Here is a 72,089-nt window from a genome sequence, read left to right as displayed (position 1 = left end):
TGAATTCTATAACTTTTTGTCGGCATTATCTGAATATGATCTGGTTCAATTTTCATGGAAATCGGAGCAACCGTCTGGGACGAGTTCGAAAAAGTACTTTTATAAAAAAAAAAAAATTGCTGAAATTTTTTCATGCCGTTTTTGTTTCTAGTCTTTACGGTTCAAAAGTTATTAGGCCTAGCTTAAACATGAGTGAAATTTTGGACAGTTGGTGGCGCTAAAGGGATTGAGTTAGAGACTCCAAATTTGCTATGGTGACTGTTTAGACTGTCCTCTTATCAGTGTGGCAAATTTCATAACTTTCCCGCAAGCTGTTCTATGGGCTGCCATAGACTTCCTTATGGAAGAAGAAATGGAATAATAAGAAGAAGAAGAACGCCAACGATTTCAAGAGGTGCCTACCTACTCACTTTCAGTGCTTTGCCCCTAATAAGAACAGGAACGAATACAATAGGTGCCTATGCACCTTCGGTGCTTGGTTTGAATGAATTACTCACTCATAAAGACAGTAACTTGCCACCACCTACTGGCCGTTTTACTTTCATATTTAATCTATAACATGGAAGGGCAATGTCGGTCCTGGGTGCAGAGTTTAGCTTGTCCAACCCCTATCAAACACACCTGAACCAGCTAATCATCATCTTTAGGATTATTAGGACTACAGGTTTTTATCGGAGTTGATGCTAAACTCTGCAGGACAGCGGCACTCTAGTCAAGTCAAGTCAAGTCACCTTTATTTATATAGCGCTTTTTACAATACAGATTGTATCTAGTGATGGCCAAATGAAGCGTTTCGAAGCATTATTGCTTTCTGATACAATTGTGTCGAAAATGGTTCATTACTCGAAGCTTCATTCAGATAGAAATTGCAGCACCATCTCCCGGTGAAGTAAATGTAATGCAACAAAGCTGACAACCATAAAATGCAAGTAGGCTTATATGTTAACGCCCCGTTTATTACGTGTTTACCGAGGCGATCAAAGCTGAAACAGTGTTAGTGCTGTGAAACTCATTAATGTAGGTGAATTTTACAGATACTGATGAATTTCATGTGTTCACCTTGATAATAAAACATTAAGCATGATGTGTGTGTGTAATTAGTTCTTTAGACAAGGACAGAAGATCAGACCAGCTTAAAAAAAGTTGGAAACCATCACAGAAATTCTAATGGTTTCTATTAAAATACCAATAGGAACCATTGGCTTTTACCATTTAAACCACTACAGAATTCTTTTTTGTAGTGTGTTTGGGACATATTCCATTAGGATTTAATGCCCCCACCAATAGAACCCAACACATATCAGTAGAGACCCCACAGAGACCACTATAATTCCCATTACAACCAATAAAATTCCCATGAAAACCATTAAATCCAATAGAATTTCTGTAATGGTTTCTATAGTTTTTTTTAGCAGGGCAGTATCATGTGTGAAAGCTTTATCTTGTTTAGCTGTGGGAAGCAGAACTCTATAACTTGTTAACTGGTGGGACTGATATTTTTGTATGTTGCTTGTGTAACTGGTTGTACTTGTATTATGTAGCAGAGGGTTCTCTTTCATCATCTCGTTTCGAGATCCACCTATGGGAAGGGCATCCTGTACCTGACCTCTGCAGAAGCATCCAATTGCACCAAGTCTGGCTAACAGACAGAAGCGCGCAGTCAATGCCAGGTAAGGCCACAGCCCCTTACCTAAGGCATATAGCTGTCAGGCGCGCTCCTCCCCCTCAGTTGACATTCGCTTCTCGCGATCTCTGCACTGACACAGTTCGGTTGGATTAACGTTACGCTGCTCACTTTCGAGTCTTCAGGAGGACATATCGCCAGATCAGCCTCCGCCAGACGTGAGTGACAGTCGTTTCTTCAGCCTATCCGCAGTGTTTTTTCCATCCGGAGCCGCCCGCGCTCTCGCTTTCCTTCACCTGCTCCTCCTTACATGGCTGCCCGCCACGGATTTTTCCGAGTTCTTCACCGCTGGCCCACCCATGGCTATGTGACCGTCTAAACCGCCGCTTCTCCGGGGAACAGCCTATCATGACGAGCCTCCCCGGCCGCGTGTGGTGCTCTCATCGCCGCTAAGGACCCTCTCGTTCTGCGCGGTCTGCTTGGGCTTAACACGCTCAAGAGCTTTGGAGAACCCGGAGATTTGCGGTCATTGTAATTGCTGCCCATGTAGCTTTTACTAAGCCGGCTTTTAGTTGCACAACCCAGCGCGCCGTGCTCTGCCTTTCTGACTCGGATGGGGGCACATGGTGATGATGACGCGCTACCGGGGGACTCCCGGAGCGCCACCTCTCTAAAATATTTGAGCTGACATCAGCCCAATTTGCATTCCCTGAAGAGTACATCTTCGCGGGAAAACCTCACTTTCGTTGACGAACCGGCCGGTTCCGGCGACGGGAATGACGCGGTCCTTTTAGCGTTCCCTAGGCTAGTGCTCACGCGGCTTTGCCTCAGTCCATCCTCCTGGAAGTTTGTGAGCGAGCGGCCGTTCGTCTCAACATTGTGTGGCCAGCTCCACAGAGCGCCACCGACCAGGAAATAGTAATATTTACGACGGGTAAGCGCTGGGACCACCGCCCAGTCTGAGGAAACAACTCTTAAAACCGTTTTTTCCAGCGTTCGCGAAGCTCATAAGCACGGCTGGAGCGTCCCGCTAGACTGTTAACACGGTCTCACGGGCCTTGATGTGTTACGATTACGGGTTGAGGCTTTCAATTTATGCCTTCCTAGGAAGGCGGCCCCGAACGCAAGCAGCCTGCCTGTTGTTCGACCGTTGGGAGTATCGAGCCCGCGTTCACGGGCCACGAGCCCTCCGGATTCTTTCCCGGTCCCGGAATCCCTGTCCAAAAGACACAGGGTCTCCCGCGGACGGTCGGTTAATCCCGTCTCGTGGCTGCCCAGCCCGTCTGTTTAGTGGACGTTGTGTGTGGAAGGCTTCGGCCCCTGTGTTCCCCAACACAAAACACACACATAACTATAACACTTTTAAACAAACAAATTAAATAAATCCGTTACAGAGAGAGTATCTCTCTCCGCGGATATAATTTTTCTGCCTGCACTTGAGACTGCCCAGTTCATGTGTTCAGGAGATGTGTGTTTTCCCCCCACTTTCAGGGGGCAACTTGTGAGGGAAAGTTTAGCACAGTGGACATCACACTATGTTCCCCTCACTCTGTCAATAAAGGCTTCGGCCCCAGTGTTTGCTCAACACAAAACACACAAAGTTACGAATCGAATGAATTTGTTTTGGAGAGAAGACCTCTCTCCGCAGAGAAAACTTCTCATTGCAGAGAGAGGAAATCCCTCCGAACCCCTGCATGTCGCCTCTAGTGTGCCCACTAGATGGCGCCTTTGCATCACAAATGAACCAGCTGGGCCCATACAGCCCCGCTCCGGCCCGAGCGGGGGCGCTCGCGAGTCACGAAGCAGCTTGGCAAGCCGTTTCAGCGCCCGAGTGGGTTTTGCGTACCGTAACCCAGGGTTACAGGCTGCAGTTTGAGATAAAACCTCCGCTTTTCAATGGCGTTCTCTCTTCTCACACAGAAGAAAACGCCTCACACATTCTGAAAGAGGAAATTTCCTCCCTCCTAAACAAGGGAGCAATTCAGATGGTGCCACCCAATCTGATAAACCATGGTTTTTATTCCTGGTATTTTCATGTTCCAAAAGGCGTGGCGCCCCCCGCCCTATATTGGACCTTCGAGTGTTGAACAAACACTTGAGGAAATACAATTTCAGAATGTGACACAAGGCTCTCTCGCCCGTGCCATAAAGCAGAACGACTGGTTCACATCAGTCGATCTGAAAGATGCTTTCTTTCACATAAGCATCTACCCTCCACACAGGAAATATCTTCATTTCGCCTACCAAGGCATTTGTTTTACGAATTCACAGTTCTTCCGTTCGGGCGCAATTTGAGTCCCCGAACTTTCTGTCTGTGTGCGGAGGCGGGCGTGGCGCCCCTGAGACTATCAGGGCTGAGAATTCTGACTTACATAGACGATTGGCTCATCATAGCCAAATCGAAGGAGAAGGTGTCGCTGGACACCGGCCGGGTGCTCCCAGTCAGAATGTCATTTTCCTGGGCTTGGAATTGAACTCAGTCTCCATGCGAGCGCGTCTCTCTCAAGAGCGCGTTCGCTCGCTGATGGACTGTCTGTCTCAGTTCAGAGAAGGGGCGAGAGTACAATATCGCACATGCCTCAGGCTGCAGGGTCTCATGGCTTCATCTATCCAAGTTGTGCCGTTGGGTCTCCTGAGAATGAGAGCGTTCACGAAATGGGTTTTGTCACTACATTTCAGCCCGATTCACGATCTCTGCCTGCTCGGCGGCCCTGCGCCATTGGGAGAGCGAGGAACTTTTACGCACGGGGAACCCCCCTCTGGACGGTTACAATGCAGAAAGTTTTGACGACAGATGCGTCCTTAACAGGCTGGGGAACCACCCAGGAAGGCAGAACGGTGAACGGTCTGTGGCTGAGCACACTACGTTCAGCGCACATTAACTATTTAGAGGTTTTACCATTTGGAAAGCTCTGAATAATTTTCTGCCTCGCCTGCAGGGACATCCCGTTCTAGTACGGTGCGATAATACCACGGCAGTGGCTTATATCAACCGTCAGGGCGGCATGCGCTCGTCGAAACTCCACGCTCTAGCTTACAGGCTTTTGGTGTGGAGCAGACGGGTTTTTCTGTCATTACACGTGACTCATGTTCCGGGCATTCTGAACAGAGGCGCGGATCTGCTATCGAGGGGAAACCCAATCTACGGGGATTGGCATCTTCACCCGCAGATAGTGGAGATGTTATGGATGAGATTCGGACAGGCAGCCGTAGATCTTTTCGCCTCGCGCAAAAACCACCATTGTCCCATGTTCTTCTCGCTGAAGGACGTGGACGCGCCCCTCGGGGCAGACGCACTGGCCCACCCATGGCCCAAAGTGCTGCTGTATGCTTTTCCTCCCCTGTGCCTGATAATTTCACACTGGCCAGGGTGAGAGAGCACGGCCTGTCTCTCATTCTGATAGCACCCAGGTGGCCCAAAGCCCCGTGGCTGGCAGAGATAATCCCTCTGTTATACGCCGAGCCATGGCGCCTCCCCCCTCGCACGGACATACTGTCCCAAGCCAACGGGGAGATTTACCACCCCCACCCGGACAGGGTGGCTCTCTGGGCCTGGCCCGTGAGAGGACGAACCTAAATGCACTGGGGCTCCCGCCGCGTGTAATTGCCACTAATCAGAATGCCAGGGCCGTTTCCATGCGATCCCTATATGGCTGTAAGTGGCAAGTGTTCGAAGGGTGGTGTGATGGGCGTGGTCTCACATCTTATCAGTGCTCGGTGCCTGATATTTTGTGTTTCCTGCAAGACCTCATGGAAAGAGGCAGGTCCTTTTCCACCATTAAGGTCTACCTGACTGCGATTTCAGCCTGTCATGTGGGTTTTGAGGGCTCCACCGTCAGGCAGCACCCTCTAACCCGCAGTTTTATGAAGGGTGCACGCCGCTCTTTGCCGGTCATCAGGAGATCTGTTCCAGAGTGGGACCTCTCCATGGTGCTGGAAGCGCGGTCTCTGTATCCTTTTGAGCCTCTGGGGAGTATTTCCCTTAAGCTGCTGTCCCTCAAGACAGCTTTGCTCTCGGCCTTGGCATCTGTGAGCTACATGCACTCTCGGTTCACCCCTCGTGGGCCAAATTCTCCCTAAGTGGAGATAAGGTTTCCCTTAAGCCTAACCCGGCCTTCATGCCGAAATGCTTCCCTGCGTTCACTTCGGAGGTTTTGGAGCTATCCGCTTTTCACCCTCCACCCTTTGCCTCCCCGGAGGATCAGTGGCTGAAGTTCTGTGTCCCGTCCGTGCTCTGCAAGCATATATGACCAGTAGCAGTGCTTTCCGCAAGAGCGACCAGCTCTTTGTTTCAAGGGCTCCCCCGCACAAGGGGAGTCCCATTTCAAAGCAAAGGCCTCTCACATTGGCTTGTGGACGCTATACTATGGCTTATGAAGCAAAGGGAGTGCAGCCCCCAGGGGGCATCAGAGCTCATTCCACAAGGGGCTTAGCCGCCTCTTGGGCTTTGTTCAGGGGAGTGCCACTGCAGGACATCTGCTCCGCGGCCAGCTGGGCCTCTCCTCATACCTTTGAGCGTTACTACCGGTTGGATGTCACCAGAACCTCGGTGGCACACTCGGTCCTAGGGGTAGGGTCCTCTTAGCCCTTTCCCACAGCCCCGTTGGGTTTAACCAACGAGGAGTGAATGGGCCGGCTGGCCGTGTTCATTCCTGTCACCAAGCATTCGCATTCCTTCTTGGGTTTAGCTATGTGCATTGGTGGTGCGGGGGCCATTATCATGTATGTGTCTCATGCATGTTTCATGCCCTGCTTGCCCACAGCAGTTTAGCGTGGCGTCACCGTCAGGGTCATGTTTGTGGGACGTGTCAGGCACCGCCTCTCTGAGGTGACCGTCCTTCTCTGGCCTTCAGAACCTCACTGTGAGTGTATTGGGCAATCGGGGAGCTGTCCATGTCTCTCCCATAGGTGGATCTCGAAACGAGATGATGAAAGAGAACAATAAGTTACTGTCGTAACCCCGGTTCTCTGAAACATCGAGTGGAGAGATCCACCAGCTTTTCCCCGCTTGCAGCACGAGAAGCGAATATACTTACTGAGGGGGAGAGCGCGCCTGACAGCTATATGCCTTAGGTAAGGGGGTGTGGCCTTACCTGGCATTGGCTACGCGCTTCTGTCTGTTAGCCAGACTTGGTGCAATTGGATGCTTCTGCAGAGGTAAGGTACAGGATGCCCTTCCCATAGGTGGATCTCTCCACTCGATGTTTCAGAGAACCGGGGTTACGACAGTAACCTATTGTTTTTGAAGTTTCTGTCTTTGATGCATGTTTTTATGTAACAATGTTCATATGTTCTCTAATTAAAAAAAAAAGAAAAGAAAAGAAATACAGCCACCAGGTTTCAAACCTGTCAACACTGGATTGGGCTGTCAAAGCAGTCAGGTGGTTCACTACAGGAGTGAACCAGTGTGTTTGCTTCAGAAGTCATTTTCACGTGACGGACACACAAGCTCCGAAGCAGTGGTTCATTGCAAGGACCGTTTGAGTTTGAAGCAAGCTTCGGAGCGTCGGTGTCAGACGTAACATCACTAATTGTATCAAAGCAGCTCCACATTGATAACATGAAAATAATACAACATGAGCAGTGCGTACAGTGAGCGGAAGCAGAACACGCGCGTTTTGCTTCCACACTGGCAGCGTTTGACATGCGAAACTGAACCGCGGCGTATGTAGCTACAGACAGAGTAACCTACTCTATAATGGGTAAGTTGGCATTGCTTTATTTCGTTTTCAAATATATTTAAGAGAAAAGACTTGTCAAGAAGCTTATTTTATTAATTAATTATATATTATAGCGTAACTTTTGGTTCATCTTTGTTTTTGTTGACTTTGTTTACCGTGTAGTGCGAGTTGTTGATAGAAGGAAGGCCATTGCGCTGTATTTGCTATTAAGAAGACTACGGAAAAGACGCAGACTTTGGGTTCACTCCATGAACCGACGAAGGAGAGTATGGTGCATATTACCATCTTGTCGCTGAACTCCGCCTTGACCGTGACCGCCACCTAAACTACTTCAGGATGAATGCAGAGCAAATGGATCACATTCTTTCCCTGATTGGAGGCCAACTAACAAGGCAAACAACAAACTACAGGCAGTCTATTGAACCCAAGCAGCGACTTGAAGTTACACTGAGGTAAATATTAGGCCATTGTATGTATTTTTAAATATTAATGAATAAATGTATTTTGCTTCAATTAAGTTAAAATATGTATTGCACTAGTTTCATGCCTCAAATAAATGACTTGGGTAAATCAACTAAAAAAGGTTTATTAAGTATATTGAACCAATATCTCAACAAAGTCATGCATAAAATTATTATGAACATAGGCTACATGCTTAACAACATGAACAATACAAAAAATAATAATTGAAACTGCTAAACTATTTACAACAAATGGTTGGATTAAGTAAAAAAAATAAAATTTTGGAATGCTAAACTGTAGTACTACAGTCGATGGTAAGTGCTGGAATGTTGTTCAGGCATGGTGGACATTGGCGGAGGAGTGACTTGGTGGGGGTGATGGTGGGTTTGTTCCTCATGGTAGGTGGGTGTGGGGTGAATAGGCTGAAATCCAGATTGTGGGTGCTGCCTTCCTCTGCTAGGGAACATTGTGTGTGATGCTGTCGCTTGTTGCCTCTGAACCTCATCTTCTAACTCCAGATCAGCCAGGTAGGTCATTATGTGTATTTGTGCCCTGGAACGGTTTCTGGGAAGCAACCGATTCAGTTTCGGAATTAAACTGAGGGCAAAATAATACATTTCATCCTCCTGTGTGGGGACATTTGGTGGTACAGGTGTAGTGGGTTGTGTTATTATGTCCAATAACTGTTGCTCTGTTGTATTTGGGGAAACCGTTCTTCTCCGCTTCTGTCTGTATTGTTGAAGGGTGGGGGTAGGGGTGTCAGCTCTGTGAGTTGTTATTTGTGGTGTGGAGGTGCTAGGCAGTGGTGTGGGGGTAACCGATCTTTCATCTGCCAGTAAGGGTGCTGCAGGCCTCTGTATGGCAGGAAGGGGACTGAAAGGTGTAGTGAGTTCTGAAAATTCTGGCTCCACTTACTCCTCTGCAACGGTCATGTCCAGAGGTTCCAGCTCACTCTGCAAAGTGTGTCTGGAACTGCAATTAAATTAATTAATATATTATATAAATATATGGCCCAACACACAAGTATTGTAATGCCATACATCATTGTGGGTGATTCTGCATTCCCACTAAAAACATATTTGATGAGACCTTTTCCAGGGAACAGAATCCCACGATGGAGACAAATGTTCAATTACAGACTGTCACGGGCAAGGATGGTGGTGGAATGTGCTTTTGGCATTCTGTCATCCAGGTGGAGGTACCCCATACAAGGATTAATGTGAAGCCAGAGAATGCAGACTCTATAGTCACGGCAGCCTGCATCCTTCACAACTACCTGACAAACCCATCAGAAAATCAGAGGTGGGTGGAAGAGGCAGAAGAAAGGGGGGAAGTCCTACCACCTGTTAGAAACATGGGTGGAAATAGGGAATGCAGAGAAGCTTACGATGTGCGTGAAAAGCTTTGCACATTTTTCTGCTCAATTGAGGGTAGAGTGTCCTGGCAATACAACATGGTCTAGGGTTTAAGACAAAAAATTCATCACTGTAAAAATTCTAGATATTGAAAAAGTTAATAGCCTAACTTACTGCTCAACTTGAAAACTGCAGTTACTTGCATTAACATCTGCTTCTCTTGTTTATGTGTGCTTACTGTGTGCAAATTGTAAATAAATGCTTCATTTAATAAATTTGTTGTTTCTTGGAGAAAGTTTTTTTCATTTAAACTTGTCAAAAAAACTTAAAAACTTACCATCTGCACCAAGAGCCACTGCAACTTCCTCCCATGCCTTTTCCTTTGCCTGTGAGTCTTTATAAAGTATGTTTCTTGGATCATAAATAATTGAACGTTTCTCAACCTCCACAATGAGACGAGTGTCGTCCATTGTTATATTTTCAGGTGCACTCGACCACACCTGTGACACCATGTGCTTTTATTTGATTGTCAGCATGACATCAGCATTGCATCCTTATGGCAATGTGTATATATGTATACGTGTATATATGTGTGTGTATATATATATATACACACACATATATATATATATATGTATATGTGTGTGTGTATATATGTATGTATGTGTGTGTGTGTGTGTGTATATACATAAATATATTAAATTAATCTGTAAACTGGCAGTATACATCGATTAAACTTGTTTTTGTAGTTTGGCCAACAATTTTGTTTTGGACATTTATTTTTAAATTGATGAAGGTAATGGATGACTGTTTAAAACACAAGAGATCTCATCAATGTGCTTTTTGGGTGAAACTGCTGCGTGTTTTGGCCATGAAAAATGCATGGTCACTTTAATTCAGCGTAAGCGGCGCGTTAAAAATAGACTGGGCGCTGAAACTATCGCGGCACTGCTGTTCCTGCTCTGCTCCTGCTACGCGCTGCCGCGCCGCTTCTGCGTGCGGTGTGAATGCACTCAATAACATGGACTCCGAAAGAAATACGCGCTGCTCACGCGCCGCTGACGCTTGCGGTGTGAAACCGGCGTTAGAGAGTAGCTTTTTTAGTACCCAAAATGTAATTTCTTCTCTTCTCACTTAACGGGATGTTCGCTGTCTAGGTAACGTAGGGGTACTCCCACTGCCAACACGCCAAGTTCAGTCAGGCAAATTAAGAAAGATCACGGCTTTAGTCAACATGTAGGCCTATTTTAAAATAAACTAAGTTAGTTAAAAATAAAACAAAATAATTTGTAATACCATACTGTAGCCACTAGATGTCTGTATAGCCCTGCACATAAATATATATTCAGGGCTGTGTGTTCCCAAGTTGTGGAAATGAGACATGGGGCCTATACCATGAAGCCGGTTTAGGTGGCTAGCCAGCTATGTTTCAGTTTAGTTTCCGCCAACCCTGGGTTTTAGGTACTATGAAAGTAGCTTGGCTTTAATCGGTGTTAGTCGCCATGGTATCTTACACTGCACGGCTAACCTGCTCCGGGGCAGGTTATGTTCTGGATTCAAGATCTCAGACTGAAGTTTGACCAATCAGCTGAGAGCAAAGAAACATGTAGGTGACGTAACTTATTCCCAATGTCTGGAGCACTTCGTAAAGAAAGAGTTTTTAGCATGACAAAATCCCCTTGCCTTTCCTGATAGTATTTGTATGAAAGATACAGATTTTCCGCGGAAGCAATGTCTTATCTTTGCGAACTTCTTGAGCCACACATAAATAATTTAACACGTCGAATTCATGCACTTACTGTACCACAAATATTGCGTTGCGTTTTTTTGCAAGTGGTACATACTTGCACGGTGACGCACAGAAGCTAGGGGAAAACACGGTTTGTCGAGCCATTCGCAAGGTGGTCCTCGCTCTGCATGAGTACATGAATAGTTTCATTAATAGTGTTCCCCGGACATTTATTGACCATGTCCATAAAAGAGGGCTTTTATAAAATTGCCGGTAAGATATATTGATAGGGTGACATCACATGAACACATTGTTTTTTTGTTTTTTTAAAGCAAATTTCACAAATGTACTATACTATACAATACATTTTAAGAATTATTTTAAATCTTTTTTATTATTCTGTTAATCTTATGATACGATTCCCTAGAGTCAATGCAACATGTATGCAGTCTATTGCTCCAATCTCCACTGCTCTAGGGGAACATGAGGCAGATTATGTCAATAGGAAGTCCTATCACAGCCTTAAAGGTACAATATGTAAGAATTTTGCATTAAAATATCCCAAAATCTCAAGGCCAGTGTTATATATTTTGTTAAGTTGATTACTTACAATATCCCAAATGTTTCCAACTATTTTTAAATCGTGAGAAAATTGCGATTTTAACCAAGGAAACGGGGCGTTAGAGCAGGGGTGAGCTGGGAGTCGCCAGTCAATTGCGTCATATCCGCGTTACCCTCGGTTTCCGCTCGTACTGCGTGGAGTCCTGGACAAATGCGGAAGTTGTAGTTGTAGCGTCTATCAAGCTACAAACTTTAGCTTGTTTCTTGCAGTCGTTATGGTACACAATTATTCTTTACCGATTGCAGCAGGTTCTGTCGACAAAGCATGCTTAATTTTATATTTTCCAAATGTAGCATTCGGTAATAGTTATGTTTATGTAAGGAAAGTATTATTGCTTTAGATTTGTGTTTAGTTTATTGACATTGTTTATCACGTCTGGTGTTTATGGCCATGTAAATAAACATAGCATGTGTTATACATAAAGATTAATCAGTATTTTGGCAAATGATGTGGGCATGTTCGAATGTACTTTTACAACAATTGTTTAGAACATGTAAAACTGCACAGCGTTATCACAACAATTAATTCAACAAATACAGTAACATCTATGAAGTATTAAACCTTACTTTTCTTGCGGTTAATTCATTTTAATGAAATAAAAGTGTGATGAGGTTTAAGAGTCAGGAAGGAAGAAGACGGGTCGGTGTGACTGGGACTCGTACTTTATTAAAATAAAGCAAAACAAACAAAAGCCGCGCACAACGCGCATTCACTGTGGCAACCGCGACGGCACAAAACAGTTCAAAAATGAGAGCTTGGATCCACCGGTTTTCTTCCTCTGCGTCCAATTTTCTCTCCAGTCTCTCTCTCGTTCCAGCGCGGCTTATAAGCGGTCTCTCCACGCCAATAATACTGCAATAAGACACAGGTGCATTTGCACTTGACCTACTTGCTCGTCTCTTTTCTCTCCCATCACAGACCGTGCTGAACCACGCCCCCCTCGCCACAAAAAGCATGTCATTAAACGCAACATTTATAAAAATAGAACTTAGCCTCATCCATGAACATGATTTTTCGATTCCCGTCTGACTGATTTACATCCACGGTGGAGTTTAAAACGACAGTTCCCATCATTCCACGCTCCTTCACATCGTCATCAAGCTACGCCGTTGTTGTTGTTTGGAATGTAGCGCCCTCTAGCGGCAAAAATTCTTGCATATTGTACCTTTAATGTTCAGGTAGAGATGATGTGAATATGTGAGATGATTATTTTCTGTGAGATGAATCTTTAAATTAATAGTAACATTAACAGATATAACAATGATCTACTAAACATTTCATCTGCAGACGACTTGTGGTCATGAACGTATGATCACAAGTTTGGATGCCAAATGGCCTGGCTCCAGTGCTTGACACGAATTTTCCGTGAGTCTTTGTTGTGTCAGCGCTTTGAGGAAAGCAAGTTAAATTTGATACAGTACAAAACACTGTTAATTTGAACTGAGATAGAAAAACCTACACAATAATCCCCTATCATGACCCTCAGACAGGGCCACAGCACCGCTTCAATGTGGCCCTCAGTAAAACCAGAGTGAAGATAGAGATGACCTTTCCCAGAGCGGACCACCCAGCTGGTGCAGATGTAGATGCAATCACCATACAATATTACACTTAAAAAAGCACATTGAAACTGCAGATAGGTCTCAAACTGTTTTATTGATTTTGTGGGATGGGAGGGAGAAAGAGAGCAAGACAAAGTTGCATTAATAAATATTCATACTAAAGTGTTACTTGGTTAAATAAGTTCACATACTGAGATCAGTTTTATCCAGCTGTTTGATCTCCATTTTTTTTTTTTTTTTTGCCTCCTCAGCTCAGTCCAGCTCCTTTAGTGAACAGTCTAGTTCAAGACTCCTTTAGTGTGCAGTCTAGTTCAAGACTCCTTTAGTGTGCAGTCTAATTCAAGACTCCTTTTGTACAGGGCCCTGACTGAGTCTGTCTCCACCTGAAACATAATTCCACCACAAACATGATCATTACAAGTTCCCTTTCAAGGGAACTCGCGTTGCGTCGAATTGACGCTATGGGGAACGCTTTGCGTGATGACGTCTTGAAGCACATGTAAAATCAGTCCAATGGTGTGGCGGAACGTCAGAGGCGGGTGACGTCACGTACCAGGAAGCTATAAAAGCCGGCCCGAAACAGAAAACGAAAGCTTTCTGAGTCTTCAGTTGCGCTCTGTGTGAAATCTGTCTGTATATTTGGTGTTGTCTGTCTATATCATATATATATATATTCAGTATGGCGAGCAAGCAGCAGTTTAGAGTGTGTGTCCATCCCTGCCCGCGTTATTTAACGGGAGGTGATACTCACGCTCTTTGTGTTGTTTGTTTGGGTGAGGAGCATGCCCAGTCAGCACTCGAGGGTGGTGACTGTGTGCATTGCGACGCGCTTCCATTGCGTTCGCTCCGATCCCGCTTGGCTCGGTTCAATCCCGATCGCGTTCCCCAGGGCTCTGGTCCCGCCGCTGCCGAGGCACGGCGGCAATCACAGACCTGGGGTTCGCAAATGGATCTATCAGTGGATGTTGAGACGGGCTCTGCCTTATCTCAGCCTCCTTCTGATAGATCCAGTGCCTCTCATCAGGGTGTGGAAGCACGCGTTGCGGTTTCTTCCCCCCCGATGGAGGCACCAATACTGCAATTGTCCAGCTCTGAGGAGTTGGACGTTGTTAGTATTGACGCTGAGTCTGAGGATTCGCCACCTCAGTCTCATGCGTTTGAAGAATTGCTTGATGTTATCACTAGAGCTGTCGAGCGATTATCTATTGAGTGGCCAGAAGATAGGCAGGGCGCTCGTTCGAAAAGCAAGCTCGACGAACGTTTCCTGCCATCTCGTGCACAGCCTCAGTGCAGAAGCCTTCCGTTTTTCCCCGATCTCCACACCGAGGTGTCGAGATCGTGGGGGAAACCAGTGTCATATCGAGTGTATACTGCACAAACATCACACTATTCATCCATTCACAATTATAAAGAGCATGGTTATGGGGAGATGCCGAGGGTGGAAGAGACGCTCGCGAGCTATCTCTCTCCAGCAACGGCATCTTCTCTGAAGGCTCCTGCACTTCCATCCAAGCCAGTAAAAGTTACATCTTCCCTGGTTCATAAAGCTTATGCCGCCGCCGGTCAAGCTGCAGCGTGTTTACATACAATGTCCATAATGCAGGCTTACCAGGCTGAGTTATTGGGTGATTCTGAGGATGGCGGGGGTATTAGTGCTGATACGGTGTCTGAACTGCGTAGAGCCACAGATTTGTCTCTCAGGGCCACCAAGGAGACGGCTAAATCCATCGGCCGCTCTATGGCAGCCCTGGTGGCCACTGAGAGGCATCTGTGGCTCAACTTAAGTGACATAAAGGACAAAGAAAAACATGTTCTTTTAGATGCACCAGTATCCACGCAAGGGTTATTTGGAGACGCAGTTAATAGTGCTGTAGCGAAGTCACAAGAAGCTTCAAAACAGACAGCTGCACTTCAGAAACTTCTCCCCCGCCGTTCTTTCATTGAGGTTGCTGAGCGGGAGCAGCCTCACTCATCTAAAAAGAGCGCTGAGCACCGTGCCACTCAGAAACAGAGCGTTTCCTCCCGTGCTCCCCCACAAAAATTTCGGGGACACGGAGGGCGCTCTCAAACCCAGCAGTCTTCGAGGGGTAAAACGGATCTGCGGACCATTATTACCGCCAAGAAGGCTTCTGGGAAAAAGTCCTGATGTCTGAGGGCTCAGGACAAATGAGGGTAGTCCCCCCGAAGCAGAGCGGTTAACACCTCTTTTCACGGTGCCCGTCTCTCTTCGGTGCCCTCAGGGGATCGTTCTGCCAACCCTGCCGCCTCCGGTGTTACAGGGCGCAGCGGTCTCCGGCGAGCACATATCTCAAGGTCCACCCGGAAACGTAGTGGCCTCGGGATGCCCGCCCCCTCTGAGGAGGGTGCTAGAGCAGTCTGTTCGGTCGTTCCCTGCCGGTGCGCCGTTACAGGGCGACGAACCGACTACTCAACAGCAGGAGAAAAATACGGTGCCGTCTCTTTTCGGTGCCCTCAGGGGACCGTTCTGCCAACCCTGCCGCCTCCGGTGTTACAGGGCGCAGCGGTCTCCGGCGAGCACATATCTCAAGGTCCACCCGGAAACGTAGTGGCCTCGGGATGCCCGCCCCCTCTGAGGAGGGTGCTAGAGCAGTCTGTTCGGTCGTTCCCTGCCGGTGCGCCGTTACAGGGCGACGAACCGACTACTCAACAGCAACACAATCCAGAAACCAGTCTCGAGAGGCTGGTACCTCTAGTAGAATCTTTGACAGCGTGGAAGCTACTGTCAAATGTTTATCGTTGGGTCCTGCAGACCGTGGCAAAAGGGTATCAGATGCAATTCTAGAAACGCCCAACTCGGTTTATGGGGGTCCTGCCCACAGTGGTGGGCCCCGAGCAGGTTCTGGTTATGGAACAGGAAGTAAACACTCTGTTAGAGAAAGGGGCCATAGAATATGTACCTCCCTCCGACAGGGAAACCGGGTTTTACAGCCGGTACTTCATAGTTCCAAAGAAGGACGGGGGATTGCGTCCCACTTTAGATCTTCGAGTTCTGAACGAGTCATTCATTCAGCTCAAGTTCAAAATGTTAACATTGAGACAAATCGTGTCACAGATCAGGTCCGAGGACTGGTTTGTCACGATAGACCTCAAGGACGCATATTTCCATATTTCCATCCGTCCTTGTCATTGGAAGTTCCTGAGGTTTGCTTTCGGGGGCAAAGCATACCAATATCGAGTTCTTCCATTCGGCCTGGCTTTATCACCCCGCACTTTCACCAAATGCGTGGATGCAGCTCTGGCGCCTCGGCGCCTCCAGGGTATTCGCATCATGAACTACATCGACGATTGGTTGATTTTAGCTCAGTCGCATCAGTTGGCGGTTCAACATCGAGATGTTGTTCTCGCCCACATGAAAGAGCTGGGGTTACGGCTGAACGCCAAGAAGAGTGTGCTTTCTCCACTTCAGAGGACCACTTTTTTAGGCGTGGTTTGGGATTCAGTGTCGATGCAGGCGCGCCTGTCACCGCCACGTGTAGATTCCATCCTTGCAGCTGTGAAAAGTGTAAAGCTAGGCCAGCTACTCACTGTCAAACAGTTCCAGAGACTGTTGGGTCTCATGGCAGCAGCTTCCAACGTGATACCTTTTGGACTACTGCACATGAGGCCCCTGCAGTGGTGGCTCAGGACCAGAGGGTTTTCCCCGAGGGGCAACCCATTTCGCACAATCAAGGTCACGCGGCGATGCCTACGAATGTGATCGAACACAGACTGTATCAGCCAGTAGCTAACACTGATGCTAACTGGCGCTCAAGGTCGAGCAGACAGCGGCACTCAGCTCAGAGCTCAGCCGAGCCCAGGACTCTGATAGTGGGAGACTCCATAATCAGAAACATTAGCTGCAGGGATACAACTACATGCTGCCTTCCACAAGCAACAATTTCTGATAACTTCAGAACATTCTAATGAAACATAAGACTGCAAATCGACTAATCATTCATGTGGGGTAGAATGACATTCATAAAGAGCAGTCAGAACTCCTTAAGAAGGATTTCAATGAACTTTTTGAAACACTTAAAAAACTGAAAGTTCAGACATTCATCAGTGGACCACTCCCAGCAAGAGGAACAAACAGGTTTTCACGGTTGCTTGGGATTAATACATGGCTGCAAAAAACCTGCAATATAAAAGGAGTAAACTTCATTGACAACTTCAATCTCTTCTGGAGTCAGAGACAACTATTTCATCGGGATGGCCATCACCCAAACAAACTTGGTTCAAGAGTGTTAAAGGACAACATCTACTTCTCCCTCAATCATCCTTCTGCAGTGTGTGCCAATCCACTCAATCAGAACGGCACACACACACCTGGACACAGTATGAATGACCACAGGACTTCACTTCATGATGTTGACATATCACACAAGGACAATGATAACACCACTGAGCCACAACAACCTCTGCTCACGGACACAATCTCAGCTGAGCCATGCCCACAGAGCTCACCACAGACAGACACATCAGAACTGCTCCAAGATTCAGCACCCAAGGACGACTTCCTGGAAAACAGCCAGGGAAGCCAGGACAGCATATCACAGCCTCCTATAACACCTGAGCAACAGCCCCTTTCACCAGACACGCTCTCCCTCTCGCCACCAACTCCACTCCTGTGCTTCTCACAGAAAATGGAAGAACTTGTGCATGCTGGAACCAGACTATCACACTCTTTTGCTGCAAGCCCCCAGATATCAACCAAAAAACGTCGGGCACCGCTACCACCAAAGCCTGCAGGCCCAGCTCGCCCTCCCCCTGCCTCTGTGAGAGCTCTTCGGCCTCTGCCACAACGCCAGGGCCCACACCCTCCTCCATCTGCTCGAGGTGAACCAAAAACAACTGATACCAGCTCTCAGTGATGTATGTCGGGTCCCCGTTTTGATAACAGTAACTTTCTCAAATGTTTACAGAACAAGCGGGAACCCAGTGTGCCTGTATCTTTCTCTATTGCTGTTCTATTACAAGATAGAAAGTCTAAGGCCTTCAATAGCCGTACAGCAAACTCAACTAATCTGGTGCCTATTGCACGTCTAACTAAGATTGGTGTAGGGAAAAAAAGTAAGACTGTTAAGTTAGCAATTTTAAACATCCGCTCACTTAAAAATAAATCACTTCTAGTCAATGACTTAATAACCACAAACAACCTGGATTTTATGCTTCTAAATGAAACCTGGCTAGAAGACAGCTGCAGTGCAACAATCCTCAATGAAACAGCCCCTCCCAACTTTACTTTTATGAGTGTCTGCAGAGCTGTTAAGAGAGGTGGGGGTCTAGCTGCTCTTTTTAAAGATATCTATCAATGTAAGCAAATATCATTTGGGAACTACACGTCTTTCGAATATCTGGGTATTGTATTAAAAGGTGCTCCACGCATTTTACTCATCATTATTTACAGGCCTCCAAAATACTCTCCAGCCTTTGCTGAGGAATTTACAGAACTGTTATCAACAATTACCTCAGAGTTTGACTGTTTTGCCATTGCTGGAGATTTGAACATTCACATAGATAATGCAGAAAACAATATGGCAAAAGAAATCAAAACTGTTTTAAAAACTTTTGATCTGACTCAGCATGTACATGGACCCACACACAATCATGGACACACTCTAGATTTACTTATCAGTAAGGGTCTAAACATCTCATCGACTGTTATTAAGGATGTAGCACTGTCTGATCATTTCTGTATTTTCTTTGATATATTGATCTCTCCTGCCACTGAAGCTAGATCTGAGTCTGTCAAGAAGAGATGCTTAAATGAGAACACTAGTGTACTATTTATGAAGGCTATATCCTTAACACCAAGCATATCTGCTGACTCTGTTGATTTTCTCCTTGATTCTTTTAACTCAAAAGTTAAAAGTGCAATTGATGATATTGCTCCTGTGAAAGTCAGGAAGAAGAGTGGCAGACAAAAAGCACCTTGGAGAAACTCAACAGCAGTGCAAAATATGAAAAGACAATGCAGAAAAGCAGAGCGCATGTGGTGGAAGACAAAACTTGTAGTCCATTATAATATCTACAAAGACAGCCTTCATGCTTTTAATATGGAACTAGGCAAAGCTAGACAGACTTTCTTCTCAAACATTATAAACTGCAATTTAAACAACACATGCACTCTTTTTGCTACTGTAGAGAGACTGACATGGGCCATGGCGGCGCCGGGTGTGGCAGGTATAGCTGCGGCACTCTTTGCTTATGCACTCCTCGCAAATAACTTTCTATACATAGATACTGGTCAAATTCTGAATGACTCTTACAGTTCTAATAGCATTAAGCTTACATCAGGGGACACTGCAAAAATCAAAGCCACCAAACATTTTGGACTTGGAAGGTACGTTCTGGCTGTTACGTTTATTTATCCACACTTGCACAGCAAAGTAAGAAAGCACTCCAAATCGGTCCTAAAATCGCAGCAGAGCCTCGCTCTAATAATTACCATCTGCCTTTTACTGTCCGGGGACATTCACCAATGCCCCGGGCCGACAACTGGGCCAACATCAGATAGCCCCCATATCATCGCATCAAATCACAGCAAGAGTACAGCAGGAAACTTACAGGTACGCACTTTTACTTTACGCCACACGTTTGAGTTAAACACTCACCTCGACTCCTCTATTTCCCCGGAGAGCGCGGCGGCACCGATGAACAGTTGGACGGATCTATCAAGGAGTAGCGGCGAGTCTACCGGCTGCGCCGCACTGCCCTCTCCACAGCTCGGGATGCCCTCGTCAACTGGTTACTTGGACGAGGATGCAGCATTCCAGGATTGCCGTGGATCGCTATCTCACCGGAGTTCATCGTATACATCAGAGGACGATATAGCGAGTGAACGGGCTTCGCCTGTCGCTGTAACGGGATCCAGTCGGGTGAAACCTACTAAGTCCATCTGTGGGTTTGCTGAAACAGCCGGGGCTTCTGCCTCCGTGGTGAGGCGGCAGCTAGTTGTCCAAACCTCGAGCGAAGAGACGTGTGTCGGCCCATACCGCCTGATGTCTCCTGGTGCAACGGAGCCGCGGGACACATCGGACATCGTTTGTCTCACTACGCCGGTGAGTTTTGATCCATCCAACGATCATATTGTCGGGGGTCAGGCACCCTGCTGTGCTTCTGTGGCAGGTGCGGAAAGTACACAAAGACGGTGTCCCGCAGGTGTCAAAACTTCAAATTGCGCAACAGTGAAGCAGAGGCAGCTCAAGTTTTTCCAGACTGTAAATCATGCGCAAGTCATATGGAATCCGCAAACAAAACCCAAAGGAATACTAGGTGGACACCTCAACGTTAGAAGTATTCTACCAAAAATAGACCAAATACATAACTTATTAACTGATTCGAATTTGGATTTTTTATGCATATCTGAAAGCTGGCTAAATCAATGTACTTCAACAAATTTAATTAATATACTAGGTTACAAGTGCTTTAGAAGAGATCGGGAACAAGGAAGGGGCGGGGGGGTGTTAATATACATCAGAGATCAGTTTCAATGTGAAGAGGTTACTACTAATGTGAAATTGGAGGGCCTTGCATTAAGAATTATTTTGTCTACAACTATGTCATTTAATTTATGTGTTATTTACAATCCACCCTCACACAGTGTGCATTTTTACAATGAACTCAAGAGCTTTCTTTCAAATATGGATTGCTCTGAAAGCATAATATTGGGCGACTTCAACATAAACTGGCTGGAAAAAAGTAGTAAAATTAAATTAAAGGCTCTAGTAGATAAATTTAAATATAAACAGCTTATAGATAAACCTACCAGAATCACTAGAAGTAGTAAGACGCTGATTGATCTGATTCTTACAAATAGGCCTGAAAGAATAACAAAAACATATAACCTCATTACTGGGCTTTCGGATCATAACATGACCTTAATTGTTAGGAAATTGGGCAAAAAACGATTGACTTATTATAACCAAGAAACAAAAATACAGAAAACAGGAATTCCAAAAGCAAAACAAAATAATTTTGAAGAAGAACTGAACCAAATGAGCTGGGATAATGTTATGAAAGAGTGTAATGTGAACAAAAGTGCTGATATCTTTGTCACTACACTGAGTAATACGATAAAAAAGTTCACTAAAACATGGACAAGTAAACCAAAAAAACACTCCCTTCCTTGGTTTAATGCAGATATTTGGCACATTATGAAACAACGTGACACTGCACGCAAAAAGTCTCTGAAATCAAGAAACAGAACAGATCATCTAATCTATACCGCACTTAGAAATCAAGTCATAAGCAATTTGCGTAAAGCCAAAACCAACTTTTTTACTAAAAAAATAGAAGAGGCCAATGGCAGTAGTTTTAAATTATGGCAACATATTAACAATTTAACCAACCCTGCAAAGAAAAAGCACAACATAATAGAGTCCATCAAAGTGGACGGCACTCTTGTCAATAACAATGAATCAATGGCAAATGTTTTTAATAATTATTTTATTGACTCTGTGCAGGAATTAGCAAATAAATTTAAAAATAGGGTGACATGTGTTGAAGATTTTAGCTTAGTTAACGTAGGCATGTTTAAAATCCAAGAGGTCTCTCCTGATAAAGTTAAAAAGATAATCACAAATATGAACAACTCCGCGGCAAAAGACATCCATAATTTAAGCATGACCTTGATTAAAAAACATCAGGACAGTCTGCTACAACCAATTACATATTTAGTTAATCTCTCTATTCGATCAAATACATTCCCAAAGTGCTGGAAGCCCGCTGTAATAACACCCATCCACAAGTCAGAAGGAAAGGATACACCCAACAATTACAGGCCTATTGCAATTCTACCTGTCGTGTCCAAAATCTTAGAGAAGGTAATTGCTGAACAACTCATTGAACATCTTGAGTCAAACCAGCTGCTGCATCCACAACAGTTTGGTTTTAGGCGCAAATACAGCACCGAAACAGCTAACTGTTATTTGATAGAGAAAATTAAGGGGCCTCTAGACAAAGGGCAGGTAGTTGGTGCTGTATTTCTAGACCTAAAAAAGGCCTTTGATACGGTGGATCACAAGGTGCTAATTAATAAACTCCAGCAATTTAAAATGTCACCTAGTTCTCTGGCCTGGTTGCAATCATATCTGGAAGGAAGGCAACAGTGCGTTAAGGTTAATGGGGTGATGTCAGCTCTTTGCCCTAATAACATGGGGGTTCCTCAGGGATCTGTACTGGGGCCACTGTTGTTCACAATGTACATCAATGACCTCCCTGATAGCTGCAAGGGTGCCAACTGCCAGTTGTACGCAGATGATACAGTTATCCATCTATCTGCAAAAACATCAGCTCTGGCAGCACAGCAGTTGACACTTGCCCTAGTAGACATCTCTAAATGGTTAGAGTCATCCCATTTAACTTTAAACGTGAAGAAAACTGTTGCTGTCTGCTTCACAGTTAAAACAAGACCCTCTGACAGAATATTTGAAGTAAGCATAAATAATGAAACTATTCAAGAAGTAAAAGAGACCAAATATCTGGGAATTATTCTTGACAACAACCTTAAATTTCAAAGTCAAGTCAAATATGTTTGTAAAAAGGTCAAGTCCAATTTGAATTGTTTTCGTTTTATCAGGAGGGATCTGTCTAATCAGGCCGCCATGTTATACATGCATTCAATGATTTTATCACATCTGTCTTATTGCATCACATCCTGGTCACAAACATCTGCGTCCACACTCAAGCCGGCTGTTTCATTGTACAAGCAGGCAGTCAAGATATATGCCAGAAAACCTATGAGATCACATAACTGTGACATTATTAGTAGACATAATCTTTTTACTTTCGAAAATTTTATACATTTCAGTACTCTGAAATTGGTTTTTAAATGTTTGAACAATCATGTGTCGCCGCTGTTTTCAGCTCTCATTATTAGACGTCAGGGCTCACTCAGACCGTCCACCAGAGCCTCAGTCAGTGGTGACTGTGTAGTGCCAAGATTTACTAAATCCTTTGGTCAGTCCAGTTTCTCCTTTAATGGATCGAGACTATGGAATTCTCTGCCCAGTGACTTAAAACTGCAGACAGACATGATTACCTTTGATAGAGGTTTGAAACGGTGGCTGAAATCAAGTCAAATCTGCACACATGGTAATGCTGTATGAAATGAATATTGATGATGTGTATTGTTACTGTTTTGCACTATGTTTTGTATATCGCATTGTTGTGTTTTATGAAATATGTAGTCTCCTATGGACAAGTGTTGCAAATTAGCAGTATTGCTATAACACTTAAAACACTGTATCTGGTGCGTCCAATGCTATTGTTATGTCCATATCAAAATAAATAATAATGAACAAACCCCCCAAGCCAGATTCCCAGTGAAATGCTCTCAGACAACAAGTGCAGTGAGTTTGCTTCTTTCTTCTCTGACAAAATCAATAATATCAGAAAGGTGATCAGCACATCCTTGAGTTGTGCTGGGGTCAGACAGATCAGACTACCTGAAAAAGTAGTAACTTTGTCTGATTTAAAAAAAATTGATGGCAAAATTTTGGTAGAAACCGTACAGCACCTTAAAACATCAACATGCGCTCTTGACACACTTCCCACATCTTTTTTCAAAAGTGTGTTAAACAGTTTAGAAGCAGATCTTCTAGAAGTGGTAAATGCCTCACTTCTCTCTGGGAGTTTTCCAAACTCCCTGAAAACTGCAGTTGTCAAGCCCCTCCTGAAAAAGAACAATCTGGATAAGACCATATTAAGCAACTATAGACCGATCTCAAATCTTCCTTTCATAGGCAAGATCATTGAAAAAGTTATCTTCAATCAGCTGAACAAATTCTTAAGCTCGAATGGATACTTTGATAATTTTCAATCTGGTTTCCGACCGCATCACAGCACAGAGACAGCGCTCATAAAGATAATAAACGATATTCGCTTAAATACTGATTCAGGCAAATTATCAGTGCTGGTACTACTCGACCTCAGTGCTGCATTTGACACTGTCGATCATAACATACTTCTTGACAGGCTGGAAAACTGGGTGGGGCTTTCTGGGATAGTCCTAAAATGGTTCAGGTCATACTTAGATGGGAGAGGTTATTATGTAAGTATAGGAGACCATAAGTCTGAGTGGACATCCATGACATGCGGAGTCCCTCAAGGCTCAATTCTTGCGCCACTCCTGTTCAACCTGTATATGCTCCCAATGAGCCAAATAATGAGAAACAACCAAATTGCTTACCACAGCTATGCAGACGACACACAGCTGTACTTAGCCCTATCGCCTAATGATTACAGCCCCATTGACTCCCTGTGCCAATGCATTGATGAGGTCAACAGTTGGATGTGTCAAAACTTTCTTCAATTAAACAAAGACAAAACTGAAGTTATTGCGTTTGGAAACAAAGATGAAGTTCTCAAGGTGAACGCATACCTTCAAACAACTAAAAATTGTTGGGGTCAAACTAAAAGGGGTCAAACAACTAAAAATCAAGTCAGGAATCTTGGCGTGACACTAGAGTCAGACCTTAGTTTCAGTAGTCATGTCAAAGAAATAACTAAATCAGCATACTATCATCTGAAAAATATTGCAAGAATTAGATGCTTTGTTTCCAGACAAGACTTAGAGAAACTTGTGCATGCTTTCATCACCAGCAGGGTGGATTATTGTAATGGACTCCTCACTGGCCTTCCCAAAAAGACCATAAGACAGTTGCAGCTCATACAGAACGCTGCCGCCAGGATTCTGAGCAGAACCAGAAAATATGAACATATCACACCAGTCCTCAGGTCTTTACACTGGCTCCCAGTTAGATTTAGGATTGATTTCAAAGTATTATTACTGGTATATAAATCATTCAATGGCCTAGGACCTCAATACATTGCAGATATGCTCACTGAATATAAACCCAACAGATCACTCAGATCATTAGGATCATATCAGCTAGAAATACCAAGGGTTCACTAAGCATGGTGAGTCTGCTTTTAGCTATTATGCCAGCCGCAGCTGGAACCAGCTTCCAGAAGAGATCAGATGTGCTCCTACAGTGGTCACATTCAAATCCAGACTCAAAACACTTCTGTTTAGCTATGCATTTACTGAATGAGCACTGTGCCGCTGTTCGTCCGACTGTACTGTATTGTATTTCATTAGATTTTTCTAAACTGTTTTAATTATTCTTGTTTCTTTTTATTTTTTTAATTTCTTCTATGTAAAGCACTTTGAATTGCCATTGTGTATGAAATGTGCTATATAAATAAACTTGCCTTGCCTTGCCTTGCCTACGTGCCTTGGTTATGTGGAAGAAACCCTGGTTCCTGTCCCAGGGCCCAGTGTTGGGAGCTCCTTGTCGTCGCAAACTGCTAACGACGGATGCTTCCCTCACGGGCTGGGGAGCGATCCTAGAGGGTCGCTCATCTCAAGGTCTGTGGGAAGACCATCATCGTTCCTGGCATATCAATCGCCTAGAGATGTTAGCTGTCTTCCGGGCTCTGAGGAGCTTTATCACAGATCTCAGGGGACACCATGTGTTAGTACATACGGACAACACGTCGGTAGTCGCCTATATCAACCACCAAGGGGGTTTGCGCTCGCGCCCATTGTCCAATTTGGCACGCCATATCCTCTTGTGGTCCCAGGGGAAGTTGCTGTCTCTCAGGGCAGCCTACATCCCCGGGGTACAGAATATAGGAGCAGACACTCTGTCGAGACAGGGGCCGAGGCCTGGGGAATGGAGGCTCCACCCCGAGGTGGTGGAGCTGATATGGAGGGAGTTTGGCCAAGCACAAGTGGATCTGTTTGCGTCTCGAGAGACGTCTCACTGTCCACTTTGGTTCTCCCTCACGCATCCAGCTCCTCTGGGACTGGATGCTATGGTACAGACGTGGCCGAGGCTACGTCTGTACGCCTTTCCCCCAGTGGCTCTGCTCCCGGGAGTTCTGGAAAGAGTTCGCAGGGACCGGGTCCATCTACTTCTTATAGCCCCGCGCTGGCCGGGCAGAGTATGGTTTCCCGATCTTGTGTCCCTCCTCGACGGGCATCCTCTGGAGTTACCCGTCAGGAGGGACCTTCTGTCCCAGGCAGAGGGCTCGATATTTCACCCTCGGCCAGAACTGTGGAACCTGTGGGCTTGGCCTCTGAGGGGGCCCAGCTCATAGAGTCAGGTCTCTCAACTGAGGTTGTTGAGACCATTCTACAGTCCAGAGCTCCCTCCACGAGGAAACTTTATGCCCTGAAGTGGAGAGTATTCACTTCTTGGTGTAGTGACCGTCGGTTGGATCCAGTCAACTGCCCAATTGGTGCAGTTCTGGAGTTCCTGCAGGACCGGTTCACTGCAGGTCTGACCCCGTCCACTTTAAAGGTTTATGTGGCGGCCATAGGTGCTTACCACATTCCTTTGGGTGGAATGTCTGTGGGGAAAGACCCTTTGGTATCTCGTTTCCCTCGTGGCACTTGGAGGTCCTCCTCCCTTTCGAAAAGCGGACCAGGAGGCGAATAATTTGCTTTGCCCTGTTCGGGCGTTAGACGCATATGTCCACAGAGCTGCCCTGTGGCGTAAGAGTGATCAATTGTTTGTTCGCTTTGGGTCCCCTAACAAAGGAGGTCCAGTGTCTAAGCAAAGGATGAGCAAGTGGGTGGTTGAGGCTATCTCACTTGCTTATGAGGCGGCTGGACAGCCTTCTCCTTTGGCTGTCCGGTCGCACTCTACTAGGAGTATGGCGGCCTCTAAGGCCCTTATATCAGGAGTATCTTTACAGGACGTTTGTGATGCGGCAGGCTGGTCCTCACCGCACACCTTCATCAGGTTCTACTCGTTATTGTCTTCCTAGTGCTGCGCAATTGATTTCACACAGGACAGACATTTGTAGCTATGGTGGCGTTGGTATAGACGTTCCCCATAGCGTCAATTCGACGCAACGCGAGTTCCCTTGAAAGGGAACGCCTCGGTTACGACTGTAACCTCGGTTCCCTGAAGAGGGAACGAGCGTTGCGTCACCTTGCCATATCTCCTTCATGCCTGTCAGCACGACTTCAGACTCTACGAAGCTTTCGTTTTCTGTTTCGGGCCGGCTTTTATAGCTTCCTGGTACGTGACGTCACCCGCCTCTGACGTTCCGCCACACCATTGGACTGATTTTACATGTGCTTCAAGACGTCATCACGCAAACGTTCCCCATAGCGTCAATTCGACGCAACGCTCGTTCCCTCTTCAGGGAACCGAGGTTACAGTCGTAACCGAGGCGTTTTCTGGAGGCTCATTAAATCACAAAAAGTTCCTTGACTTCCTACAAACACAGGACTGACTGTAATATGTCAAGGGTTTTAAATCCTTACCTTGTTCACATTTCTTCTGAAGCCCATTGAGGCAGAGGCCTCAGTTTCTGGGGCAGGTTGTGAAAAATCCTACAATAAAAGAGATGTGTAAGGGCCAGTCCCTTTTTTATGCCACACATTCAAATGTTTGCCATAATAAAAAGCCCAGTGCATTCACCTCAGCAACTGTCTCAGAACACAGACAGAGTGTCTTCATCATTTCCTCCACCCTAATAAATAAAAATAGGCCAATGTAAAGCATAACTGTTGTAAAGCAGGTTATGTTTGGTGTTCTATCTGCTGCATACTGACCTCTGTGTGGGAGACTGTGTGTACAGTAGGGCTGTCAACGAATATTCCAAATTCGAATATATATTCGAATAGTTTTAAAAAACAGAAATTCGAACGTTAAAATTAATATTCGAATGTGAATTTCGAATATGGAAAAACACGCCCGCGGAAGCAGAGGCGCGGCTGTCTGCTTTGCGAGTGGGCGCGCGCGCTGCCTGAGGGACAGGTCACACGAGTCGCACTGTCTAGCACAGCGTCACAGCTGAAAGTTGACAGTGCACTAAAAGACAATGGAATAAATTACAGTCAGTTTTTCCTTTTTTTAATACAAGCACCAATAATGTAAGTAGCCTTTTTCTTTTTTAATAGCGCTTTATTTTTTATGAACCTCAGGGTAAAAGTTCTTTGTTGTCACATTTCTCGGAATTGTGTGCCTCATTTTATTTAACGTTAAACAGAAATGTTCCATGTTTACCACAGCACAGCTCGCTCGGATCGTTCAATGTCGGTTCTATACTGTAAAACTTAAATTAATGTTAATAAATTTGTTTCAATCACTGAATGAAGCCTGCTATATTTGGGACAAGAGTCGCGACCTTAAATTGCTTGCAAAAAACTCTTGATCAGCACTCAACATGTGCTTATTGTTGTTCATTTAAACCGTTATGCGCAGAGAGAGCGTGAGCGCGAGGGCGCGCGAGAGAGAGAGAAAGAGTGCCTGCGAGTGAGCGAGACTGAGGTCTGCGGTCTTGGCCATTAGTTTACTTGGTTTTGTGTTGGTAATACATTGTCAAACATGTTTAAACTTAAATTAACTACCTATACAAATGTATGTATGTCTCTTTGTATTAATTTGTCCTGTTATTGACGTAATGCGCGTCATTGACAAAATGCGCAACCAGATGTTCGAATAGTTCGAATATTCGTATGTTTTTTAGAGGGAATATTCGAACGTCATTTTTGAGCAATTTTGACAGCCCTAGTGTACAGTATGTGTGCTGGCTTCAACAGGGACACTGTATTTCCCTCTACTGCAGAACATACAGTCAGCCATATTTAAAACTTAAAAAAGTAGTAATGTATTGCACACGTACCCAGTGAGGAGCCAGCACCAGGGTCAGATTGTACAGCACCTGTAATCCCATCCATAATCGGCCGTCCCTTATTGCCTACTCAGAGCTAACTCCTCCGCCACAGTGTATTCTGGTTTTCTGAATTTAACTCTTTATTTCTGTTTGCTGCAAACAAGTGTTTGTGATAACATTTTCACAAAAGTAATAAAAGGTTGTGGTAAATACTCGTCACCACTTTGAATTATATTTTTATATTTTGCCTTTATCTGCTGCCAAGAACATTTGGAGTTGGGGTTGCATCTAAAAATCAATGAATCTTTCTTAGTACATGCACATTTTTATATATTATAAAAATAGGCTATAGGCTATATTACACATAAAGGCTACACATGCATATATACATAATTTTACATAAATATAGAACGTATAATTGTTTAACTTACACATTAACAATCAGCAATCTTTCTCCAACAGTCTTCTCTTGCTTTGGCAGCAGAGACCGTATTGTTTCGAGCTTGAAATACATATTTAAATTCATCGTAATTATTAATGATTATCTCTTGCTCCTCCGCGGACAGATATATCGCTCTCGCTCTACCCGCGATTGGTTGTTCAGTGTCGACGTCACTCTTTTATGTGCACGCGCGCGTGGAGTAAGATAGCTTGAGGATCAAAGCCTGAGTTGACAGAGAAAGTTGATGAGCTGCATCATGGTACCAATAAAGCCTGATTGCATCGGTTTGGTTTTGTCAACTCAAAACTAATCCTGTAACCCTGAGTTTGTTCAGCTACCTTCATGGTACAGGCCCATGATTGCTTAATTTTTTTTTTATTTTTTCACTTATATTTTATTGAACTTTTTAACCAGAACAATAACAATATTAACATGACTGGGTTTTACATCATTGTTAATTACTTTGCTTGTACAGTGACCATTTTTCCCATTTCCTTTCCAATTGTGGTTCTTGTAGTCTCAGTCTGTATGTCAATTTCTCCATTAGGAATATGTCCTCAATTGTAGTTATCCATTGCTCCTTTGATGCTTTCTTTGTAGCTTTCCCCCATTTCCTTGTGATAGATTTTTTTGCTGCTATCAACATTATTTTTACCAAATATTCATCACATTTATGAATAGTACCATCACAAAAATTACACAAATATAAAACCTCGGGTTTCAAAGGAATTGTATATCCCAAGACTTGGCACATGACATTACAAGTATTTTCTGGAAGTTTCGGACATTTCCAGAAAATGTGTGAATGGTCAGCGTCTGTCTCCCCACATTCTCTCCAACACACCTCTGTAGTTGTTTACTTTTTAATTTGGGTGTGATAAAAAATCGTATCAGATTTTTCCAGGCAAACTCCCTCCATGTCCGAGAGCCGGTTGTTGTATGATGTAATTTCCACATATCTAGCCAATCCATATCTTCAATTTCTATGTTAAATTCTTTTTCCCATTTTAATTTTACTCTTTGAGTTGTATGTTTATCGTTTTTTATTAATTCTTTATATGATCCTAATACTACTGTCTTTGTAAGCTTTTGCCATTATTTGAACAACACCGCTCTCTTCTATGGAGGGATCCACCTGAATCTCTCTCCTATAATAGTCTCTCATTTGAAGATAACGAAAAAAATCCTGTTTGTCTAATAGGTATTTCCGTGTCAGACTTTGGAAACTCTCCAACTTCCCATTGTTCTCCAAAACACACCATGCTGTGATTCCCCTAGTTATCCAGTATTTATAATTGTAGTCTAATTTAGCCGGCATAAATTTATTATCGTATGCTATCCATTTGAATTTTGCTGCCTGTTTTTGGAGTTTATATCTCTTAAGTATTCTATACCATACACTAAATGTATGTTTAGTTATTACATCTAGGCAGCTTTTGTTTTGTTCATATGTGTCTTTATCTCCCAGGAAGCTTTGAATTGGCTGTTTCATTGTCCCCATCTCGATCGCTTTCCATTTACCTTCATAATTTGGATTACACCAACCATATACATATTTCAATTGTGCCGCATAATAATAGTCTCTTAACTTTGGTAATGCCATCCCTCCTTCCTCTTTGGGTAACTGAAGAGTTCCATACTTCACCCGAGGCCTCTTACTTTCCCAAATAAATCTGGATATTATTCTATCCCAATTTGTAAATTGCATTTGAGTGACCTCTACTGGAAGTGCTTGGAATAAATATAAATATCTGGGTAAAATATTCATTTTTACTATTTCAATCCTGGAACTAAAATCTAAGGGTAAAGTGGTCCATCTCTCTATATCTTTTAATATATTGTCTTGAACTTGCTTATAATTTTTATTTTTGATATCCAAAAAGTCTTGTGTTATTTCTACTCCGAGGTACTTGATTGATTCCATTTCCCAATTAAATTTGTAGGATTTTTTTGTTTACAGAAGGTATATAATAAAATCTCAGAACTTGGGTTTTAGAAATGTTTATTTTATATCCAGATAAATATCCAAAAGATTCTAAGAGATTCATCAATTTAGGCAGTGATGTGTTTGGTTCCTCTAGGAATGCTATCACATCGTCTGCAAAAAGCCCGATTTTGTGCTCTACTCCATTTATCATAACTCCTTTGATTTCTTGACTTTGTCGTACTGCTTGCGCCAGAGGTTCGATACAAATTGAGAAGAGCGTAGGTGAGAGCCCACACCCCTGTCTAGTGGATCTTTGTAAATTAATTTTGTCTGTAAGGTTCCCATTTATTTTTATTCTGGCAGTTGGCTGACTTTGTGTTTTAACCATTCCTACTGAATTATCATTAAACCCCATTTTTCCCAAGACTTGATATAAAAAGTTCCAATTGACACAGTCAAATGCCTTTTCTGCATCTATACTGAGTATAACTGTACTCCTTTTCTCTCTCTGTGCCCTCTCTGTGATATGCAAAGTTTTCCGAATGTTATCGTGTGTCTGGCGCCCAGTTATAAACCCCGTCTGATCTTCATCAATTAGTTCTGATACAAAGGTATTTATTCTTCTAGAAATTATTGATGTATATATTTTATAGTCAATATTTAGTACTGAAATTGGTCTATAATTAGCGCAGCATTCCCTGTTTTTACCTGGTTTGGGGATAACTGATATTATTGCCTCTGACCACGACAATGGCATTGAGTTTTCTCTTAGAGTCCAATTCAAAGATTTATATAGAATTGTTATTAAATCATTCTTAAACATTTTGTACCATTCGGCTGGAAAACCGTCGCTTCCTGGTGCCTTGCCATTTTTGTAATGTATTTATAGCTTTAAGTATCTCCTCTTGTGATATCTCAGCTGTTAATAATAATATATTAGTAAATGTTGAAATTAATATCAACTAATATTAATAAATTAAGTTCATTCTTAGTTCATGTTAACTAAGGTAGTTAACTAATGTTAACTAATGAACCTTATTGTAAAGTGTTACCGTTTGTTCTAATAGATTATGTATATGATCTATAGAGCCTTTGTAGATTCTTTGTTCCTTATTGTGTAATCATTTAAAAAAAGAATCTAAACAAACAAAAGTCAAATCTTACAAAAATATGCAATTATGTGAATTTTGAATTGACAGTGCAGGTATATTAGGACTGATGATCTATTATGTAAAGGGCATCCACATGACATGCAACATTTTTGAATCTCTTACCAGCAGTTCAGGATTACTTGAGAGTGGTGATGGTCCCTCAGTTTCAGCTTCATTCAGCTCTGCATTCTGGAGGATCAATAAACATGCAAAACATGAAAGTGAAACACATTGTTGCAAAAACATAAAAAAGTGTCACTGTAGATCATGTAAAAGTTGCCTATGAATGAGAAGCACAAAGCTAGGGATTGTATGTACAAAGCATTGTATGTACTGTCCCCTGGATTTATTTTCTATTATAATTAGGATATACATTATAGTTTTAAGGTTATTTTATAAATACCATTTAATGCTTTTAGTCCAATATTTCCTTTTTTCATCTATACTGAGACATTTGGTGCATTAGGACCACATTTACCAGTATGATGTTTTCGTTCAGATTCCATGTCATCACAATTGCTTGGTCTTCATCTGTTTGTCCAAGTTCATCACCTTCATTCCACTCAACTGTGTCTTCCTTATCATCATCTCCGATGGTTTCAAATATGTTGTTGTGTTGTGGAGGAATCTGATCAGTCAAGTCAACGAATTCACAGCCTCGTTGTATATCATGTGAATGCTGTGGACTCTTCAGTTCCGGCACACTTTGATTCCACAATTCATCAGTCTCCTCGTCACTTGAGGTGCTTGTGAGTCTTTGGACTGTGCATGTTCTTTTGGTAACATTTGGTGATGAAAGGAAGCTGTGTGAAGTGCTGTGTGTCTCTACTCCCATGGTCTCTAAAGTCAAACCACTCTGAGGATCATCCTCCATTCCTGTAGTTCTCTGGAGAACATGCAATATAACATTCAATGATTAACTCAGCCATTCAGCTAAATGAATTATATGAATAGCCACTCAGCTAAATTAAACACATTTACAACAATTCTGTCACTGTATTTAAAAATGAAGCCCAAAAATACATTTAAATAACTTAAAGTCAAAGTCTTATTGATTTTACTAACCTTCCTCTTGGTGTCTCTTTTTGATGAAAGTCCATCATCCAATAAATGTGAGATTGAATCCTCAGAATCACTGTCACATCCATGTGATAACAGTTTTTCAGCAGGTCTCTCAGTATCACTGTCTAATCCAAGTGTTGAGTGTTCATTACATTCCTCTTTTTCTCCATCAGATAAAGATTCTATGTCTATGAGGCACACCTCCTGTTTAGTGCAAATGTAAAATCTTAACATTTTGAGTTTTGATTGTTCGTACAGATATCCAACAGTGCTATCCAAGGGTATTTGGTTTCTTTTAAAATCACAAACATGAAAAGTGAAGTCTGTTTCTGGACCCTTTGGTGACTGCCCATTTGGGAAAAAAAGTTGTTTTCCCATTTCCATGATTTGTGAAACAGTTGTCTTTTTTTCAACCGTAACATGTCTAGTGCCACCACCATTACTGGTCCTCACTTGCTGGTATCCATTACGGCAGAAGTGAAGCTATCCAATTTCAATTCTTCTTGAGTTTTTTTCTGCAGATACATTTTTGTGTCTTGCCAATACATTTTTTTGCTTAGGGAAGACACATGGTTTAACAGTTTTAGCTGACTTTGATCCCAGTTTCCTTGCTTCAATTTTATCTCTCAAATTCTGTAACAGAGATTCTTTATCTGAGCAGGCTGCTGTTTGTTGACAGAAGGAGAGGACAGCCAGTCGGTCACCATATGAATTAATATACTTTGCAATTTGCTCATCAGTCATGACAGAGAGCACAGATTTGTCAATCTGAAAGTGTAGAGAAGATTTAATTTTATAGATTGTTTCTTGAAAGAACATAAATGCACTCATGAACTCATAATATGATAACACAGTCTAGATTTAAAGTCACATCTCTTTATCTACATGCCACCTTGGTTCTAAAAATGGGGCTCATCAATATTAACATTTAGGGTATAGTTAATCTAACTAGCATGTAGCTACTGGTAATTACAGTTGAGTGAATATGTTGTTAGCCACCCCTGCAGAATCTACAACATATTTAGCATTTAAAAAATAAGAGGGATTACAAAAATTGCAAAAAAAATATAAAATTTAATTTAGTACAGCAGTACTTTAGTACTGTACTGACATATGTTTACATCTATTCCACATACATAATAACAATGCCTAATAATTAATATGAACAAATTAAAAACTGAATTATACCAATGAAAGGGTTCATAAGATCATTTTGGTTACTTTGATGTGTTGCTTGTTGATGATCAATGACTGCTTGTATGCTCTGTGATAGTTGTTTGTGTCACACCCTTACTTGTACCTGTCCACTGGCTACCTGTAGCTGCTTCCATCAAATTTAAAGCTTTTATGCTGACCTTTAGGACTGTAACTAAAACAATCTACTGCCCTCATGAACTCACAAAAAATACATCCACTGATCATATAGGAAGTCAACCATCATAACCAGAGGAATGCACATTTTTTAACATGCTTTTATGTCTCATTTAGGTTATTGTGGAATAGATGCAAGTATGTTATGTTACAGAAAACAGCCTTATCAGGACAACACATACATAAAATCATTGCATTTGTAATGATCCCTCTTATTTTTGCAAGGGAGTGCAAACTTACTCATATACACTCAACTGTCCAGGATACATGTCAACACCTTTGGTTACATCATTAAAAATAGCAATAATTTATAAGCTAGTAGACCCATGATAGATCTTCTATGAAACATTACTCACCTTGTCCCTTTTCATGTGGATGATGTCCTCTTCTGGAACATCTCGTGACCTTTCGAAACTGCTGAAGATCGTCGTCCATCTCAGAGCTAACAACAGTTAATTGTTACAGCTTTGTGCTGAGTGTGATCATGGAAGTTTGGCTTATTCTTCTATAAAAGTAATAATAACATCACATCCAGATCACGCAAGTGATGCTGTGAAGATCATGGTGAAGATACAAGGAGTATGGGGAGGCTGCAGACCTGGAGCCGGTAGATCTACGCCCCAGGCAGTTTTACGCCCCAGGCAGTTTTACGCCCCTGCTGTTCCTGATGCGTCCAGTAGGGGGAGCCTGTACAGCGACACGAATTGAGGTATATTAAATAATCTGCTAAAGTTATTGTTGTTTAGCAACATAGACTGTAAAAAAAAATGCAGTGATGCAACATTTATTATTTATAAACGATTAGCTTGATAGAGCTAGGTAGATATCAATTCATTTCTATGTATCAATGGATGGCCTATAATTTATTTCGAGAGACAAAAAGTTCTGGACGGTCAGGTTGATGTTCTGTCTGGCTTAAATTTAGCTAAGTAACCACGTATAAGTTTAGCTGCCCCTTGTCTTCTCTACTCACTTTCAAAATTAATTTTCTTTTGACTTTTCTTTTGTTGTCTGTCTTTATCTTGCGTGAGATGGCCTCTTCTGGAAAGACTCTAGGCTTGTTTGAGATGCGCCTTGCCTCGCCTGAAATGTATGCGAGAGTAGGCGGCTGCAGTGAGAGGAGGAGTGAAAAAAGCGCAGGCAAGCCGGACAGATCTCTCGTCTCGTAGTGGATCTGACCATTGCGAGATCAAAGATGGATATCGCGGGATTCACGCTCGTGCAGTGTTGCTAATAAACTGGATGTAATTCAAGTTCTGTCAGGGACGCGGGAAGTGGGGGTGCTGGGGGTGCTGCAGCACCCCCTGTTTTCACAGAATTGTAAATGCAATGCATATGTTAGTTCATTAAAATGTATTCATTTTTAGCATTTAGTCATTTATTTGTAATAAACACTTTAAGTGGGCTATTTAAAAATTGTTATATATGTTAAATTATGTTTTTAAAACATAAGCGCAGAGTGTAGGTGTGTGTGTGTCGAAAGAATTTGTCCGCAGCTGCAAAAAAACAAAAAAAACAGTCAAAAACCCCACTGTTAGTGTTTTGTAAGGAACAGGCAAATATGTAAAATATAGCAGGAGACATTTTAATTGTTTACTAATAAAACAGTTTTTTTTTTATGTCAGTGTGGGCTATAGCCACGAAGTTGACGAATCGCGATCTTCGCAGCGCCAGAGAGAAATGCACATTTCATACGAATTAGGCCTACATAAGCAGCGCAGTCTGTTTTCTTTCGTTTTGAATTGTTCTGCTTAAAAGTAGACATTTCAAGCTATCTATATGTCTCAGGTCTGTGATGCGATAGGCTACCTTATAGGCCTACGCTGAGTTTCGGTTCATTATGAGACGAGCTCCAGGTTCGCCAGCGCCTCCGTGTCCTGATAATCTATTTTCTAATAGCCTTCTTATTTATTAAAACCAGACAATTTTTTTGATGAAACATCGATTAAAATTAAGATACAATTAATACAAAACGAAATTAAATTTAAAGACAGGCTTTGTGCTTTCAGTTTGAGGTCTCTGTGAAAGTTTTAAAACATTCGTTTAGTGCCGCTTTAGAGCGCTCACGTCCGTAGCTGAGAACTGTCTGAAACATGTTTTTTTCTTTTTTTTTGTGAAATAAATTTCTAAAAAAATGCGACTTAGTCCAGTGCGACTTAAGCTATAGGCCTATATGTTTTTTCTTCCTCGTGACGCATTTTTTGACTGATATGCGACTCTGGAGCGACTTATAAAATAGGCTACGGTAAGTTATTTATTATTTTTGTGCAAATGTCCCATACAGTCCCATCCTTTAAGGATTAATTTATGTCCCGTTGACCGGTCCATTGCGTTACGAATAAAAGCAGAATCAATAAAGTAAAAAATGTGATGTGCAGTCAGGTTTAAGTGTGTGCTATTTGAACAAGTGTTCTCACTGATACGTTTGTTGTGATACGCGGAGATTTGACGAGTTTTATAGTCTTGATATTGTTTCTCATTCAAAAGTGGTGACGCCCCCCCCCCCCCCCCAAAAAAAAATCAGCACCCCCAACCTAAAACCTCTTCCCGCGCCCCTGAGTTCTGTTGCTTTTATATGAAAATAAATTAAATGAACAAGACACCCAAAGTACTTGTTATTTAATTCCATTCCAAATACATGTTTATCAATATTTTTTTTCTTTAATACAGACATATTATGTGTTTTTATTTATTTTCTTTTTTTATAAAAATTAAATTGCATAACCCAAAGAGATCGCACTGTCAGATAGTTTGGGAATATTCACACATAACATACACATAAAACCTGATATTAGAGTTTTAAAATCAAACATTTTAAAAGAGAACAATACATCACAGTTGTTTAAACCAATGAGCATTAAGCTGTGTCGTCAGCAAGTCGTTTCCCATCGTGCTTTTGATCAGCGCAGTCGGTGGAGAGCAACTGCGCTCGACTGCAAAATCCGACACGTGCGCCTTGCGCTCGCGAGAGATTTTTTGACTTACGTCAGCATGACATCAGAGCCAGGCAGTCCGCACTCGGACACATTTCTAACCGGCATGGACAGTGGCCAAAAGAAATCAAAGTGTCTTGACACTTTTTACAAAAGTGTTCCACCAACAAGTGCCTGTGCCGTTGTACTTTGAAGATCAGGAGCAAATTGATGCAATCCACACTCACCTGATATACATTCTGGCCAGCACACTCACAAACTCTGTGACAAGATCAAATTCACCATGGATGTCCTTTTTACATTTTTTTAATGTTTAATGTTTTTTTATTATGAAATACCCACAGATATAAAACTCAAATTAAAAAGGTAGTTTGTGTTCTCGTAACACTTTCTTTTGTCTGTGACTCTTATAGGGGGTCTACAGTGATTCTGCAGGGTCTCCAATAAGTCTTATAGTTTATCTCAGTTGCTTTGGTGCATTTCTCAGATCACAACTGAAATCACATCATCTTGTCACTTGTGCACATCATAAAAGCAATTTCTCATTATTTTATACAAATTGCAAATGCTTCTGTACATTCATGCAATTGATAATGTACAACTGTCTGCTGTTTCCTACATTATCAACTCTTTATGTCATGTTGATCAAAATATAGACCTATTATACTATTTCTCTGTTCAATTGTCATACTCAAAACATCTAGCCATTAGTTCCTTGCATAAGTCATTAAATGCAAAATGGTTGACTATAAACTGTCAAGCATGTTTTCAATACATTTCTATTACACTTTTTTTCGTACAGTAAATGTGTCCTGAACTGATGAATTGGCAAAAAGCATTGGCAATTTGTTCAAAAGTAGTTAGAGAATTTCAGTAGTGATCTGAGAAATGTACCAAAGCAACTGTGATAAAAAATTAAGGATTCAGGAATGTTATACAAAATTTAACAGTGAGTCCTGCTGCGTGTGAATTTGACAAGATCAAATTCACCATGGATGTCCTTTTTAATTTTTTTTAGTGTTTCATTTTTTTTTTATCAGTGAGCAGAAGAACTTTGACAGGAGGATAGAAAAACAGTTAAAGAAGAGTGGCAAGCCATAGGGGAGTCATCTACAGGAGTCATCATAATTCATAAATGGTGTTGATAAATAATGTTTTTGTGAACAACAATATTGTCTCTTTCTTCTAAATGGCCCTTGGAATTTTAGAAAAGGGATAAATTGCGTTTGTCTTCATAAAATGCTATGTAGGACACTGTTTTGTAGCTGTATGACGACCAATAGTGAATAGTACAGCAGATATTTAATCGAGGATCCATATGATTACACGGTGCTGTATGTCTAATGGGCTAAATATGGTTAATATCTAAATGTAACTTTATATAAATTCACAACAACATATTTCACTCAGTCTCCTGTATATAAAAACATACAGTGAATATTCTATATTCAATATTCAATTAACTATTCTACAGTAGGTCATATATAAATATTCTACAGTAGGTCATATATCATTACTTGTCATCTGATCCAACTGTGTGCATTATACATTTTTTAATTCACAAAAATAGGTCTTCTGTAGGCTGAATAAAACAACAACACGTTGTGCAATTTTTACATTGCATTGCATTGCAGACCAAAACTAAATCATTCCCATGTTCATTAAAGAGATAACGTGTGTTGTTGCATTGCATTGCACTAACGATCTAACGTTGTGCACTTAAGAATAACATATAAGTTATGCACATTTCTCATTGTATTGCACACCAGAACTAAATCATTCCCATGTTCATTAAAGATATAACGTGTGTTGTTGCATTGCATTTCATTGCATTGCGTTTCACTAATGATCTAACGTTGTGCACTGAAGAATAACATATCCCACTGCGCAATGTGACGTCGTAGTGACGTCATTTTCATGTAATTTTTGGACGTCCAAATTTGGTCCATTGAAGGGGTTGTTTTGTAACGCCAGGCGACGTCTTTTTTCGACGTCTTCCGCACGTCATTTTTCGACGTCTTTCGCACGTCATTTTTCGACGTCTTCCGCACGTCATTTTTCGACGTCCATCCACAAAAGTTTGTTTACAATAAATCGCGCTCAGTGCTCTCAAACAAAACATCGGCTTCACACACACACACACACACACACACACACACACACACACACACACACACACACACACACACACACACACACACACACACACACACACACACACACACACACACACACACACACACACACACACACCTTGCTTTACCTGGGACTCGAACTCGTGATCATCTGCTCCACGTGCCAACGCCCTACTGTTTGAGCTACAGAGAGAGTGATATAATTTATGATTATCGCGTTTAGGCTAAAAATAGGTTCGGCGCTTGGATCACGAGCATCTTGCAGTACATTTAAAATATTTAAAATATAATATTTTAAATATTTTAAAAATATATTACATTTTAAATATAGCGATTTGGAAACGTGGATGGAGCAGTGAATAGGTTCATTACACAGCAAAATGACACGACAAACTCGCGTTTTGGAAAAGAGCTCTTCATTTGTAAATTAAAAAAAATTATAATAATCATGTAAATTTCCTGCACCTGTCATAGACGGCCAAAAAATTACCCAGTTCAGGTCCAATGTTGAACGTAAATATGACGTCCAAGTTGGGTCATGGTTGGACGTCCAAATAGTGGACCTAGTTTGGACGTCGAAAAAAATCACCCAGTTCAAAGGTCCAATGTTGAACGTCAATATGACGTCCAAGTTGGGTCATGGTTGGACGTCCAAATAGTGGACCTAGTTTGGACGTCGAAAAAAATTACCCAGTTCAAAGGTCCAATGTTGAACGTCAATATGACGTCCAAGTTGGGTCATGGTTGGACGTCCAAATAGTGGACCTAGTTTGGACGTCGAAAAAAATTACCCAGTTCAAAGGTCCAATGTTGAACGTCTATATGACGTCCAAGTTGGGTCATGGTTGGACGTCCAAATAGTGGACCTAGTTTGGACGTCGAAAAAAATTACCCAGTTCAAAGGTCCAATGTTGAACGTCTATATGACGTCCAAGTTGGGTCATGGTTGGACGTCCAAATAGTGGACCTAGTTTGGACGTCGAAAAAAATTACCCAGTTCAAAGGTCCAATGTTGAACGTCTATATGACGTCCAAGTTGGGTCATGGTTGGACGTCCAAATAGTGGACCTAGTTTGGACGTCGAATAGATGTCCAGAATTGGTCATGGACCGACGGACCCAATATAGACATGATCTGCACGTCTATCCGACGTCCAATGTTTAGTGGGATAGGTTATGCAGTTTTTGTATTGCATTGCATTGCACACCAGAACTAACTCATTCCCATCTTCATTAAATAGATAACATGTGTGTTGTTGCATTTTACTGCACAAACGATCTAACGTTGTGCATTGAAGAAAAACATATAAGTTATGCACATTTCTCATTGCATTGCATTGCACACCAGAACTAAATCATTCCCATGTTCATTAAAGACATAACGTGTGTTGTTGCATTGCATTGCACTAATGATCTAAAGTTGTGCATTGAAGAAAAACATATAAGTTATGCACATTTCTCATTGCATTGCATTGCACACCAGAACTAAATCATTCCCATGTTCATTAAAGAGATAACATGTGTGTTGTTGCATTGCATTGCACTAACGATCTAACGTTGTGCACTTAAGAAGAACATAGGTAATGCAATTTTTGCATTGCATTGCATTGCACTCCAGAACTACATCATTCTCATGTTCATTAACGAGATAACATATGCTTTGTTGCATTGCATTTCATTGCATTGCGTTGCACTAACGATCTAACGTTGTGCACTTAAGAATAACATATAGGTTGTGCAATTTTTACATTGCATTGCATTGCACACCAGAACCCATGTTCATTAAAGAGATGACATGTGTGTTGTTGCATTGCATTGTATTGCATTGCATTGCACACCAGAACTAAATCATTCCAATGTTCATTAAAGAGATAATGTGTGTTGTTGCATTGCATTGCACTAACGATCTAACGTTGTGCACTGAGGAATAACATATAAGTTATGCACTTTTCGCATTGCTTTGCATTGCACAGAACTAACTCATTCCCATGTTCATTAAAGAGATAACGTGTGTTGTTGCATTGTATTGCATTGCACTGCATTGCACTAACGATCTAACGTTGTGCATTGAAGAATAACATACAGGTTATGCACTTATTGCTTTGCATTGCATTGCACACCAGAACTAACTCATTCCCATGTTCATTAAAGAGATAACATGTGTGTTGTTGCATTGCACGCACGATCTAACGTTGTGCATTGAAGAAGAACATAGGCTATGCTCTTCTTGCATTGCATTGCACACCAGAACTAAATCATTCCAATGTTCATTAAAGAGATAATGTGTGTTGTTGCATTGCATTGCACTAACGATCTAACGTTGTGCACTGAGGAATAACATATAAGTTATGCACTTTTCGCATTGCTTTGCATTGCACACCAGAACTAACTCATTCCCATGTTCATTAAAGAGATAACGTGTGTTGTTGCATTGCATTGCAAACCTGGGAATGATTTTGTTCTGGTGTGCAATGCACTGCAATGCTTCAAGTGCATAATCTGTATGTTATGCTTCAAGTGCACAACGTTAGATCGTTAGTGCAATGCAATGCAAGAAGTGCATAGGCATAGCCTATGTTTCTTTAATGATGCTCAACGTTAGATCGTTTGTGCAAAGCACATAATGTTATTACAATGGTACGCTTTTGACGTACTGAACATATTTCTGGCCAAAGAGTCCTTAAAGATGTTATTCCATCCTGACAAAAGTCCATTTTTGACATACTGAATTTTTTTCTGGCCAAGGAGTACTCGAAACTTGACCTTTCTATATATACTAGTGGACTCTTGTGTTACACTGTAAAAAAATTTAAATTAGTCTGACGTATTTCTCATTGAGCCAATGTTAACAGACTATTGCAACAAGACACTTGGGCCATTTAAAAAATTTTGATGTGACCCGTCACTAGAAAATTTTGACGGAGAGGTTAGACATATTTATCATCAGATGGAGTCTATAATTTTACATAGTTTAAAAACTTTTTAGGGAACCTTTGACCAGAAATAATAATAGAATTATTAAGATAATAATAGTAATAATAATTAGATGCGAAAGTTCGTCGAGACAAACTTTAAGTTGGCTTGAGAAAGTTTGGACAAGAATGTTTTTTGTTAGGCAGTTGCTAGGGTATTCTGGGTGGTTTCTAGGCGGTTGCCTGGGTGTTCTGGGTGGTTGCTATGTTGTTGCTAGGCAGTTGCTAAGGCATTTTGGTTGGTTGCTAGGCGGTTGCTAGGGTGTTGCTAGGAGGTTGCTAGGGTGTTCTGGGTGGTTGCTATGGTGTTGCTAGGCGGTTGCTAAGGTACTCTGGGTGGTTGCAAGGCGGTTGCTAGGGTCTTTTGGGTGGTTGCTAGGGTCTTTTGGGTGGTTGCTATGTGGTTGCTAGGCTGTTCTGGGTGGTTGCTATGGTGTTTGCTAAGGTATTCTGGGTGGTTGCTAGGCGGTTGCTATGGTGTTCTGGGTGGTTGCTAGGATATTTTCAGTGGTTGCTATGGTCTTTTGGGTGGTTGAGGCGGTGAGGCGGTGGTTTGCTAGTGTGTTCTGGGTGGTTGCTAGGATATTATGGGTGGTTGCCAGGGTCTTTTGGATGGTTGCTAGGTGGTTGCTAGGGTGTTCTGGGTGGTTGCTAGGCGGTTGCTATGGTGTTGCTAAGCAGTTGCTAAGGTATTTTGGGTGGTTGCTAGGGTGTTTCTAGGCGGTTGCTAGTCTGTTCTGGGTGGTTGCTATGGTGTTGCTAGGCGGTTGCTAATGTATTCTTGGTGGTTGCTAGGCGGTTGCAATGGAGTTCTGGGTGGTTGCTAGGATATTTGTCAGTGGTTGCTATGGTCTTTTGGGTGGTTGAGGCGGTTGCTAGGGTGTTATGGGTGGTTTCTAGGGTGTTCTGGATGGTTGCTAGGCGGTTGCTAGGATATTTTTGGTGGTTGCTAGAAGGTTTCTAGGGTCTTTTAGGTGGTTGCTAGGGTGTTCTGGGTGGTTGCTATGGTGTTATGGATGGTTACTAGGGTGTTCTGGGTGGTTGCTATGGTGTTGCTAGGCGGTTGCTAAGATATTTTGGGTGGTTGCTAGGGTGTTGCTAGGTGGTTGCTAGGGTGTTCTGGGTGGTTGCTAGGCGGTTGCTATGGTGTTGCTAAGCAGTTGCTAAGGTATTTTGGGTGGTTGCTAGGGTGTTTCTAGGCGGTTGCTAGGCTGTTCTGGGTGGTTGCTATGGTGTTGCTAGGCGGTTGCTAATGTATTCTTGGTGGTTGCTAGGCGGTTGCAATGGTGTTCTGGGTGGTTGCTAGGATATTTTCAGTGGTTGCTAGGGTGTTTAAAGGCGGTTGCTAGGCTGTTCTGGGTGGTTGCTATGGTGTTGCTAGGCGTTTGCAATGGAGTTCTGGGTGGTTGTTAGGCGGTTGCAATGGAGTTCTGGGTGGTAGCTAGGATATTTTCAGTGGTTGCTATGGTCTTTTGGGTGGTTGAGGCGGTTGCTAGGGTGTTATGGGTGGTTACTAGGGTGTTCTGGATGGTTGCTAGGCGGTTGCTAGGACATTTTTGGTGGTTGCTAGAAGGTTTCTAGGGTCTTTTGGGTGGTTGCTAGGGTGTTCTGGGTGGTTGCTATGGTGTTATGGATGGTTACTAGGGTGTTCTGGGTGGTTGCTATGGTGTTGCTAGGCGGTTGCTAAGATATTTTGGGTGGTTGCTAGGGTGTTGCTAGGTGGTTGCTAGGGTGTTCTGGGTGGTTGCTAGGTGGTTGCTATGGTGTTGCTAAGCAGTTGCTAAGGTATTTTGGGTGGTTGCTAGGGTGTTTCTAGGCGGTTGCTAGGCTGTTCTGGGTGGTTGCTATGGTGTTGCTAGGCGGTTGCTAAGGTATTCTTGGTGGTTGCTAGGCGGTTGCAATGGTGTTCTGGGTGGTTGCTAGGATATTTTCAGTGGTTGCTAGGGTGTTTATAGGCGGTTGCTAGGCTGTTCTGGGTGGTTGCTATGGTGTTGCTAGGCGTTTGCAATGGAGTTCTGGGTGGTTGTTAGGCGGTTGCAATGGAGTTCTGGGTGGTAGCTAGGATATTTTCAGTGGTTGCTATGGTCTTTTGGGTGGTTGAGGCGGTTGCTAGGGTGTTATAGGTGGTTACTAGGGTGTTCTGGATGGTTGCTAGGCGGTTGCTAGGATGTTTTTGGTGGTTGCTAGATGGTTGCTAGGGTGTTCTGGGTGGTTGTTATGGTGTTGCTAGGCGGTTGCTAAGGTATTTTGGGTGGTTGCTAGGTGGTTGCTAGGGTGTTCTGGGTGGTTGTTATGGTGTTGCTAGGCGGTTGCTAAGGTATTTTGGGTGGTTGCTAGGGTGTTCTGGGTGGTTGCTAGGATATTATGGGTGGTTAGCAGGGTCTTTTGGGTGGTTGCTAGGTGGTTACTAGGGTGTTTTGTGTGGTTGCTAGGGTGTTGCTAGATGGTTGCTAGGGTGTTCTGGGTGGTTGCTATGGTGTTGCTAGGCGGTTGCTAAGATATTTTGGGTGGTTGCTAGGGTGTTGCTACATGGTTGCTAGGCGGTTGCTAGGGTGTTTTGGGTGGTTGCTTGGCGGTTGCTAGGGTGTTCTGGGTGGTTGTTATGGTGTTGCCAGGCGGTTCTTAAGGTATTTTGGGTGGTTGCTAGGTGGTTGCTAGGGTGTTGCTAGGCGGTTGCTAAGGTATTTTGGGTGGTTGCTAGGTGGTTGCAAGGGTATTTTGGGTGTTTGCTATGCGGTTGCTAAGGTATTCAGGGCGGTTGATATGGTGTTACTAGGTGGTTTGTAGTTTTCACAGATGGTTACTATGGAGTTTTTATAGAGTTCTGAGCATGATTTAACACTTAACTAATCACTATTAGCATGTAGCTATGCACTGCTAGCATGTAGCTATGCACTGCTAGCATGTGTAGCATGTTGGAAGTGCTGTTTGCTAGCATGAGTCAAAAGAGCCAAACCTCATCTCTATAAGATGTTCGGATACAGAGATATAGGTCTTGCAAAACGGTTGCTAGGGCACTCAAGTTTGGTTGCTATGGCGCTGCTTTGGAACTGGGAGCTTTAAACTTAAGAAGTTTAAAGTGGTTTGAAGTTTAAAGTAGTTTGAAGTTTATGATTTAGATGGATAGATAGATAGATAGATAGATAGATAGATAGATAGATAGATAGATAGATAGATAGATAGATAGATAGATAGATAGATAGATTTAGATAGAATGCTAGACAGACAGACACATACACACACACACACTAACTCGCTCACACACTCACTCACACTCAGAGTTTATGAGTTTAGAGTTTATAAGTGTAACAATTGATGAGTTTATAAGTGTACGAGTTTTTGAGTTTAGAGTTTATAAGTTTAAATGAGTTTACAGTTTATAAGTTTAAATGAGTTTAAGAGTTCAGAGTTTATACATTTATGAGTTTAAGAGTTCATAAGTCTATGAATTCATGACTTTATAAGTTCATTAGTTAATAAGTGTATGAGTTTAGAGTTTATAAGTTTAAATGAAGTAAATTTAGTAGTTTGAAGTTTAAATTAACTTTGTCGCCGGTTCTGTTCATAACTTTTATGGACAGAATTTCTAGGCGCAGCCAGGGGCCGGAGGGGGTCAGGTTTGGGGACCACACAATTTCATCTCTGCTCTTTGCGGATGATGTTGTCGTGTTGGCCCCATCAGACCAGGACCTTCAGCATGCACTGGGACGGTTTGCAGCCGAGTGTGAAGCGGCTGGGATGAGAATCAGCACCTCCAAATCCGAGGCCATGGTTCTCAGTCGGAAAAGGGTGGTTTGCCCGCTTCAGGTTGGTGGAGAGTTCCTGCCTCAAGTGGAGGAGTTCAAGTATCTTGGGGTCTTGTTCACGAGTGAGGGAAGGATGGAACGGGAGATTGACAGACGGATCGGTGCAGCTTCTGCAGTAATGCGGTCGCTGTACCGGTCTGTCGTGGTGAAGAAGGAGCTGAGCCGTAAGGCGAAGCTCTCAATTTACCGGTCAATCTACGTTCCTACTCTCACCTATGGTCATGAGCTGTGGGTTATGACCGAAAGGACAAGATCCCGGATACAGGCGGCCGAAATGAGCTTTCTCCGCAGGGTGGCTGGGCGATCCCTTAGAGATAGGGTGAGAAGCTCAGTCACTCGGGAGGAGCTCAGAGTAGAGCCGCTGCTCCTCCACATCGAGAGGGGCCAGCTGAGGTGGCTCGGGCATCTTTTCCGGATGCCTCCTGGACGCCTTCCCGGGAAGGTGTTCCGGGCATGTCCCACCGGGAGGAGACCCCGGGGAAGACCTAGGACACGCTGGAGGGACTATGTCTCCCGGCTGGCCTGGGAACGCCTCGGTGTCCCCCCGGAAGAGCTGGAGGAAGTGTCTAGGGAGAGGGAAGTCTGGGCATCCCTGCTTAGACTGCTGCCCCCGCGACCCGGCCCCGGATAAGCGGAAGAAGATGGATGGATGGATGGAAGTTTAAATTAGTTTAAAGTTTAAATTTAGTTTGAAGTTTAAAGTTTAATTTAGTTTGAAGTTTAATTTAGTTTGAAGTTTAATTTAGTTTGAAGTAGATAGATGAGTTTAAATGAGTCTCAATGGCTCATATAGTATAGAACGGCAGTTTGGTTTAGTCTTCAAGGTGTTTAGATTAGAATTTTTGTCGGTTGGTCAGTTTGAAAATGAAAACATTCCACAATGTTAAGTCAATGTTAAGGGAGTTTTTCCGAGTTTTGATCGTCATTTTTAGTAAAACCGTAAGTCCGATCAGTTAGAAAAGATATAGCATACAGAGTCAGAATAGTCTGAAGGTCTTAGCCGAGTTTGGAGTATGTAGAGTTAAAGCTCTAAATTTTTGTCTCAGAAGAAGAAGAATAAATAGATGGGAAAGTTCGTCGAGACAAACTTTAAGTTGGCTTGAGAAAGTTTGGAGCAGAAAGTTTTTTGCTAGGCGGTTGCTAGGATGTTATGGGTGGTTGCTATGGTGTTCTGGGTGGTTGCTAGGTGGTTGCTAGGGTGTCCTGGGTGGTTGCTAGGGTCTTTTGGGTGGTTGCTAGGTTGTTCTAGGTGGTTGCTAGGTGGTTGCTAGGGTATTATGGGTGGTTGCTAGGCGGTTGCTAGGGTGTTCTGGGTGGTTGCTAGGCTGTTTTGGGTGGTTGCTAGGGTATTCTGGGTGGTTGCTAGGCGGTTGCTAGGATATTTCTGGTGGTTGCTAGGGTCTTTTGGGTGGTTGCTAGGCGGTTGCTGGGGTGTTCTGGGTGGTTACTATGGTGTTGCTAGGCGGTTGCTAAGGTCATTTGGGTGGTTGCTAGGGTGTTGCTAGGTGGTAGCTAAGGTATTTGGGGTGGTTGCTATGGTGTTGCTAGGCTGTTTTGGGTGGTTGCTAAGGTCTTTTGGTTGGTTGCTAGGCGGTTGCTAGTGTATTTTGGGTGGTTGCTAGGCGGTTGCTAGGGCATTTTGGGTGGTTGCTAGGGTCTTTTGGGTGGTTGCAAGGCTGTTGCTAGGGTATTTTGGGTGGTTGCTAGGCGGTTGCTAGAGTGTTCTGGGTGGTTACTATGGTGTTGCTAGGCGGTTGCTAAGGTAATTTGGGTGGTTGCTAGGGTGTTGCTAGGCGGTTGCTAAGGTATTTTGGGTGGTTGCTATGGTGTTGCTAGGCTGTTTTGGGTGGTTGCAAGGGTCTTTTGGGTGGTTGCTAGGCAGTTGCTATGGTCTTCTGGGTGGTTGAGGCGGTTGCTAGGGTATTTTGGGTGGTTGCTAGGGCATTTTAGGTGGTTGCTAGGGTGTTCTGGGTGGTTGCTAGGGTATTCTGGGTGGTTGTTAGGCAGTTGCTACGGTGTTCTGAGTGGTTGCTATGGTGTTGCTAGGGTGTTCTAAGGTATTATAGGTGGTTGCTAGGGTGTTCTGGGTGGTTGTTAGGCAGTTGCTAGGGTGTTCTGAGTGGTTGATATGGTGTTGCTAGGGTGTTCTAAGTTATTCTGGATGGTTGCTAGGGTGTTCTGGGTGGTTGCTATGGTGTCCTGGGTGGTTTCTAGGTGGTTGCAAAGGTATTTTGGGTGGTTGCTAGGGTGTTCTGGGTGGTTGCTAGGCGGTTGCTAGGGTGTTCTCTGTGGTTGCTATTGTGTTCTAGGCGGTTACACACACACACACACACACATTAACTCACATACATATACACACACACACACACACACACACACACACACACACACACACTAACTCGATAACACTTACACACTCAGAGTTTATATGCGTTACAGTTTATAAGTTAAAATGAAGTAAATTTAGTAGTTTGAAGTTTAAATTATCTTAAAGTTTAAAGTAGTTTGAAGTTTAAAATAGTTTGAAGTAGATAGATAGATATATCAACCACCCAAAAGACCATAGCAACCACTGAAAATATCCTAGCAACCACCCAGAACAACATAGCAACCGCCTAGCAACCACCCAGAATACCCTAGCAACCACCTAGCAACACCCTAGCAACCACCCAAAATATCTTAGCAACCGCCTAGCAACCACCCAGAATACCTTAGCAACCGCCTAGCAACCGCCTAGAAACCACCCAAAAGACCCTAGCAACCACCCAAAATACCCTAGCAACCGCCTTGCAACCACCCAGAATACCTTAGCAACCGCCTAGCAACACCTAAGCAACCACCCAGAATACCCTAGCAACACCATAGCAACACCCTAGCAACCACCCAAAATACCTCAGCAACCGCTAGCAAAACCCTAGCAACCGCCCAAAATATCTTAGCAACCACCTAGCAACACCCTAGCAACCGCCTAGCAACCACCCAAAACACTCTAGTAACCATCCATAACACCATAGCCAACCACCCAGAAGACCCTAGCAACCGCCTAGCAACACCATAGCAACCTCCCAGAACACCCTAGCAACCATCTAGCAACACATTTACATTTAGTCATTTAGCAGACGCCTTTATCCAAAGCGACTTACAAATTAGGACTAAATTCAGCGAGTCATCATAAAGAGGCAAAAGCAACAACAAACAACAAAGAAGTGCTCAAAATACAAAGTTCAGGTATTATTCAGAGTAGCATAAGCCTGATAAGTGATGTTTCAAAGGGAAAGGAAAACATTTTTTCTTTTTTTTTTTTTTTTTTTTTTTTCTATAAGGTTAAGTGCTCACGGAAGAGATTGGTTTTCAGCTGTCTTTTGAATGTTGTCAGGGATTCTGCATTCCGGATGAGGGTGGGGAGAGCGTTCCACCAGCATGGAACTGTGAATGAGAATGTTCTGGAAAGTGATTTTGTGGCTTTCTGTGATGGAACCACGAGACGTCGCTCGTTGACCGATCGTAGGTGTCTGGTAGGGATGTAGACTCGTAGGAGTGAGTGAAAGTAGGAGGGAGCGGAGCCTGAGATAGTTCTGTAAGCAAGTGTCAGTGCCTTGAACTTGATGCGAGGTAGCCAGTGCAGAGAGATGAACAGAGGAGTGACGTGGGCCCTCTTGGGCTCGTTGAAGACAAGACGAGCTGCAGCATTCTGGATCATCTGTAGGGGTTTGGTTGCACATGCTGGAAGTCCAGCCAGAAGAGCATTGCAGTAGTCAAGCCTAGAGATGACCAGGGCCTGGACGATAAGTTGTGTTGCATGCTCAGTTAGGAAAGGCCTGATCTTCCTGATGTTGTGCAGTGCAAACCTGCAGGGATAGATAGACAACACCCTAGCAACCACCCAAAACACCCTAGTAACCATCCAAAACACCATAGCCAACCACCCAGAAGACCCTAGCAACCGCCTAGCAACCACCCAGAACACCCTAGTAATCAACCATAACATCCTACCAACCACCCAGAACACCCTAACAACCACCCAAAATACCCTAGCAACCACCTAGCAACCACCCAAAAGACCATAGCAACCACTGAAAATATCCTAGCAACACCATAGCAACCGCCCAGCAACCACCCAGAATACCTTAGCAACCGCCTAGCAACACCATAGCAACCACCCAGAACAGCCTAGCAACCACCTAGAAACACCCTAGCAACCACCCAAAATACCTTAGCAACCGCTTAGCAACACCCTAGCAACCACCCAAAGACCCTAGCAACCACCCAAAATACCCTAGCAACCGCTTTGCAACCGCCCAGAATACCCTAGCAACCGCCTAGCAACACCCTAGCAACCACCCAAAATACCTTAGCAACCGCCTAGCAACACCCTAGCAACCACCCAAAATACCTTAGCAACTGCCTAGCAACAACATAGCAACCACCCAGAACATCCTAGCAACCACCCAGAATACCCTAGCAACCGCTTAGCAACACCATAGAAACCACCCAGAATACCCTAGCAACCGCCTAGCAACACCATAACGACCACCCATAACATCCTAGCAACTGCCTAGCAAAAAACATTCTGGTCCAAACTTTCTCAAGCCAACTTATAGTTTGTCTCGACGAACTTTCGCATCTAGTTATTATTACTATTATTATCTTAATAATTCTATTATTATTTCTGGTCAAAGGTTTCTCAAAAGTTTTTAAACTATGTAAAATTATAGACTCCATCTGATGATAAATATGTCTAACCTCTCCAAGTCAAAATTTTCTAGTGACTGGTCACATCTAAATTTTTAAATTGGCCCAAGTGCAATTCTTGTTGCAATAGTCTGTTAACATTGGCTCAATGAGAAATAATACGTCAGACTAATTGAAAAATTTTGATGTGACCAGTCACTAGAAATTTTTGACTTGGGGATGTAATTTTTTTTTTACAGTGTAACATAAGAAAGAGTCCACTAGTAATATAGAAAGGTCAAGTTTCGAGTACTCCTTGGCCAGAAAAAATGTCAGTGCAACAACACACGTTATGTCTTTAATCAACATGGGAATGAGTTAGTTCTGGTGTGCAATGCAATGCGAAAAGTGCATATTGTTATTCAGTGCACAACGTCAGATCGTTAGTGCAGTGCAATGAATGCCATGCAATGCAATGCACTGCAATGCAATGAAATGCGAAAAGTACATGTGTTATTTTTCAGTTCACAACGTTAGACCGTTAGTGCAATGCAATGCAATGCAATGCAATGCAATGCAACCACACGTTATGTCTTTAATCAACATGGGAATGAGTTAGTTCTGGTGTGCAATGCAATGCAATGCAAAAAGTGCATGAGTCGACCTATGTTAGTGCAATGCAGTGGAATGCAACAACACACGTTATCTCTTTAATGAACATGGGAATTTTGATCTGGTGTGCAATGCAATGCAAAAAGTGCATAACCTATATGTTATTCTTCAGTGCACAACGTTAGATCGTTAGTGCAATGAAATGCAATGCAGTGCAAAAGCAATGCAATGCAATGCAATGCTATTGCAATGCAATGCAATGCAATGCAATGCAATGCAATGCAATGCAATGCAATGCAATGCAATGCAATGCAATTGCAATGCAATGCAATCCAATGCAATGCAATGCAATGCAATGCAATCCAATGCAATGCAATGCAATGCAATGCAATGCAATCCAATGCAATGCAATGCAATGCAATGCAATGCAACAACACACGTTATGTCTTTAATCAACATGGGAATGAGTTAGTTCTGGTGTGCAATGCAATGCGAAAAGTGCATATTGTTATTCAGTGCACAACGTCAGATCGTTAGTGCAGTGCAATGAATGCCATGCAATGCAATGCAATGCAATGCAATGAAATGCGTAAAGTACATGTGTTATTTTTCAGTTCACAACGTTAGACCGTTAGTGCAATGCAATGCAATGCAATGCAATGCAATGCAATGCAATGCAATGCAACCACACGTTATGTCTTTAATCAACATGGGAATGAGTTCTGGTGCAGTGCAATGCAATGCAATGCAATGCAATGCAATGCAATGCAATGCAATGCAATGCAATGAAAAGCGAAAAGTACATGTGTTATTTTTCAGTTCACAACGTTAGACCGTTAGTGCAATGCAATGCAATGCAATGCAATGCAATGCAACCACACGTTATGTCTTTAATCAACATGGGAATGAGTTAGTTCTGGTGTGCAATGCAATGCAATGCAAAAAGTGCATGAGTCGACCTATGTTAGTGCAATGCAGTGCAATGCAACAACACACGTTATCTCTTTAATGAACATGGGAATTTTGATCTGGTGTGCAATGCAATGCAAAAAGTGCATAACCTATATGTTATTCTTCAGTGCACAACGTTAGATCGTTAGTGCAATGAAATGCAATGCAGTGCAAAAGCAATGCAATGCAATGCAATGCAATGCTATTGCAATGCAATGCAATGCAATGCAATGCAATGCAATGCAATGCAATCCAATGCAATGCAATGCAATGCAATGCAATCCAATGCAATGCAATGCAATGCAATGCAATGCAACAACACACGTTATGTCTTTAATCAACATGGGAATGAGTTAGTTCTGGTGTGCATTGCAATGCAATGCGAAAAGTGCATATTGTTAATCAGTGCACAACGTCAGATTGTTAGTTCAGTGCAATGCACTGCAATGCAATGCAATGCAATGCAATGCAATGCAATGCAATGCGAAAAGTACATGTGTTATTTTTCAGTTCACAACGTTAGACCGTTAGTGCAATGCAATGCAATGCAATGCAATGCAATGCAATGCAACCACACGTTATGTCTTTAATCAACATGGGAATGAGTTAGTTCTGGTGTGCAATGCAATGCAATGCAAAAAGTGCATGACCTATGTTAGTGCAATGCAGTACAATGCAACAACACACGTTATCTCTTTAACGAACATGGGAATTTTGATCTGGTGTGCAATGCAATGCAAAAAGTGCATAACCTATATGTTATTCTTCAGTGCACAACGTTAGATCGTTAGTGCAATGAAATGCAATGCAATGCAATGCAACAACACACGTTATGTCTTCTGGTGTGCATTGCAATGCAATGCGAAAAGTGCATATTGTTATTCAGTGCACAACGTCAGATCGTTAGTGCAGTGCAATGCCATGCAATGCAATGCAATGCAATGCAATGCAATGCAATGCAATGAAATGAAATGCGAAAAGTACATGTGTTATTTTTCAGTTCACAACGTTAGACCGTTAGTGCAATGCAATGCAATGCAATGCAATGCAACCACACGTTATGTCTTTAATCAACATGGGAATGAGTTAGTTCTGGTGTGCAATGCAATGCAATGCAAAAAGTGCATGACCTATGTTAGTGCAATGCAGTGCAATGCAACAACACACGTTATCTCTTTAATGAACATGGGAATTTTGATCTGGTGTGCAATGCAAAAAGTGCATAACCTATATGTTATTCTTCAGTGCACAACGTTAGATCGTTAGTGCAATGAAATGCAATGCAGTGCAAAAGCAATGCAATGCAAAAGCAATGCAATGCAATTGCAATGCAATTGCAATGCAATCCAATGCAATGCAATGCAATCCAATGCAATGCAATGCAATGCGAAAAGTACATGTGTTATTTTTCAGTTCACAACGTTAGACCGTTAGTGCAATGCAATGCAATGCAATGCAATGCAACCACACGTTATGTCTTTAATCAACATGGGAATGAGTTAGTTCTGGTGTGCAATGCAATGCAAAAAGTGAATGACCTATGTTAGTGCAATGCAGTGCAATGCAACAACACACGTTATCTCTTTAATGAACATGGGAATTTTGATCTGGTGTGCAATGTAATGCAAAAAGTGCATAACCTATATGTTATTCTTCAGTGCACAAAGTTAGATCGTTAGTGCAATGAAATGCAATGCAGTGCAAAAGCAATGCAATACAATGCAATGCAATGCAACAACACACGTTATGTCTTTAATCAACATGGGAATGAGTTAGTTCTGGTGTGCATTGCAATGCAATGCGAAAAGTGTATATTGTTATTCAGTGCACAACGTCAGATCGTTAGTGCAATCAGAATGCAATGCAACAACACACGTTATTTCTTGAACATTGGAATGATTTAGTTATGGTGTGCAATGCAATGCAAGAAGTGCATAGCCTGGTATTCTTCAATGCACAACGTTAGATCGTTATTGCAATACAATACAATGCAACCACACACATATCATCTATTTAATGAACATTGCAATTCTGGTGTGCAATGCAATGCGAAAAAAACATAACCAATATGTTTTATTCTTCAGTGCACAACGTTAGATCGTTTGTTCAATGTAATGCAACAACACACGTTATCTAATGAACACGGAATGAGTTAGTTCTGGTGTGCAATGCAATGTGAAAAGTGCATATGTTATTCTTCAGTGCACAACGTTAGATCGTTAATGCAATGCAATGCAATGCAATGCAATGCAGTGCAAAGCAAAACAATGCAGTGCAAAGCAAAACAATGCAATGCAATGCAATGAATGCAATGCAATGCAATGCAATGCAATGCAATGCAATGCAATGCAATGCAACCACACGTTATGTCTTTAATCAACATGGGAATGAGTTAGTTCTGGTGTGCAATGCAATGCAATGCAAAAAGTGCATGACCTATGTTAGTGCAATGCAGTGCAATGCAACAACACACGTTATCTCTTTAATGAACATGGGAATTTTGATCTGGTGTGCAATGCAAAAAGTGCATAACCTATATGTTATTCTTCAGTGCACAACCTTAGATCGTTAGTGCAATGAAATGCAATGCAGTACAAAAGCAATGCAATGCAAAGCAAAGCAATGCAATGCAATGCAAAGCAATGCAATGCAATGCAATGCAATGCAATGCAATAAACACACGTTATGTCTTTAATTAACATGGGAATTAGTTAGTTGTGTTTGCAATGTAATGCAATGCGAAAAGTGCATATTGTTATTCAGTGCACAACGTCAGATCGTGTGTTGTGTGTCAGATCAACACACGTTATGTCTTTAATGAACATGGGAATGAGTTTGTTCCGGTGTGCAATGCAATGCAATGTAAGAAGTGCATAACCTATATGTTACTCTTCAGTAAACAACGTTAGATCGTTAGTGCAATGCAATGCAACAACACACATTATGTCTTTAATCAAAATTGGAATGATTTAGTTCTGGTGTGCAATTTAATGCAATGTAAAAAGTGCATAACCTGTATGTTATGCTTCAAGTGCACAACGTTAGATCGTTAGTGCAATGCAATGCAAGAAGTGCATAGGCATAGCCTATGTTTCTTTAATTATGCTCAACGTTAGATCGTTTGTGCAAAGCACATAATGTTATTACAATGGTACGCTTTTGACGTACTGAACATATTTCTGGCCAAAGAGTCCTTAAAGATGTTATTCCATCCATCCTGATGTTATTGTCCATTTTTGATATACTGAATTTTTTTCTGGCCAAGGAGTACTCGAAACATGACCTTTTTATATATACTAGTGGACTCTTTCTTGTGTTACACTGTAAAAGAAATTAAATTAGTCTGACGTATTTCTCATTGAGCCAATGTTAACAGACTATTGCAACAAGAATCGCACTTGGGCCATTTAAAAAATTTAGATGTGACCCGTCACTAGAAATTTTGACGGAGAGGTTAGATATATTTATCATCAGATGGAGTCTATAATTTTACATAGTTTAAAAACTTTTTAGGGAACCTTTGACCAGAAATAATAATATAATTATTAAGATAATAATAGTAATAATAATTAGATGCGAAAGTTCGTCGAGACAAACTTTAAGTTGGCTTGAGAAAGTTTGGACCAGAATGTTTTTTGCTAGGCAGTTGCTAGGATGTTATGGGTGGTCGTTATGGTGTTGCTAGGCGGTTGCTAGGGTATTCTGGGTGGTTTCTAGGCGGTTGCCTGGGTGTTCTGGGTGGTTGCTATGTTGTTGCTAGGCAGTTGCTAAGGCATTTTGGGTGGTTGCTAGGCGGTTGCTAGGGTGTTGCTAGGAGGTTGCTAGGGTGTTCTTGGTGGTTGCTAGGCGGTTGCTAGGGTCTTTTGGGTGGTTGCTAGGGTCTTTTGGGTGGTTGCTAGGTGGTTGCTAGGCTGTTCTAGGTGGTTGCTATGGTGTTGCTAGGTGGTTGCTAAGGTATTCTGGGTGGTTGCTAGGCGGTTGCTATGGTGTTCTGGGTGGTTGCTAGGATATTTTCAGTGGTTGCTATTGTCTTTTGGGTTGTTGAGGCGGTTGCTAGTGTGATCTGGGTGGTTGCTAGGATATTATGGGTGGTTAGCAGGGTCTTTTGGGTGGTTGCTAGGTGGTTGCTAGGGTGTTCTTGGTGGTTGCTAGGCGGTTGCAATGGTGTTCCGGGTGGTTGCTAGGATATTTTCAGTGGTTGCTAGGGTGTTTACAGGCGGTTGTTAGGCTGTTCTGGGTGGTTGCTATGGTGTTGCTAGGCGGTTGCTAATGTATTCTTGGTGGTTGCTAGGCGGTTGCAATGGTGTTCTGGGTGGTTGGTAGGATATTTTCAGTGGTTGCTAGGGTGTATATAGGCGGTTGCTAGGCTGTTCTGGGTGGTTGCTATGGTGTTGCTAGGCGGTTGCTAATGTATTCTTGGTGGTTGCTAGGCGGTTGCAATGGAGTTCTGGGTGGTTGCTAGGATATTTTCAGTGGTTGCTATGGTCTTTTGGGTGGTTGAGGCGGTTGCTAGGGTATTTTGGGTGGTTGCTAGGGTGTTCTGGGTGGTTGCTAGGATGTTATGGGTGGTTACTAGGGTGTTCTGGATGGTTGCTAGGCGGTTGCTAGGATATTTTTGGTTGTTGCTAGGCGGTTGCTAGGGTCTTTTGGGTGGTTGCTAGGGTGTTCTGGGTGGTTGCTATGGTGTTATGGATGGTTACTAGGGTGTTCTGGGTGGTTGCTATGGTGTTGCTAGGCGGTTGCTAAGATATTTTGGGTGGTTGCTAGGGTGTTCTGGGTGGTTGCTAGGTGGTTGCTAGGGTGTTCTTGGTGGTTGCTAGGCGGTTGCAATGGTGTTCTGGGTGGTTGCTAGGATATTTTCAGTGATTGCTAGGGTGTTTATAGGCGGTTGCTAGGCTGTTCTGGGTGGTTGCTATGGTGTTGCTAGACGGTTGCTAATGTATTCTTGGTGGTTGCCAGGCGGTTGCAATGGTGTTCTGGGTGGTTGGTAGGATATTTTCAGTGGTTGCTAGGGTGTTTATAGGCGGTTGCTAGGCTGTTCTGGGTGGTTGCTATGGTGTTGCTAGGCGGTTCCTAATGTATTCTTGGTGGTTGCTAGGCGGTTGCAATGGAGTTCTGGGTGGTTGGTAGGATATTTTCATGGGTTGCTAGGGTGTTTATAGGCGGTTGCTAGGCTGTTCTGGGTGGTTGCTATGGTGTTGCTAGGCGGTTGCTAATGTATTCTTGGTGGTTGCTAGGCGTTTGCAATGGAGTTCTGGGTGGTTGCTGGGATATTTTAAGTGGTTGCTATGGTCTTTTGGGTGGTTGAGGCGGTTGCTAGGGTTTTATGGGTGGTTACTAGGGTGTTCTGGATGGTTGCTAGGTGAGGATATTTTTGGTGGTTGCTAGGCGGTTGCTAGGGTCTTTTGGGTGGTTGCTAGGGTGTTCTGGGTGGTTGCTATGGTGTTATGGATGGTTACTAGGGTGTTCTGGGTGGTTGCTATGGTGTTGCTAGGCGGTTGCTAAGATATTTTGGGTGGTTGCTAGGGTGTTGCTAGGGTGTTGCTAGGGTGTTTTGGGTGGTTGCTAGGGTGTTGCTAGGTGGTTGCTAGGCGGTTGCTAGGGTGTTTTGGGTGGTTGCTTGGCGGTTGCTAGGGTGTTCTGGGTGGTTGTTATGGTGTTGCTAGGCGGTTGCTTAGGTATTTTGGGTGGTTGCTAGGTGGTTGCTAGGGTGTTCTGGGTGGTTGTTATGGTATTTTGGGTGTTTGCTATGCGGTTGCTAAGGTATTCAGGGCGGTTGATATGGTGTTACTAGGTGGTTTGTAGTTTTCACAGATGGTTACTATGGAGTTTTTATAGAGTTCTGAGCATGATTTAACACTTAACTAATCACTATTACAGTTTTTCTCAGTCGCTTTGGTGCATTTCTCACATCACTATTTACATTTGCACAACAGTCAATGCAGTTCTCAAAACAATTAGTACAAACTGCAAAACATAGTTGATAACCTGCAAAAGCGTGTCACTTGCTCAAAATGGATAGCTCATTCCTCAAAAGCAAGTATTCATGTCAATGAAAGTGTCAGTGTCATCAAGATGAAAAGTCCTGACACCAGCGTGTCACTTGCTCAAAATGGATAGCTCATTCCTCAAAAGCAAGTATTCATGTCAATGAAAGTGTCAGTGTCATCAAGATGAAAAGTCCTGATACCATTGTTTATGAACAAGATAGTCAAATGGCTTTGTCATGTTTTCATTATGACAGTTTACTCTGTAAATGTTTTCCAATGCAAAAAAGTCAGATCTTGGTGACACTACCTGAAAATGCTCAAGACAGCACTATATACTATTTGCACAGCCATTTGAAAAATACAGTAAAGTTACACATTACTGTATTTAGTGAGGTAACTGAGTACAAGACACTGAATATGTATGTTTCACATTTTTACTGCATATGCTCTTTGCAATTCTAATTTGTTCATAGCATTGTGCAAAAGAAAAAATACACCCTTATTTACAACAAACATAAACTCCGTTTGGGTAGAGCTGAGCACAACTGTAAACAATACTGCAGCACATATTGGAACTGAACATACAACATACATAGTACTGTAATCATTCATGCACATCCAGACGTTCCTCTCTGTCTATGCTGAAAGCTGAAATTCACCTGAGAGAAATTTTTCAATTTAGGAGACATTTTCAGAAAAGAAAAAAAAAGATTTAATTTTTTTTTTTTTTTTTGACAGATTTTGACAACTAGTTCAACATTTTTGTATGTAATGACTCAAGCAATGAAATGAGGACTATTAGTTTTATATGGAATGACTATTCAGCATTCACAAGTATAGTTAATTTTGACTGACATGACATAAGCAAATGATAATGTTATAAAACAGCAGAGAGTTGTATGAAAGCAATTGATACATGTCCAAAAGCATCTGCAATTTGTTGGAAGGAATGAGAAACTGCTACTATGATGAGCACAAATGACTAAATGTTGTGGAGGTTGAACTAACGGTTGTGCAAATGATGTGAGAAATGCACCAAAGCGACTGAGAAAAACTGTAGCATGTAGCTATGCACTGCTAGCATGAGTCAAAAGAGCCAAACCTCATCTCTATAAGATGTTCGGATACAGAGATATAGGTCTTGCAAAACGGTTTGGTTGCTATGGCGCTGCTTTGGAGCTGGGAGCTTTAAACTTAAGAAATTTAAAGTGGTTTGAAGTTTAAAGTAGTTAAAGTCGTTTGAAGTTTATGATTAGATAGATAGATAGATAGATAGATAGATAGATAGATAGATAGATAGATAGATAGATAGATAGATAGATAGATAGATAGATAGATAGATAGATGATAGATAGATAGATAGATAGATAGATAGATAGATAGATAGATAGATAGATAGATAGATAGATAGATAGATAGATAGATAGATAGATGATAGATTTAGATAGATTTACATAGAATGCTAGACAGACAGACACACACACACACACACACACACACACACACACACTAACTCGCTCACACACTCAGAGTTTATGAGTTTAGAGTTTATAAGTGTAACAATTGATGAGTTTATAAGTGTACGAGTTTTTGAGTTTAGAGTTTATAAGTTTAAATGAGTTTACAGTTTATAAGTTTAAATGAGTTTAAGAGTTCAGAGTTTATACATTTATGAGTTTAAGAGTTCATAAGTCTATGAATTCATGAGTTTATAAGTTAATTAGTTTATGAGTGTATGAGTTTAGAGTTTATAAGTTTAAATGAAGTAAATTTAGTAGTTTGAAGTTTAAATTAGTTTAAAGTTTAAATTTAGTTTGAAGTTTAAAGTTTAATTTAGTTTGAAGTTTAATTTAGTTTGAAGTTTAATTTATTTTGATGTAGATAGATGAGTTTATTAGTTTAAATGAGTCTCAATGGCTCATATAGTATAGAACGGCAGTTTGGTTTAGTCTTCAAGGTGTTTAGATTTGAATTTTTGTCGGTTGGTCAGTTTGAAAATGAAAACATTCCACAATGTTAAGTCAATGGGAGTTTTTCCGAGTTTTGATCGTCATTTTTAGTAAAACCGTAAGTCCGATCAGTTAGAAAAGATATAGCATACAGAGTCAGAATAGTCTGAAGGTCTTAGCCGAGTTTGGAGTATGTAGAGTTAAAGCTCTAAATTTTTGTCTCAGAAGAAGAAGAATAAATAGATGGGAAAGTTCGTCGAGACAAACTTTAAGTTGGCTTGAGAAAGTTTGGAGCAGAACGTTTTTTGCTAGGTGGTTGCTAGGATGTTATGGGTGGTTGCTATGGTGTTCTGGGTGGTTGCTAGGTGGTTGCTAGGGTGTCCTGGGTGGTTGCTAGGGTCTTTTGGGTGGTTGCTAGGTTGTTCTAGGTGGTTGCTATGTGGTTGCTAGGGTATTATGGGTGGTTGCTAGGCGGTTGCTAGGGTGTTCTGGGTGGTTGCTAGGCTGTTTTGGGTGGTTGCTAGGATATTCTGGGTGGTTGCTAGGCGGTTGCTAGGATATTTCTGGTGGTTGCTAGGGTCTTTTGGGTGGTTGCTAGGCGGTTGCTAGGATATTTTGGGTGGTTGCTAGGCGGTTGCTGGGGTGTTCTGGGTGGTTACTATGGTGTTGCTAGGCGGTTGCTAAGGTAATTTGGGTGGTTGCCAGGGTGTTGCTAGGTGGTAGCTAAGGTATTTGGGGTGGTTGCTATGGTGTTGCTAGGCTGTTTTGGGTGGTTGCTAAGGTCTTTTGGTTGGTTGCTAAGCGGTTGCTAGGGTATTTTGGGTGGTTGCTAGGCGGTTGCTAGGGCATTTTGGGTGGTTGCTAGGGTCTTTTGGGTGGTTGCAAGGCTGTTGCTAGGGTATTTTGGGTGGTTGCTAGGCGGTTGCTAGAGTGTTCTGGGTGGTTACTATGGTGTTGCTAGGCGGTTGCTAAGGTAATTTGGGTGGTTGCTAGGCTGTTGCTAGGCGGTTGCTAAGGTATTTTGGGTGGTTACTATGGTGTTGCTAGGCGGTTGCTAAGGTAATTTGGGTGGTTGCTAGGGTGTTGCTAGGCGGTTGCTAAGGTATTTTGGGTGGTTGCTAGGCGGTTGCTATGGTCTTCTGGGTGGTTGAGGCGGTTGCTAGGGTATTTTGGGTGGTTGTTAGGGCATTTTAGGTGGTTGCTAGGGTGTTCTGGGTGGTTGCTAGGGTATTCTGGGTGGTTGTTAGGCAGTTGCTACGGTGTTCTGAGTGGTTGCTATGGTGTTGCTAGGGTGTTCTAAGGTATTATAGGTGGTTGCTAGGGTGTTATGGGTGGTTGTTAGGCAGTTGCTAGGGTGTTCTGGGTGGTTGCTAGGCTGTTTTGGGTGGTTGCTAGGATATTCTGGGTGGTTGCTAGGCGGTTGCTAGGATATTTCTGGTGGTTGCTAGGGTCTTTTGGGTGGTTGCTAGGATATTTTGGGTGGTTGTTAGGCGGTTGCTGGGGTGTTCTGGGTGGTTACTATGGTGTTGCTAGGCGGTTGCTAAGGTAATTTGGGTGGTTGCCAGGGTGTTGCTAGGTGGTAGCTAAGGTATTTGGGGTGGTTGCTATGGTGTTGCTAGGCTGTTTTGGGTGGTTGCTAAGGTCTTTTGGTTGGTTGCTAAGTGGTTGCTAGGGTATTTTGGGTGGTTTCTAGGCGGTTGCTAGGGCATTTTGTGTGGTTGCTAGGGTCTTTTGGGTGGTTGCAAGGCTGTTGCTAGGGTATTTTGGGTGGTTGCTAGGCGGTTGCTAGAGTGTTCTGGGTGGTTACTATGGTGTTGCTAGGCGGTTGCTAAGGTAATTTGGGTGGTTGCTAGGCTGTTGCTAGGCGGTTGCTAAGGTATTTTGGGTGGTTACTATGGTGTTGCTAGGCGGTTGCTAAGGTAATTTGGGTGGTTGCTAGGGTGTTGCTAGGCGGTTGCTAAGGTATTTTGGGTGGTTGCTAGGCGGTTGCTATGGTCTTCTGGGTGGTTGAGGCGGTTGCTAGGGTATTTTGGGTGGTTGTTAGGGCATTTTAGGTGGTTGCTAGGGTGTTCTGGGTGGTTGCTAGGGTATTCTGGGTGGTTGTTAGGCAGTTGCTACGGTGTTCTGAGTGGTTGCTATGGTGTTGCTAGGGTGTTCTAAGGTATTATAGGTGGTTGCTAGGGTGTTATGGGTGGTTGTTAGGCAGTTGCTAGTGTGTTCTGAGTGGTTGATATGGTGTTGCTAGGGTGTTCTAAGTTATTCTGGGTGGTTGCTAGGGTGTTCTGGGTGGTTGCTATGGTGTCCTGGGTGGTTGCTAGGTGGTTGCAAAGGTATTTTGGGTGGTTGCTAGGGTGTTCTGGGTGGTTGCTAGGCGGTTGCTAGGGTGTTCTCAGTGGTTGCTATTGTGTTCTAGGCGGTTACACACACACACACACACACACACACACACACATTAACTCACATACATATACACACACACACACACACACACACACACACACTAACTCGATAACACTTACAGAGTTTATTTGCGTTACAGTTTATAAGTTAAAATGAAGTAAATTTAGTAGTTTGAAGTTTAAATTATCTTAAAGTTTAAAGTAGTTTGAAGTTTAAAATAGTTTGAAGTAGATAGATAGATATATCAACCACCCAAAAGACCATAGCAACCACTGAAAATATCCTAGCAACCACCCAGAACAACATAGCAACCGCCTAGCAACCACCCAGAATACCCTAGCAACCACCTAGCAACACCCTAGCAACCACCCAAAATATCTTAGCAACCGCCTAGCAACCACCCAGAATACCTTAGCAACCGCCTAGCAACCGCCTAGAAACCACCCAAAAGACCCCAGCAACCACTCAAAATACCCTAGCAACCACCCAGAATACCTTAGCAACGCCTAGCAACACCTAAGCAACCACCCAGAATACCCTAGCAACACCATAGCAACACCCTAGCAACCACCCAAAATACCTCAGCAACCACCTAGCAACACCCTAGCAACCGCCTAGCAACCACCCAAAACACCCTAGTAACCATCCATAACACCATAGCCAACCACCCAGAACACCCTAGCAACCGCCTAGCAACCACCCAGAACACCCTAGCAACCGCCTAGCAACACCATAGCAACCACCCAGAACACCCTAGCAACCATCTAGCAACACCCTAGCAACCACCCAAAACACCCTATTAACCATCCATAACACCATAGCCAACCACCCAGAAGACCCTAGCAACCGCCTTGCAACCACCCAGAACACCCTAGTAATCAACCATAACATCCTAGCAACCACCCAGAACACCCTAACAACCACCCAAAATACCCTAGCAACCGCCTAGCAACCACCCAAAAGTCCATAGCAACAACCTAGCAACACCATAGCAACCACCCAGAACAGCCTAGCAACCGCCTAGCAACACCCTAGCAACCACCCAAAATATCTTAGCAACCGCCTAGCAACACCATAGCAACACCCTAGCAACCACCCAAAATACCTCAGCAACCGCTAGCAAAACCCTAGCAACCGCCCAAAATATCTTAGCAACCACCTAGCAACACCCTAGCAACCGCCTAGCAACCACCCAAAACCCCCTAGTAACCATGCATAACACCATAGCCAACCACCCAGAACACCCTAGCAACCGCCTAGCAACCACCAAGAACACCCTAGCAACCGCCTAGTAACACCATAGCAACCCCCCAGAAGACCCTAGCAACCGCCTAGCAACCACCCAGAACACCCTAGTAATCAACCATAACATCCTAGCAACCATCCAGAACATCCTAACAACCACCCAAAATACCCTAGCAACCGCCTAGCAACCACCCAAAAGACCATAGCAACCACTGAAAATATCCTAGCAACACCATAGCAACCACCCAGAATACCTTAGCAACCGCCTAGCAACACCATAGCAACCACCCAGAACAGCCCAGCAACCGCCTAGAAACACCCTAGCAACCACCCAAAAGACCCTAGCAACCACCCAAAATACCCTAGCAACCGCTTTACAACCACCCAGAATACCTTAGCAACCGCCTAGCAACACCATAGCAACCGCCCAGAATACCCTAGCAACCGCCTAGCAACACCCTAGCAACCACCCAAAATACCTTAGCAACCGCCTAGCAACACCCTAGCAACCACCCAAAATACCTAAGCAACTGCCTAGCAACAACATAGCAACCACCCAGAACATCCTAGCAACCACCCAGAATACCCTAGCAACCGCTTAGCAACACCATAGAAACCACCCAGAATACCCTAGCAACCGCCTAGCAACACCATAACGACCACCCATAACATCCTAGCAACTGCCTAGCAAAAAACATTCTGGTCCAAACTTTCTCAAGCCAACTTAAAGTTTGTCTCGACGAACATTCGCATCTAGTTATTATTACTATTATTATCTTAATAATTCTATTATTATTTCTGGTCAAAGGTTTCTCAAAAGTTTTTAAACTATGTTAAATTATAGACTCCATCTGATGATAAATATGTCTAACCAAGTAAAAAATGTGACTGGTCACATCTAAATTTTTAAATTGGCCCAAGTGCAATTCTTGTTGCAATAGTCTGTTAACATTGGCTCAATGAGAAATAATACGTCAGACTAATTGAATGTGACCAGTCACTAGAAATTTTTGACTTGGGGATGTAATTTTTTTTTTACAGTGTAACATAAGAAAGAGTCCACTAGTAATATAGAAAGGTCAAGTTTCGAGTACTCCTTGGCCAGAAAAAATGTCAGTATGTCAAAAATGGACTTTTGTCAGGATGAAATAACATCTTTAAGGACTCTTTGGCCAGAAATATGTTCAGTAGGTCAAAACCGTACCTATGCATTGTTATAACATTATGTGCTTTGCACAAACGATCTAACGTTGAGCATCATTAAAAAAACATAGGCTATGCACTTCTTGCAATGCATTGCACAAACGATCTAACGTTGTGCAATGAAGAATAACATACAGGTTATGCACTTTTTACATTGCATTAAATTGCACACCAGAACTAACTCATTCCCATGTTGATTAAAGACATAACGTGTGTTGTTGCATTGCATTGCATTGTATTGATTTGCACTGTGTTGCATTGCATTGCACTAACGATGTGTCGTTGTGCACTGAATAACAATATGCACTTTTCGCATTGCATTACATTGCACTAACGATCTAACGTTGTGCACTGAAGAACAACATATAGGTTATGTACTTTTTGTATTGCATTGCACACCAGAACTAACTCATTCCCATGTTGATTAAAGACATAGAGAGATTTCTATTTAATGAACATGGCAATGAGTTAGTTCTGGTGTACAATGCAATGCAATGCGAAATTCTTCAGTGCACAAAGTTAGATCGTTTGTGCATGCAATGCAATGCAACAACACACGTTATTCTTCAGTGCACATAATTATTCTTCAGTGCTCTATAATGAACATGGGATTTATTTTGTTCTGGTGTGCAATACAATGCAATGCGAAAAGTGCATAAAATATATGTTATTCTTCAGTGCACAACGTTAGATCGTTTGTGCAATGCAATGCAGTGTAATGTAATGTAATGCAATGCAATGCAACTACACATGTTATGTCTTTAATCAACATGGGAATGAGTTAGTTCTGGTGTGCAATGCAATGCGAAAAGTGCATATTGTTATTCAGTGCACAACGTCAGATCGTTAATGCAATGCAATGCAATGCAGTGCAAAGCAAAACAAAGAATGCAATGCAATGCAATGCAATGCAATGCAATGCAACCACACGTTATGTCTTTAATCAACATGGGAATGAGTTAGTTCTGGTGTGCAATGCAATGCAATGCAAAAAGTGCATGACCTATGTTAGTGCAATGCAGTGCAATGCAACAACACACGTTATCTCTTTAATGAACATGGGAATTTTGATCTGGTGTACAATGCAATGCAAAAAGTGCATAACCTATAGTTATTCTTCAGTGCACAACGTTAGATCGTTAGTGCAATGAAATGCAATGCAGTGCAAAAGCAATGCAATGCAATGCAATGCAATGCAATGCAATCAAATGCAATGCAATGCAATGTATTGCAATGCAATGAAATGCAATGCAATGCTACAACACACGTTATGTCTTTAATCAACATGGGAATGAGTTAGTTCTGGTGTGCATTGCAATGCAATGCGAAAAGTGCATATTGTTATTCACTGCACAACGTCAGATCGTTAGTGCAGTGCAATGCCATGCAATGCAATGCAATGCAATGCAATGCAATGCAATGCGAAAGGTACATGTGTTATTTTTCAGTTCACAACGTTAGACCGTTAGTGCAATGCAATTCAATACAATGCAATGCAATGCAATGCAATGCAATGCAATGCAATGCAATCCAATGCAATCCAATGCAATGCAATGCAACGCAACGCAATGCAATGCAATGCAATGCAATGCAATCCAATGCAAAGCAATGCAATGCAATGCAATGCAATGCAATGCAATGCAAACACATGTTATGTCTTTAATCAACATGGGAATGAGTTAGTTCTGGTGTTCAATGCAATGCAATGCAAAAAGTGTATGACCTATGTTAGTGCAATGCAGTGCAATGCAACAACACACGTTATCTCTTTAATGAACATGGGAATTTTTATCTCTTGAGCAATGCAATGCTAAGAGTGCATAACTTATATGTTATTCTTCAGTGCACAACGTTAGATCGTTAGTGCAATGAAATGCAATGCAGTGCAAAAGCAATGCAATGCAATGCAATGCAATGCAATGCAATGCAATGCAATGCAATCAAATGCAATGCAATGCAATGTATTGCAATGCAATCAAATGCAATGCAATGCAACAACACACGTTATGTCTTTAATCAACATGGGAATGAGTTAGTTCTGGTGTGCATTGCAATGCAATGCGAAAAGTGCATATTGTTATTCACTGCACAACGTCAGATCGTTAGTGCAGTGCAATGCCATGCAATGCAATGCAATGCAATGCAATGAGAAAAGTACATGTGTTATTTTTCAGTTCACAACGTTAGACCGTTAGTGCAATGCAATGCAATGCAATGCAATGCAACAACACACGTTATGTCTTGAACATTGGAATGATTTAGTTATGGTGTGCAATGCAATGCAGGAAGTGCATAGCCTGGTATTCTTCAATGCACAACGTTAGATCGTTAGTTCAATGCAATGCAATGCAATGCAACAACACACGTTATTTCTTGAACATTGGAATGATTTAGTTATGGTGTGCAATGCACATAATGTTATTACAATGGTGCAGGAAGTGCATAGCCTGGTATTCTTCAATGCACAACGCTAGATCGTTAGTGCAATGCAACACAATGCAACCACACACATATCATCTATTTAATGAACATTGCATTGATTTTGTACTGGTGTGCAATGCAATGCGAAAAAAGCATAACCAATATGTTTTATTCTTCAGTGCACAACGTTAGATCGTTTGTTCAATGTAATGCAACAACACACGTTATCTAATGAACACGGGAATGAGTTAGTTCTGGTGTGCAATGCAATGTGAAAAGTGCATATGTTATTCTTCAGTGCACTTTTTGTATTGCATTGCACACCAGATCAAAATTCCCATGTTCATTAAAGAGATAACGTGTGTTGTTGCATTGCACTGCACTGCATTGGATTGCATTGCATTGCATTGCATTGCATTGGATTGCATTGCATTGCATTGCATTGCATTGCATTGCATTGCATTGCATTGCATTCGATTGCATTGCATTGCATTGCATTGCATTGCATTGCATTGCATTGCTTTTGCACTGCATTGCATTTCATTGCACTAACGATCTAACGTTGTGCACTGAAGAATAACATATAGGTTATGCACTTTTTGCATTGCATTGCACACCAGATCAAAATTCCCATGTTCATTAAAGAGATAACGTGTGTTAGATCATTAACGTTAGATCGTTAATGCAATGCAATGCAATGCAGTGCAAAAGCAATGTAATGCAATGCAATTGCAATGCAATGCAATGCAATGCAATGCAATGCAATGCAATGCAATGCAATGCAATGCAATGCAATGCAATGCAATGCAATGCAATGCAATGCAATTCAATTCAATGCAATCCAATGCAATGCAATGCAATCCAATGCAATGCAAAAAGTGCATGACCTATGCAGTGCAATGCAACAACACACGTTATCTCTTTAATGAACATGGGAATTTTGATCTGGTGTGCAATGCAATGCAAAAAGTGCATAACCTATATGTTATTCTTCAGTGCACAACGTTAGATCGTTAGTGCAATGAAATGCAATGCAGTGCAAAAGCAATGCAATGCAATGCAATGCAATGCAATGCAATGCAATGCAATCCAATGCAATGCAATGCAATGCTATGCTATGCAATCCAATGCAATGCAATGCAATGCAATGCAATGCAATGCAATGCAATGCAATGCAATCCAATGCAGTGCAGTGCAATGCAACAACACACGTTATCTCTTTAATGAACATGGGAATTTTGATCTGGTGTGCAATGCAATGCAAAAAGTGCATAACCTGTATGTTATTCTTCAGTGCAATGCAACAACACACATTATGTCTTTAATCAACATGGGAATGAGTTTGTTCCGGTGTGCAATGCAATGCAATGTAAGAAGTGCATAACCTATATGTTACTCTTCAGTAAACAACGTCAGATCGTTAGTGCAATGCAATGCAACAACACACATTATGTCTTTAATCAACATTGGAATGATTTAGTTCTGGTGTGCAATTTAATGCATTGTAAAAAGTGCATAACATATGTTATTCTTCAGTGCACAACGTTAGATCGTTAGTGCAATGCAATGCAAGAAGTGCATAGGCATAGCCTATGTTTCTTTAATTATGCTCAACGTTGGATCGTTTTGTGCAAAGCACATAATGTTATTACAATGGTACGCTTTTGACGTACTGAACATATTTCTGGCCAAAGAGTCCTTAAAGATGTTATTCCATCCTGACAAAAGTCCATTTTTGACATACTGAATTTTTTTCTGGCCAAGGAGTACTCGAAACTTGACCTTTTTATATATACTAGTGGACTCCTTCTTGTGTTACACTAAAAGAAATTCAATTAGTCTGACGTATTTCTCATTGAGCCAATGTTAACAGACTATTGCAACAAGAATCGCACTTGGGCCATTTAAAAAATTTTGATGTGACCCGTCACTAGAAAATTTTGACTTGGAGAGGTTAGACATATTTATCATCAGATGGAGTCTATAATTTTACATAGTTTAAAAACTTTTTAGGGAACCTTTGACCAGAAATAATAATATAATTATTAAGATAATAATAGTAATAATAATTAGATGCGAAAGTTCGTCGAGACAAACTTTAAGTTGGCTTGAGAATGTTTGGACTAGGATGTTATGGGTGGTCGTTATGGTGTTGCTAGGCGGTTGCTAGGGTATTCTGGGTGGTTTCTAGGCGGTTGCCTGGGTGTTCTGGGTGGTTGCTATGTTGTTGCTAGGCAGTTGCTAAGGCATTTTGGGCGGTCGCTAGGGTGTTGCTAGGGTGTTCTGGGTTGTTGCTATGGTGTTGCTAGGCGGTTGCTAAGGTACTCTGGGTGGTTTCAAGGCGGTTGCTAGGGTCTTTTGGGTGGTTGCTAGGGTCTTTTGGGTGGTTGCTAGGCGGTTGCTATGGTGTTCTGGGTGGTTGCTAGGATATTTTCAGTGGTTGCTATTGTCTTTTGGGTTGTTGAGGCGGTTGCTAGTGTGATCTGGGTGGTTGCTAAGATATTATGGGTGGTTAGCAGGGTCTTTTGGGTGGTTGGTAGGTGGTTGCTAGGGTGTTCTTGGTGGTTGCTAGGCGGTTGCAATGGTGTTCTGGGTGGTTGCTAGGATATTTTCAGTGGTTGCTAGGGTGTTTATAGGCGGTTGCTAGGCTGTTCTGGGTGGTTGCTATGGTGTTGCTAGGTGGTTGCTAAGGTATTCTGGGTGGTTGCTAGGCGGTTGCTATGGTGTTCTGGGTGGTTGCTAGGATATTTTCAGTGGTTGCTATTGTCTTTTGGGTTGTTGAGGCGGTTGCTAGTGTGATCTGGGTGGTTGCTAAGATATTATGGGTGGTTAGCAGGGTCTTTTGGGTGGTTGGTAGGTGGTTGCTAGGGTGTTCTTGGTGGTTGCTAGGCGGTTGCAATGGTGTTCTGGGTGGTTGCTAGGATATTTTCAGTGGTTGCTAGGGTGTTTATGGGCGGTTGCTAGGCTGTTCTGGGTGGTTGCTATGGTGTTGCTAGGCGGTTGCTAATGTATTCTTGGTGGTTGCTAGGCGGTTGCAATGGTGTTCTGGGTGGTTGGTAGGATATTTTCAGTGGTTGCTAGGGTGTATATAGGCGGTTGCTAGGCTGTTCTGGGTGGTTGCTATGGTGTTGCTAGGCGGTTGCTAATGTATTCTTGGTGGTTGCTAGGCGGTTGCAATGGAGTTCTGGGTGGTAGCTAGGATATTTTCAGTGGTTGCTATGGTCTTTTGGGTGGTTGAGGCGGTTGCTAGGGTATTTTGGGTGGTTGCTAGGGTGTTCTGGGTGGTTGCTAGGATGTTATGGGTGGTTACTAGGGTGTTCTGGGTGGTTGCTAGGTGGTTGCTAGGGTGTTCTTGGTGGTTGCTAGGCGGTTGCAATGGTGTTCTGGGTGGTTGGTAGGATATTTTCAGTGGTTGCTAGGGTGTATATAGGCGGTTGCTAGGCTGTTCTGGGTGGTTGCTATGGTGTTGCTAGGCGGTTGCTAATGTATTCTTGGTGGTTGCTAAGCGGTTGCAGTGGAGTTCTGGGTGGTTGCTAGGATATTTTCAGTGGTTGCTATGGTCTTTTGGGTGGTTGAGGCGGTTGCTAGGGTATTTTGGGTGGTTGCTAGGGTGTTCTGGGTGGTTGCTAGGATGTTATGGGTGGTTACTAGGGTGTTCTGGATGGTTGCTATGGTGTTGCTAGGCGGTTGCTAAGATATTTTGGGTGGTTGCTAGGGTGTTGCTAGGCGGTTGCTAGGCTGTTCTGGGTGGTTGCTATGGTGTTTCTAGGTGGTTGCTAAGGTATTTTGGGTGGTTGCTAGGCGGTTGCTATGGTGTTCTGGGTGGTTGCTAGGATATTTTCAGTGGTTGCTATGGTCTTTTGGGTGGTTGAGGCGGTTGCTAGTGTGTTCTGGGTGGTTGCTAGGATATTATGGGTGGTTAGCAGGGTCTTTTGGGTGGTTGCTAGGTGGTTGCTAGGGTGTTCTTGGTGGTTGCTAGGCGGTTGCTAGGGTCTTTTGGGTGGTTGCTACGGTCTTTTGGGTGGTTGCTAGGTGGTTGCTAGGCTGTTCTAGGTGGTTGCTATGGTGTTGCTAGGTGGTTGCTAAGGTATTCTGGGTGGTTGCTAGGCGGTTGCTATGGTGTTCTGGGTGGTTGCTAGGATATTTTCAGTGGTTGCTATTGTCTTTTGGGTTGT

The 72,089-nt window shown here is 42.7% G+C and overlaps 1 protein-coding gene across 2 annotated transcripts; it reads right to left on the bottom strand.

Moving 5' to 3' along the window:
• Positions 1-28,716: 28,716 nt before the first annotated feature.
• LOC309486996 (uncharacterized protein) lies at positions 28,717-35,057 on the bottom strand. 2 transcript variants are annotated; one of them, XM_082154533.1, is made up of 5 exons: positions 34,984-35,057; positions 33,260-34,024; positions 32,673-33,080; positions 32,318-32,383; positions 28,717-28,827 (listed from the first exon to the last, which is right to left on the bottom strand). In XM_082154533.1, the coding sequence occupies exons 2-5, from the start codon at positions 33,638-33,640 to the stop codon at positions 28,807-28,809; spliced, it is 876 nt and encodes a 291-aa protein (XP_082010659.1). In that variant the 5' UTR covers positions 33,641-34,024; positions 34,984-35,057; the 3' UTR covers positions 28,717-28,806. The 2 variants fall into 2 exon arrangements, with proteins under 2 accessions (XP_082010659.1, XP_082010658.1); XM_082154532.1 differs by lacking the exon at positions 28,717-28,827 and having other exon boundaries at positions 32,170-32,383.
• Between the last annotated feature and the right edge of the window lie 37,032 nt (positions 35,058-72,089).

The sequence above is a fragment of the Leuciscus leuciscus genome, assembly GCF_965113295.1.
Source record: "Leuciscus leuciscus genome assembly, chromosome: 22".
Taxonomy (NCBI): domain Eukaryota; kingdom Metazoa; phylum Chordata; class Actinopteri; order Cypriniformes; family Leuciscidae; genus Leuciscus; species Leuciscus leuciscus.
The sequence above is the reverse complement of the archived record's forward strand: the minus strand, read 5'-3'. Positions and strand labels throughout refer to the sequence as shown.

What these genes read in the sequence shown, in the direction of transcription:
- LOC309486996 (XM_082154532.1), bottom strand. Translation starts at nt 33,640, where the DNA reads ATGGAAATGGGAAAACAACTTTTTTTCCCAAATGGGCAGTCACCAAAG. An exon ending in AAAGAGACACCAAGAGGAAG is followed by an intron (nt 33,081 to 33,259) that starts GTTAGTAAAATC and finishes CATGTTCTCCAG; the next exon opens with AGAACTACAGGAATGGAGGA. An exon ending in TGAACGAAAACATCATACTG is followed by an intron (nt 32,384 to 32,672) that starts GTAAATGTGGTC and finishes TTGATCCTCCAG; the next exon opens with AATGCAGAGCTGAATGAAGC.